The sequence below is a fragment of the Scyliorhinus torazame genome, chromosome 1 (assembly GCF_047496885.1).
Source record: "Scyliorhinus torazame isolate Kashiwa2021f chromosome 1, sScyTor2.1, whole genome shotgun sequence".
Taxonomy (NCBI): Eukaryota; Metazoa; Chordata; class Chondrichthyes; order Carcharhiniformes; family Scyliorhinidae; genus Scyliorhinus; species Scyliorhinus torazame.
Genome location: NC_092707.1, coordinates 152,755,160 through 152,827,248, shown reverse-complemented (window position 1 = coordinate 152,827,248; position 72,089 = coordinate 152,755,160). Strand labels below are relative to the sequence as shown.

The 72,089-nt window shown below is 48.2% G+C and overlaps 1 protein-coding gene across 1 annotated transcript; it reads right to left on the bottom strand.

Moving 5' to 3' along the window:
- Positions 1-19,889: 19,889 nt before the first annotated feature.
- On the bottom strand, positions 19,890-34,748 carry LOC140429786 (transcription factor Sox-7-like). Its single transcript, XM_072517233.1, has 2 exons — positions 34,590-34,748; positions 19,890-20,962 (listed from the first exon to the last, which is right to left on the bottom strand). Exons 1-2 carry the CDS (start codon positions 34,681-34,683, stop codon positions 20,157-20,159), a joined length of 900 nt encoding a protein of 299 aa, XP_072373334.1. The 5' UTR covers positions 34,684-34,748; the 3' UTR covers positions 19,890-20,156.
- Positions 34,749-72,089: the final 37,341 nt, after the last annotated feature.

The window sequence follows — 72,089 nt, the reverse complement described above, 5'->3', positions numbered from 1 at the left end:
CTGCAGGAGTTCCTCAGGATCGTGTACTGGGCCCAACCATTTTCAGCTGCTTCATCAATGACCATTCCTCCATCATAAGGTCAGAAGTGGGAATGTTCGCTGCTGACTGCACAATTTTGAGAACCATTCATGATTCCTCAGATACCGAAGCAGTCCGTCTCCATATGCAGCAAGACTTGGGCAATATTCAGGCTTGGACTAACACGTGGCAAATAACATTCGTGCCACACAAGTGGCAGCCAATAATCGTCTCCAACAAAACAGAATCTAACCATCTCCCCCTGCCATTCAATGGCATTTACCATCACCAAATTCCTCACTATTAACATCCTGGGTTTAGCATTGACCAGAAGCTGAAATGGACCAGCCATATAAATACTATGGATACAAGAGCAGGTCAGAGGCTGGGAATTTCACAGAGAGTATTTCACCTTGTGACTCCCCAAAAGTTGTCCATCATCGACAAGTCTCAAGTCAGGATTGTGATGGAATACCACAGAGTCACAGAACTGTTATGGTGCAGAATGTATACAAGACATGAGCTAGACCTCAGCTTTACAGCGTAGAGGCAGGCCATTTGGCCCGTCGTGTCTGAACTGGCTCTCCGAACAAGCATTATGACTTAGTACCATTCCTCTACCTTTTCCCAGTAACCCTGCACATTGTTTCCATTCAAGTAACTATCTTCTGCCCTCTTGAATGTCTCAAATGAACCTGCCTCCACTACATTCCCAGGCAGTGCATTCCAGGCCCAAAGCACTCGTTGTGTGAAAAATGCTTTCTCTCAGCTAAAATTTGTTTCTTTTGGCGAATCACTTTAAATCTGTGTCCTCTTTTTACAACTGGGAACAGGTTCTCCCTATCTACTCTGTCCAGCCCCCTCATGATTTTGAACATCTCTATCAAATCGCCTCTCAGCCTTTTTCTCTCCAAGGAGAACAGTCCCAACCTCTCCAACCTATCCTCATAACTGAGGTTTCCCAACCCTGGAACCATTCTTGTAAACCTCATCTGCACTCTCTCCAATGCATTCATATCCTTCCTGTTGTGTGGCATCCAGAACTGTACACAGTACTTCAGATGAGATATAACTAACTAATGTCTTATACAAACTTATGCTCTGTGCTGGGCTCCTTCATCATTGAGGTTGGAGATATTTGTGGACCCTCCTCCTCCAGTGAGTTGTTTAATTGTCTATATCCTTTTGAAGCTCTACACTGCCCTTTTCATAGTTAACAATACTTCCAAGTTTTGTATCACCTGCAAACTTTGAAATTATCCCCTGCACAACAAGATCTCGATCATTAACACATACAAAGAATAGCAAGGGTCCTAATATCAACCCCTAGGGAATGCCACGACAAGCCTTCCTCCAGCCTGAAGAATATTCATTGACCATTACTGACCATTGACCATTAACGGCAGCATGGTGGTACAGTGGTTAGCACTGCTGCCTCGCGGCGCCGAGGTTCCAGGTTCGAATCCCGGCCCTGGGTCACTGGGTGTGTGGTGTGTGGAGTTTGCAGTCTCCCCGTGTTTGCGTGGGTTTCACCCCCACAACCCAAAGATGTGCAGGGTAGGTGGATTGGCCCTTAATTGGAAAAATGAATTGGGTACTCTAAATTACAAGGGGCAGGTTTAGCACAGTGGGCTAAACTGCTGCTTGTAATGCAGAACAAGGCAGCAGCGTGGGTTCAATTCCCATACCGGCCTCCCCGAACAGGCACCCGGAATGTGGCGACTAGGGGCTTTTCACAATAACTTCATTGAAGCCTACTCGTGACAATAAGTGATTATTATTATTGGGCAGCATGGTAGCACAAGTGGATAGCACTGTTGCTTCACAGCGCCAGGGTCCCAGGTTCGATTCCCCGCTGGGTCACTGTCTGTGCGGAGTCTGCACGTTCTCCCCGTGTGCGCGTGGGTTTCCTCCGGGTGCTCCGGTTTCCTCCCACAGTCCAAAGATGTGCAGGTTAGGTGGATTGGCCATGATAAATTGCCCTTAGTGACCAAAAAAGGTTAGGAAGGGTTATTGGGTTACGGGGATAGGGTGGAAGTGAGGGCTTAAGTGGGTCGGTGCAGACTCGATGGGCCGAATGGCCTCCTTCTGCACTGTATGTTCTATGTTCTATATGTTCTATTACTCTCTGCTTCCTTTTATTCAGCTAATTTTGTATCCATGTTGCTACTGTGAGTTACATGAGCTATAACTTTTCTCACAAGTCTATTGTGTGGCACTGTATTGAAAGTCCATGTACATCACATCAACAGCATTGCTCTCATTCACCCTTTCTGCTACTTCCTCAAAAAACTACAGCAAATTAGATAAACATGATTTCCCCATTAGAAGTCTATGTTGGCTCTTCCTAATTAATCCACATTTTTCCATGTGACTGATAATTCTATCCCAAATAATTGTTTCTCGGAGCTTTCCCACCACTGAAGTTAAACTTACTGGCATGTAATTGCCTGGGGTTATCCTTTCAACCTTCTTTGAAACGGGTGTAACATTTGCAAAGCTCCACTTGTCTGGATGAGTGCAGCTCCAGCAACACTCAAGAAACTTGACACCATCCAAGACAAAGCAGCCCACTTGATTGGTACCCCATCTTCTATATTTAACATTCACTCCTTCCTTCACCAACACACAGTGGCAGTAGTGTGTACCATCTGTAAGATGCACGACAGCAACTCACCAAATTCCTTCCAAATTCATGACCTGTACCACCGAGAAGGACAAAGACGGCAGGCATATGGAAACAGCACCCCAAGTTTCCATCCAAGTCACACACCATACTGACTTGGAATTATATCCCCATTCTTTCCTTCTGTTGAATTAAAATCCTGGAACTCTCTCTCTAACAGCACTGTGGTTGCACCGACACCATGTCGACTGTCGCATTTCAAGAAGGTGGCTCACCACCAACTTCTCAATGGCAATTAAGGATGGCAGATAAATACTGGCCTTGCCAGCAACGCTCACATCCAGTGGACGAAAAAAAAAGTTAAACAACGAACCGGTGGAGGAGGCTCCCCAAATCTTCCCATCCTCAATGATGGGGAAGCGTGGTACATTATTGTAAAAGCCAAGGAGGGCCAGAGGGAGGAAGGAAGGAAAGGAAGAAGAATAGGAAGAAAGTTTTCAAAAAGGCTGCTTCAAATGTGGGCAATGTCCAGTTAAAAGGCATTTATGAACATCATTCATCTCTTTCTCACAGCTCATTTGAATTAAGTTGGTGATAAAGATTTTGTGCTGCAGGACTTCCGGTGGCGGCCATGGAGGGGTAGGTCGCACATTTGATAGCTGCCGCCTGTAACGGACTTTTGGACCTTTTCCCCCCAGTTTTTTTTTGGATTTTATGGGTTAAAGCAGTGAAGAGTGAGACAGTAAGGAGAAATCTCCCTCCGGTGTATGGAGAATTGGACCAGAAGTGGCCGTGTGAGATGACAAAGTCCTTTAAGGGAGACGCAAGTAGAGCTGGTAACACGGGACTGCATGGTGGAGGGCAAGGGCCGCGGGGAGACGGCACAGTGGTCGACGGAGCAGTTGGTGAAGATTTTTGAGGATTGCTTCGCCAAGCTGAAGAAGGACACGCTGGACCGAATTAAGGCTTTGATTGATCAAGTGGTTCAGAATCAGGAAGCCCACGGGAAAGCAATCCAGGAGGTCGAACAAAAGTTGTCTGAGTACGAGGAGTATATAACCGTGCTGGAAAGCAAGGTGGGGATAATGAACGACCGCCAGAAAAGAATGCAGGAGAAGCTGGAGGACCTAGAGAACAGGTCCAGGAGGCAGAATCTCAGAATTGTTGGCCTCCCTGAAGGCAGTGAGGAATCGGATGCGAGGGCCTATGTGATGGACATGTTGGAGAAGTTGATGGGGGCTGGGGCGTTCCCTCGGCCCCTGGAATTGGACAGAGTGCACAGAGCCCTCGCGAGGAAGCCCAGAGCGAACGAACCGCCGAGGGCCATGGTGGTACGTTTTCACCGTTTCATGGACAAGGAACACGTTTTGTGGTGAGCCAAGAAATAACGGAGCAGCAAGTGGGAGAACTGTGAGTTTCGCATTTATCAGGATCTGGGAGTGGATTTGGCAAGAGGCGAGCTGGGTTCAATCGGGCAAAAACGACCCTCTTTAAGAAGGGGGTGAAGTTCGGGATGCTGTACCCAGCCCGCCTGTGGGTCACACGAGGAACGGGACTTCTACTTTGAAACGCCAGACGAAGTATGGACTTTTATTAAAGAAATCTAGCTGGAGGCGAATTAAAAGACACTTAAGCCTTGGAGAAGTACTGTGGCAGCGATTTGTGGTCCTGTATTGTAAAATTTTAAGTAGCTCTATATGAAATAATGGGCTGTATGGATGGTTAAAGGTTGGTCTGTCTTGCAGGGACCTTGTTAGAGGGGGATGGGATTTGAATTGTAACATTTTAAGTAGCTCTATATGAAATAATGGGCTGTATGGATGGTTAAAGGTTGGTCTGTCTTGCAGGGACCTTGTTAGAGGGGGATGGGATTTGAATTTTGTTCTGCTTTTTGAGTGACTATTTTTTCTAAAGTGATTGTTTCTTCACTGTTTTTTTTTCTCTGTTTGTTTACTGGGGAATGTGATGCTTTTAAAATGTTTATTCATGTGGGGTGGAGAGAAGAGAGTACAATATGGAGACAGACTGCTTGGTGCCAGGGGCGGGAGCTATCGAGTCAGCATGGGTCAGCTGACTCTCGTAAGTGCAGTGGGGGGTGGACGGGTGTTAAGCTGGAGATTGACTTGGGGGGTTGGGGTTTTAGTGTTGTTGCTAGGGGGGAGGGAGTGGGGGGTGGGGGAGCTGCCTTGCCGACAGGGGAGGAACTGTTACTAGGGACAAATGGGAGGTCGGGAACGGCGACAGCCCGAGTGGGGACTCGAGGAAACGGAGGTCACGAGCTCGAGGTTGGCCTAAAATAGGTGATGGCTAGTTGGCAGGGGGTGGGAGTTGGAAGCCCCCGTCCAGGCTGATCACATGGAACGTGAGAGGACTGAATGGGCCGGTCAAGAGGGCTCGCGTGTTCGCGCATTTGAGGGAACTGAAGGCGGACGTGTCAATGCTACAAGGGACACACCTAAAGCTTACAGACCAGACGAGATTGAGGAAGGGGTGGGTTAGCCAAGTGTTCCACTCAGGACTGGCCTCAAAGTCCAGGGGGGTAGCGATCTTGATCAGCAAACGTGTGGCACTCGAGGCAGGGAGAATCGTATCAGACAAGGGGGGGTAGGTACATAATGGTGAGTGGGAAGCTGGCGGGGGTGCGAAGGGTACTTGTGAACATATATGCTCTGAATTGGGACGACGTGGAATTTATGAGGCGAGTGTTAGTTAAGATCCCTGACTTAGAGTCACATAACCTGATCATGGGAGGGGACTTCAACACAGTCATTGATCCGGAATTGGACCGGTCAAAATCCATGACAGGGAGGAGGCCGGCTGCGGCAAAGGAATTGAAGGGTTTTATGGGACAGGTGGGGAGAGTAGACCCATGGAGGTTTGCACGGCCGAGGACGAAGGTATTTTACTTTTTTTCACATGTCCACAAGGTATACATTCGCACAACTTTTTTGTTCTGAGCAGGGCACTATTACCGAAGGTGGTGGATACTGAGTACTCGGCAATTGCAGTGTCGGATCATGCCCCGCACTGGGTGGATCTACGGGTTAGTGTGGAGAGAGGGCAACGCCCGCTGTGGAGACTGGATGTGGGGCTGCTAGCGGACGAGGCGGTCTGTGGGCGGGTTAACAAGTCCATCCAGAACTACCTGGAAACAAATGATACGGGGGAGGTCTCTGCAGCCACAGCCTGGGAAGCTTTGAAGGCAGTAGTCAGAGGGGAATTAAACTCAATACGGGCCCACAGAGAAAAGGTGGAATGGGCTGAGAGGGATAGATTAGTGGAGGAGATACTCCAGGTGGACAGGAGATACTCGGAGGCCCCGGACACGGGGCTACTGAGGGAGTGGCGGAGGTTACAGGCGGAGTTTGGGCTGTTGACCACAGGGAAAGCAGTGGAACAGTTGAGGAAGGCAAGGGGGGCGATCTATGAGTACAGGGAAAAGGCAAGCAGAATGTTGGCGCACCAGCTCAGGGAAAGAGAGGCGGCCAGGGAAATAGGTAAAGTAAAGAGTAGAGACGGTAATACTGCCCTGGACCCAGCTGGGGTGAACGAGGTGTTTAAGGACTTTTATTGTAAATTATATTATGTCGGAACCCCCGGCTGGGGTGGAAGGGATGAGGCAATTTCTGGAGCAGTTGAGGTTCCCAAGAGTGGAGGAGGACCTGGTGGAGGGGCTGGGAGCCCGAATTGAGATTGAGGAAATAATCAAGGGGCTGGAGGGCATGCAGTCGGGCAAGGCCCCGGGGCCTGACGGCTACCCGGTGGAATTCTATAAGAGGTTTTCATAGATATAGAGCCCACTGCTGGCGAGGACATTTAACGAAGCAAGAGAGAAGGTAGTCCTTCCCCCAACAATGTCGCAGGCCTCGATTTCATCGATCTTGAAACGGGAGAAGGATCCGGAGCAATGTGGGTCATATAGGCCGATTTCTCTACTGAATGTGGATTCCAAACTGCTGGCTAAGATACTGGCCACAAGGATAGAGGATTGTGTCCCGGGGGTGATAGGGGAAGACCAGACGGGATTTGTTAAGGGCAGGAAACTCAAGGCCAATGTTCGAAGGCTTCTAAATGTTATTATGATGCCCTCAGAAGGAGAGGAGGTGGAGGTGGTGGTAGCGATGGATGCGGAGAAGACTTTTGATCGGGTGGAGTGGAATTACCTGTGGGAGGCGCTAGGAAGGTTTGGGTTTGGTGAGGCTTTATTGACTGGGTGTGGTTGCTCTATCAGATACCAGTAGCGAGTGTGTGTATGAACTGGCTGAAGTTGGGGTATTTTGAACTACACCGAGGGACGAGGCAAGGGTGCCCCCTCTCCCTGTACTGTTTGCTCTGGCCATAGAGCCATTGGCCATGGTGCTAAGAGCTTCTAGGAACTGGAAAGGGCTGGTTTGGGGGGAGGGGGGGGGGGAATGGAGCACCAGGTCTCACTCTACGCAGATGACCTGCTCTTGTACATTTCGGACCCGTTGGAGGGGATGGGGGACGTAATGCGAATCTTGTAGGAATTTGGCAATTTTTCGGGGTATAAATTGAACATGGGGAAAAGCGAAATGTTTGCGATCCAGGCAAGAGGACAGGAGAAGAGACTGAGAGAGCTGCCGCTTAGAATGGTAGGGAAGAGCTTTTGATATCTGGGAATCCAGGTGGCATGGAAATGTGAGGTACTACACAAGTTAAACCCATCCCGGTTGGTAGAACAAATGGAAGGGGACTTTAAGAGATGGGACATGCTCCCGCTATGACTGGCGGGGAGGGTACAGGCCGTGAAAATGACGGTCCTCCACAGATTTCTGTTTGTCTTTCAGTGCCTCCCGATCTTCATCCCAAAGGCCTGTTTAAAGCGGGTGAATAAGGTTATTTCGGGCTTTGTGTGGGCGAATAAAACCCCGGGAGTGAAGAAAGTGTTGCTGGAGTGCAGTCGGGGGGAGGGTGGGTTGGCGCTGCCGAACTTCTGCAATTACTACTGGGCGGCTAATATAGCCATGATTAGGAAGTGGGTAGTGGGGGAGGGGTCGGTATGGGAGTGGATGGAGGCGGCGTCATGTATAGGCACCAGTCTGGGAGCATTGGTAACGGCACCTCTGCTGTTCTCGCTGGCCCGATACTCCACAAGTCCAGTGGTAGTCGTGACTCTGAGGATCTGGGGGCAATGGAGGAGATATAAGAGAGTGGAGCGAGCATCGATTTGGACCCCGATTTATAACAACCACAGGTTTGTACCAGGTAGGCTAGATGGCGGGTTCCGGAGTTGGCAGAGGGCACGAATTGGAAGAATGGGGGATCTATTTATAGATGGGAGCTATCCCAGCTTGAAAGCTTTGGAGGATAAATTTAAATTGCCAGCAGGGAACGGTTTTAGGTATTTGCAGGTGCGCGACTTCCTGAGAAAACACGTGCTGGCCTTTCCACTGCTGCCGCCATGGGGGATACAGGATAGAGTAGTCTCCAGTACCTGTGTGGGAGAGGGGAAGGTTTCAGATATTTACCAGGAGCTTTCGGAGGCGGAGGAGCTTAAGGGCAAGTGGGAGGATGAGCTCGGAGGAGAGATAGAGGTGGGTCTATGGGCGGATGCCTTAAGCAGGGTTAATACATCCTCATCGTGCGCCAAGCTTAGCCTGATACAATTTAAGGTAGTCCACCGGGCACACATGACAGTGGCTAGGATGAGCAAGTTTTTCGGGGTTGAGGATAGGTGTGCAAGGTGCGCGGGAAGCCCAGCAAATCATGTCCACATGTTTTGGGCATGCCCGAAGCTTAGAGAGTTTTGTCAGGGTTTTGCTAAGGCAATGTCCACAGTGCTAAAAACACGGGTGGTGCCGAGTCCGGAGGTAGCGATTTTTGGAGTGTCGGAAATCCGGGAGTTCAGGGGGCGAAAGAGGCCGATGTCTTGGCCTTTGCCTCCCTGGTAGCCCGGAGACGGATCTTGTTAATGTGGAGGGACTCGAAGCCCCCGAGTGTAGAGACCTGGGTTAGTGACATGGCTGGGTTTCTCAGTCTTGAGAAAATAAAGTTTGCCTTAAGAGGGTCAATGTTCGGGTTCTCCCGGAGGTGGCAGCCGCTCGTCGACTATCTCCGGGAAAATTAAAAATGTCAGCACATGCAGTATTCCAGCGGGAGGGGGGGATTGTTGTTGTATGGTTAAGGTGTGTGAAGATTGGGCTGGGGGGAGGAAATGTTTATTTTACCACGTTGATGTCATTGTTTTTGTTACTGTTATAAAATTTTTCAAATACCTTAATAAAATATTATTACAAAAAAAAAGATTTTGTGCTGCATTGGCAGTTTTGGAAGTGGGGTTTAAACTCTGTATATTTCAGTGGTGCAATTTTAAATGTCTGAATTAACATTGGGCCCTTTTGGATGCGTTATTTTGAGAAAAGAAGAGGTGACAAGAGTGATTATGTACGAAGAAAGACAAGCTTATATATATTTTTAAAAAAAAACATTTTATTAGGGTATTTGTAGTTTTTATAATAGTAATAACGACAACAGCTCATGAACATGGTACATAAAACATTTCCATCCCTATCACGTTCTTCACACCCCCAACAATGAAACAATAGCCGAACCCACCCCCCCCCTAGATTTCTGCCTCTGCTGCCATTTTAATTTTCCCCGAGAAAGTCGACGAACGGCTGCCACCTCCGGACGAACCCGAACATTGACACTCTTAGGGCAAACTTTATTTTCTCAAGACTGAGAAACCCAGCCATGTCACTAACCCAGTTCTCCAATTTTGGCGGCTTTGAGTCCCTCCACATTAACAGTATCCGTCTCCAGGCGACCAGGGAGGCAAAGGCCAAAATGTCAGCCTCTCTCACCCCTTGGACTCCCGGCTCTTCCGACACTCCAAAGATCGCCACCTCTGGACTCTGCACCACCCGTGTTTTAAGTATTGTGGACATAGCCTTAGCAAAACCCTGCCACGCATGTCCAAAACATATGGACATGGTTTGCTGGATCTCCCGTGCACCTCGCACACCTGTCCTCTACCCCAAAGAATTTGCTCATCCGGGCCACCGTCATGTGTGTCCGGTGGACTTCTTTAAATTGTATCAGGCTAAGCCTGGCACATGATGAGGATGTGTTAACCCTGCTTAAGGCATCCGCCCACAGACCCACCTCTATCTCTCCCCCTAGCTCATCTTCCCGTACCTGCAGATATCAAAACCCAGTCCCTGCCGGCAGTTCAAATTTCTCCTCCAAATCCTTCAAGCTAGGGAAGCTCCCATCTCCAAATAGATCTCCCATCCTCTCAGTCCCTACTCTCATAGAACATAGAACATTGCAGCGCAGTACAGGCCCTTCGGCCCTCGATGTTGCGCTGACCTGTGAAACCACGCTAAAGCCCATCTACACTATTCCCTTATCGTCCATATGTCTATCCAATGACCATTTGAATGCCCTTAGTGTTGGCGAGTCCACTACTGTTGCAGGCAGGGCATTCCACGCCCTTACTACTCTCTGAGTAAAGAACCTACCTCTGACATCTGTCTTATATCTATCTCCCCTCAATTTAAAGCTGTGTCCCCTCGCGCTAGACATCACCATCCGAGAAAAAAGGCTCTCACTGTCCACCATATCCAATCCTCTGATCATCTTGTATGCCTCAATTAAGTCACCTCTTAACCTTCTTCTCTCTAACGAAAACAGTCTCAAGTCCCTCAGCCTTTCCTCATAAGATCTTCCCTCCATACCAGGCAACATTCTGGTAAATCTCCTCTGCACCTTTTCCAATGCTTCCACATCCTTCCTATAATGCGGCGACCAGAATTGCACGCAATACTCCAAATGCGGCCACACCAGAGTTTTGTACAGCTGCAACATGACCTCATGGCTCCTAAACTCAATCCCTCTACCAATAAAAGCTAACACACCGTACGCCTTCTTAACAACCCTCTCAACCTGGGTGGCAACTTTCAGGGATCTATGTACATGGACACCGAGATCTCTCTGCTCATCCACACTGCCAAGAATCTGGCCATTAGCCCAGTACTCTGTCTTCCTGTTATTCCTTCCAAAATGAATCACCTCACACTTTTCTGCATTATACTCCATTTGCCACCTCTCAGCCCAGCGCTGCAGCTTATCTATATCCCTCTGTAACTTGTAACATCCTTCCGCACTGTCCACAACTCCACCGAATTTAGTGTCATCTGCAAATTTACTCACCCATTCTTCTGCACCCTCCTCCAGGTCATTTATAAAAATGACAAACAGCAGTGGCCCCAAAACAGGGGCGAAATTCTCCCGAAACGGCGCGATGTCCGCTGACTGGCGCACAAAACGGCGCCAATCAGATGGGCATCGCGCTGCCCCAAAGGTCCGGAATGCTCCGCATCTTTGGGGGCCGAGCCCCAACATTGAGGGGCTAGGCCGAGGCCGGAGGAATTTCCGCCCGGCCAGCTGGCGGAAACGGCCTTTGTTGCCCCGCCAGCTGGCGCGGAAATGACATCTCAGGGCGGCGCATGTGCGGGAGCGTCAGTGGCCGCTGACAGTTTCCCACGCATGTGCAGTGGAGGGAGTCTCTTCCGCCTCCGCCATGGTGGAGACCGTGGCGGAGGCGGAAGGGAAAGAGTGCCCCCACGGCACAGGCCCACCCGCGGATAGGTGGGCCCCGATCGTGGGCCAGGCCACCGTGGGGGCACCCTCCGGGGCCAGATCGCCCCGCGCCCCCACCCAGGACCCCAGAGCCCGCCCACGCCGCCTTGTCTTGCCGTTCAAAAGGTGGTTTAATCCACGCCGGCGGGACAGGCAATTTATCGGCGGGACTTCGGCCCATCCGGGCCGGAGAATTGAGCGGGGGGGGCCCGCCAACCGGCGCGGCACGATTCCCGCCCCCGCCGAATCTCCGGTGCCGGAGACTTCGGCAACCAGCGGGGGAGGGATTCACGCCAGCCCCCGGCGATTCTGCGACCCGGCGGGGGGTCGGAGAATGACACCCCAGATCCTGATGGTACACCACTAGTAACTGGACTCCAGTCTGAACATTTCTCATCAACCACCACCCTTTGTCTTCTTCCAGCTAGCCAATTTCTGATCCAAACTACTAAATCACCCTGAATCTTTCTCTGCCATCTCCGAAACCCCCCATCCCGGTACAAACCGATGGTTGTTGTAAATCGGGGTCCAGACCGCTCTCCTATATTCCCTCCACTGCTCTCAGACTCTCAGAGCCGCCACCACCATCGGGCTTGTGGAGTACCGGGCCGGCGAGAATGGCAGAGGTGCCGTTATCAGTGACCCCCCCACCACCACCACCACCAACTTCCTGATCATGGCTTAATTAGCCGTCCAGTAATAGTTGCAAAAGTTCGGCAGCGCCAATCCACCCCCCCCCCGACTACGCTCCAACAACGCTTTCTTCGCTCGCGGGGTTTTACTCACCCACACAAAGCCCAAAATCACCTTATTCACTCATTCAAAAACGGCCCTTGGGATAAAGATGGCGAGACTCTGAAAGACAAATAGAAATCTGGGGAGGACCGTCATTTTCATGGTCCGTACCCTTCCCGCTAGTGACAGGGGGAGCATGTCCCATTTCCTAAAGTCCTCCTTCAAGTTTAACTTGTGCAATGTCTCCCATTCCCGTGCCACCTGGATTCCCAGATAGTGAAAGCTCCTTTCTACCATTCTAAACGGCCACTCTCCCAGTCTCCTCTCCTGCCCCCTCGCCTGGTTTGCAAACATCTCGCTTTTCCCCATATTCAATTTATATCCCAAAAACCTGCCAAGTTCCTCTATGATCCGCAGAATTTCCCCGTCCCCTCTAACTGTCCGAAATGTACAGGAGCAGGTCATCCGCGTGAAGTGAGACCCGATGCTGCCCCCCCCGATCAGCCCTTTCCAGTTCCTGGAAGCATTTAACGCCATAGCCAACGGCTCTATGGCCAGAGCAAACAACAGCAGGGAGAGGGGACATCCTTGCCTTGTCCCTCGGTGCAGTTTAAAATAGCCCAACATCAGCCAATTCGTACGCACACTTGCTACAGGTGCCTGATACAGCAACCGCACCCAGTCAATGAAACCCTGACCAAACCCGAACCTTCCTTACACCTCCCACTCCACCCGATCAAAGGCCTTCTCCGCATCCATCGCAACCACCACCTCTATCTCACCCCTCTCTGAGGGCACCATGATAACGTTTAAGAGCCTTCTAACATTGGCCGTGAGTTGCCTGCCCTTTACAAACCCCGTCTGGCCTTCCCCTATCACCCCCAGGACACAGTCCTCTACCATTGTGGCCAATATCTTAGCCAGCAGTTCGGCGTCCACATTTAATAGGGAGATTGGCCTGTATGACCTGCATTGCTCAGGGTCCTTCTTCCGCTTCAGAATCAATGAGATCGAGGCCTACGACATTATTGGGGGAAGGACTCCCCTCTCCCTTGCCTCATCAAATGTCCTCACTAGCAGTGGGCCCAATATCTCCGAGAAAGTTTTGTAGAATTCCACCAGGTAGCCGTCCGGCCCCGGGGCCTTGCCCGACTGCATGACCTCCAGCCCCTGTATTATTTCCTCAATTTCAGTTGGGGCTCCCAGCACTTCGACCAGTTCTTCCTCCACCCTCTGGAACCTCAGCTGACCCAAGAACTGCCTCATCCCCTCCACCCCAGCCGGGGGTTCCGAAAATGACCAGTTAACCTGCTTTTGGTGAGATTTGTTTGCTATGCACCTGAGATGGAAGACAGGAACTCAGTTTAACATCGCAGATGAAAGGTAGCACCTCCAAGCGTGTCGCACTCCTTCAGTGTTGCACTTGGAGTGTCAGCCTCTACTATGTATTCAGGTTTCTGGATTGGGACTTGGACACACAACCTTCCTACCAAGATGTAAGTGTGCTGCAAACTGAGAAAAGGCTGACACCTCTGAAGCAGAGTTATTTTCTCCAGCAGTGTCTCTATCTGTATGTCACCTCCAACTGTCACCTGATCTTTCACATTTTAAAATGTCGGAATCAAGATTCCATTTGGGTGAAGAGGAGAGCTGCCAGTAATTACATTATGAACTGTGAGATCTCACTTACAAATCTACAACTGCAAAATTTATACAGCTGAATTAATATTGAATATGGCTGCGCTCATAAATCACGATAATTTCTCATCTTATTGATCTCCCATTGTGGGGGTCTGCTGCTATGTCACTGGGCTTCTGAATTGAAGAAAATAATCCCAAAACATTTTTAAAATCTTTTAAATTTATTCCAATTAAGGGGCAATTTAGCGTGGCCAATCCACCTTTCTTACACTTCTTTTGGGTTGTGGAGGAGAGACATACGCAGACACAGGGAGAATGCAAACTCCACATTGACAGTGACCCAGGTCCTTGGTGCTTGATAATCCCAAAATATTGAAAGAAACTGTGAAATCCAACCTAATAAAAAGTATTTTTCACTGACTAGCCGCCTCGAAGCTGAGGAGGAAATGATAACATGGGGCAACATTATGGGACTAATTCTCTGGAGACCTGGGCTGGATTTAATGAAGCTCACAGGAGTAGGCGATGGCTGTATGTTCCTTTCCTGCCAACAGGAAACCTAAACTTCCATTAATCAGTGGTGGGAATGGGTTGATGTGGGCAAGCTGCCAGCCTGGCGTATTTGGTTCAGGGCAGGACGGTAGCATTGTGGATAGCACAATTGCTTCACAGCTCCAGGGTCCCAGGTTCGATTCCCGGCTTGGGTCACTGTCTGTGCGGAGTCTGCACATCCTCCCCGTGTGTGCGTGGGTTTCTTCCGGGTGCTCCGGTTTTCTCCCACAGTCCAAAGATGTGCAGGTTAGGTGGATTGGCCATGCTAAATTGCCCTTAGTGTCAAAATTGCCCTTAGTGTTGGATGGGGTTACTGGGTTATAGGGCTATGGTGGAGATGTGGGCCTTGGGTAGGGTGCTCTTTCCAAGAGCCGGTGCAGACTCGATGGGCCGAATGGCCTCCTTCTGCACTGCAAATTCTATGATTCTATGATTCTATGATTAATGAACCACTTAAAGGTCATTGTCCCTGAGCCCACTGTGATTTAATGTTGACTCGGGGATTCTTCCCAACTCATACGAGTTTCCCGTGCCTCCTTAAGGCTTCCCAAAAAACTTTATAGGTTTGCTTAGTTGCCTTCCAGGACGACCCAGCTTTCAAAGGCACTTAGTGCCCGATCGGGGGACCAGGTATCAGGAAGGAGAATAGCAAGCTTGCTGACAGTCACGTCCCCACTTTTGCACCAAACCATCCCACCCCATTGCCATTGGACCCCATACCAGCCTCACTCATTTAAACCTGGGTCCCTCGTCAATCCTAGGCCTCTGGTAGGTGCAGCACCTGCAGCAACCATCGTTCCTTCTGGCGCTGATGGGAATGGAGAGCTGCCAGCCTCTAATTAGCCGGCAGCCTCAGCAGAAAGGACTTCCGTTACTGGGGTCCTCAATCCCAGGAAAGGCCCAAAGCTGGCTACTTACATATCTGACAGCCACTTAATTTGGCCGAGCCCCCCCCTGCCAAAGCGGTGTGGGTCTCCCATTGGCTCTTCAACTATCGGACAGGACCCAACTTGGAAATATTAAATCCAGCCCCTTGAGTTCAAACCCCACCTAGCAACTAGGACATTAAAAAAAAATTCAACTTATAAAATCTCATTAATAATGATCATGAAAGTACCGGATTATTGTAAAAAGCTATCTTCTTCACTAATCCCCTTCAAGAGAGGAAATCTGCCATCCTTACCTGGCTTGAACTATGTGTGCTTCCAGAGCCACAGCAATCAGGTTGATCTTTAAACGGCCCAGCAAGCCAATAAGTATATTGAATCTCTACAAGAGAAATATGGCTGGACCTACACCACCTGGACTGCAGCAGCTCAAAAGGGTAGCTCTCTACTACCTTCTCAAGTGCCGATCTTGAGGTCCAAGACCAAACAAAAATGTGGTTTTGATCATAATAATTATAATAATCTTTATTATTGTCACAAATAGGCTTACATTAACACTGCAATAAAGTTACTGTGACAATCCCCTCGTCATCACACTCTGGTGTCTGGGTACACAGAGGGAGAATTCAGATTGTCCAATTCATCTAACAGCACGTCTTTCAGGACTTGTGGGAGGAAACCGGAGCAACCGGAGGAAACCCACGCAGACACGGGGAGAATGTGCAGACTCCGCACAGACAGTGAGCTAAGCGGGAATCAAACCTGGGACCCTAGTGCTGTGAAGCAACAGTGCTACCACTGTGCTACCGTGCCGTCTTTGTCCTTTGTTCACGGTTGGCACTTCAGCTGTACATTTATTTTTGAGTTGTCAGCTTTTCCAGGTTTTGTATCTGTGATAGTGTGGCCCTTTAAGGATGTGAATTCCCGGAATGTCATGTGACCTGAATGGTCAATGGGGCAAGAGCGTGCAAACCCTGGGGGCGGATAATGGGTTTCCCAGTTAGTTAGGAGTTTGGAGTCTTAGAACATAGTAGCTTTTATATATTGTTTCGTATTTTAATAAACCGTTCATTCATTAATCAACCCGGTGATCACCCGTCTGTCAGGATATTACAGTAGCTTGGTGTGTGTGTGACTCAGGGGAACTAGTGTAGCAGTGTGTAGAAACTCCAATGCATTGCACTGTGTGGTGGTAACACACCTGTCACACTGGCAATCTTTCACAACTACTGACGGTGATTGGTAAGTCAAGCTCAACCCCAATGTTCTTCTACACCTATTGGCTTTGGAGGAGCCCTAATCAAAGATTGCCCAAGCACATTTTGGGGCAAGGGTGGTGTGAGAAGACCCCAGAAAAGGAAGCAAAGAAAATATGTGGAAAGATATGTCTTTGTGTAGGTGACTTGTCTCCCAGAAACATCTCAAAATGCTTTGCATACAATGAACTACTTTGAAGTTCCAAGTATGAAACTTACAAACAGACTTAAGATGAATGATGCAATAAACTGCTTTCTGTGATGTTAAGTGAAGGAGGGAGTGGACACCAGGAGAACTCCCTGTTCCTTTTAGAATAACACTTCAGATCTGCAGTGTCCTCCTGGGCAGACAGGTAGGGTCTCAATCTGCTCTGATCGAAAGGAGGAGATGTCAGCCACATAGAGCTCCCACAGTCCTGCCCTGGAGGGACGGTGCAAATAATGTATTCTGGAATAAGGTTTGAATGTACAACTTTCTGGCTTGGACATAACAGGCCACCTTAAAAAGTTGGCAAAGCCATTCTCAAGAAATAATTACTGGGCCTGTATTTTATGCAAACTGTCTCTTTATTAATATAATCAGCAAAAACCTCTGGAAATTTAAAATAGAAAGTGTAACAAAACCGTTTTTTCCCCAAAATACAGATCTTCAAAAGAGTTGTTCTTTCACATTCTTAACATATTCATGATGTGGAGATGCTGGCGTTGGACTGGGGTGAGCACAATACGAAGTTTTACAACACCAGGTTAAAGTCCAACAGGTTTGTTTCGATGTCACTAACTTTCGGAGCGCTGCTCCTTCCTCAGGTGAATGAAGAGGTATGTTCCAGAAACACATTATAGACAAATTCAAAGATGCCAAACAATGCTTGGAATGCGACCATTAGCAGGTGATTAAATCTTTACAGATCCAGAGATGGGGTAACCCCAGGTTAAAGAGGTGTGAATTGTATCAAGCCAGGACAGTTGATAGGTTAACATATTCAGTTCATGGCTTTTCCCCTGACCTAAAGTTGTACCTTATAAAACGCTTGCTTCCCTTCCCCCAATTAAGCCTGCACCTATAGTGAATAGAGTGTGTTGAACCATACCATGCGGCCGTTCAATGACGCTACAAGAAATAGCAGTCTTGCTCATCTAAACTCAAGTGCTATGAGCAACCTTAAAAAAGGAAAATTGCAGAGAGCACAGTTGTGATTTCCCAGTGGGTGTGGTCAATAGTCCTCGTTCCTTGCTGCCACTACCAACTTGGGAAATAACAAGTTGTTCCCCAGTAAGAACAGAGGCCACAATTCACCAGCCAAGCTTTTCCACTGTCTGAGGTCCTGAGCTCCAGTCAATATTCTGACTGGCTCCAGAGAGGTTTCCTTCCTTCCTAATTGCTGTCCTTTGGTTTGGCTGGGTGAGCCCATGTGCCACAATTGCCAAGGTCGTCTTCAATCTTTCGGATATGTTCTATGCTTTTTGGTCCCGGACTCACTCAAAAATTGATGGGGAATCAGGGGCATTGAACTCCTCCAACTCTCTAATCCATGCTCCCACTAAGCACGGTGCAATGTTGGGAACTCAAACAATTAGCCATAGAGTCGATGATTCTATAGAGAGATATGGGCCAAATGCAGGCAAATGGGGTTAATTTAGATGGGCTTTTTGGTTGGCACAGGCCAGTTTAGGCCAAAGGGCCTGTCCCCGTGCCATAGATTCAATGATATATATCTTATTGAATTGAGTTCCATCACTTCAACACTGCTCCAGCAATCACTGGCAAGTGTTTTCTCATCTATCCATGATCTCAACGGCCCTGAAATTATATCACGTGACGTGGGTATATCGGCACTTAAACTTTTGTTTGAAATTTCTTGATTTTTTTTTTGTTAAGAGGCCTTAACCCACTTAGATCAAACATGAAAAGCACTCAAGTCAAGTAATTAAACAAGAAATTGCTTACCACGGGTGGCACAGTGGTTAGCACTACTACCATCACCAGGGACCCAGGTTCAATTCCGACCGTAGGTGATTGTGGAGTTTGCACGTTTCCCCGTGTCTGCGTGGGTTTCCTCCGGATGCTTCGGTTTCCTCCCACAGTCCAAAGATGTGCAGGTTAGGTGGATTGGCCATGCTAAATTGCCCCCTAGTGTCGAAAGGTTAGGTGGGGTTACAGGGATAGGGGGAGTGGGCCTAGGGTGCTCTTTCGGAGGGTCGTTGCACACCCGATTGGCCAAATGGCCTCCTTCCGCCTCCTCTTTTCCATAAAATTTGATTAAAATGTGTTCATAGTTTGAGAGAGAATACACACAGTGCAATTTCACGATTAAAGAAAGTTAGGGTTGGATTTTCATGGTGGAGCTGAGAATTGAGGGGTGACTTCATCTTGGGATTGCTAACCTGCCCCCAGTGGGAAGTGGAATCTTATTGGCATTTTGGTGGAGGTGAACTGCCAGTTGGGTCAGGAACAGGTTTGCTGGCTAATTAGTGGTGAAATAGTTTTGGTCACTTCTTTCCCTTTTGACACATTCCCAGCAGCAAAGTCCTTAGAATCCATAGAGCACTCAGCATTCACTCGTTTTCTAGGCTCAAGCCTCCAGTGAAAGTAGTCACAACTGCTCTGCACAACTCTAATTTATAAATGGACTCCAGATTTTTGCACAGTTCATCAAGAAAAGAACAAAACCTTTCCTTACAATTTAGCAACAATTTAGATGTCATTTGATTCCTCTTTCCCCAGTTCCCATTGGTTAAATAGTTGATCTCTCCAAGACTTCTCAGTTGATTCCAGCATCTTCCTTCAACCTCGTGATCCCCCCAACCCCCAATGCTCAAGACTGAGCTTTAGTCAGAGAATCATCACAGTAACTAGATCAGGAATAAGGTACAACCTATAAAATGTACCAGAGAATCAAACCCTAGGATTAATTCTTCACTTTTTACAAGTAATTTTCCTTCAATATTTTTGTTCTGTTTTTTACTGCTTCTTTTTGGACCTCCCTATGTCCCCGAGAGATGTGGGTAAGCTCCTCCCAGATTAATTCTGTGTACCACCAGGTAATCCATATTGACTTTCAATCTTTGTACCCCGAGCAGGCTAAAATGAACAAATTAATTTTAAAAAATTATTTTTTCCAACTGAGGGGCAATTTAGCATGGCCAATCCACCTACCCTGCACATCTTTGGGTTGTGGGGATGAGACCCGAGCAGACACGGGGAGAATGTGCAAACTCGACACAGACAGTAACCCGGAGCCAGGATCGAACCCGGGTCCTCGGCGCCGTGAGGCAGCAGTGCTAACCACTGCGCCACCGTGCCGCCCACTAAAATTTTAACCTAAATCCAAAACCTCAATGCATTTATTGGTCGATTAACTTAATCTTATTCACAATTCATTATTGCTGTCACATACTTGCACCTTCCTTTCTGCACCAAAGTACGTACAATGCTCTCACTTCCATATGCTGTATTCACTGACTGAGAAAAAAAGACAGACAGAAAGTCATGCATTTATACAGCGACTTCCAGACATCTCAGAGCACTTTTTGGTCAATGAAATACTGCACTTTTAAAGTGCGGTCACTGTTGTAATGTAGGAAACGCAGCAGTCAAATTCCTTGCAGCAAGCTCTCACAGGAGCAATGTGATAATGTTGCTGGTTGCATGATAGGTATTGGACCTGGACATCAGGGAGAGCTCCCAAGCTTATCTTTGAATAGTACCATTGGATCTTTTACATGTACAGAGAAGATAAGGGAGGCCTCGGTTTAATATCTCATCTGAAAGGTGACACCTCCAGAAGTGCAGTGCTCTGTCAGTACTGCACAAGGAGTGTCACTATGCAACAGTGTCAAATGAATCTGGAAATGGTATTGTAGCAGGATGTGTTCATGTCAGCCAACACAGACACAAGATCCGTTTCAGCAGTGTCATTGCTCCCAAAGACCTTTTCATTCAGTAGCTGGCCAAGTGGATCAGACCAGGAGTCGTTGTTGAGGTACTGGTCAAACTCATTCCGATCCACATCAGCCAATAGTTCAGCGTAGCACAAATTGTCCAGGGCTTCCAAGTCATTCATTGGTTGTGGAGCTTGATATAACTGACCACAGCAGTGGGCTAAAGTTCCAAGCAATGGAGAGGGTCCCACTGTCACGTTGTGGGAACACAGTGTTGTATCATGGGGGGCGGACAATGGGTTTGCCTGGTGGGTTTGACAGCACAGACTCCAGTTGGTTTGAGGATGGTAATAAATCGGGTGAGACATAGACCAGTCCATCCCTATGAACCCACTCCCGGTTTCTGTAATACGTGGATGAGTAAGGCGCCCACTGGTAACTGGAGGTTGTTTTCCAAAGGGGAACATTTCCTGCTTGCTGGACAGTGGGTTTATTTCTGGGGGAAGGTTTGGAGGAGTGATATGGTTCATTATCTGTGTGCTGATGGGGGGCCCCTTGTCTTGATGGCCTCCTGATTCCTGTTGATCGGTGCTATCTCTATGAGCAGAAATGCCATTCCTGTAAGGGCCACGGGTTTGGCTTTTACGCCGTGGCCTGTACTTGTAGTTGGGATACTCCAGCATGTGCTCCACCCGTAGCCTCTCTGCTTCCAGGATGTATGGCCGCTTCTGCACCACAGTAAGTGATTTCCAACACCGTCCTGGAAAATGAAAGGAGAAACCTTGAGACTGACTGAAAATGGTGTAAGAAATACACATTCAGAAAGAAAGAACCCATATTTATCGAGAATTTAATCACACACAATCACAGAATGGTACAGCACAGAAGAAGGCTATTCAGCCCATCGAACCTTACTTGTCATTTAATTATTCCCACTCACCTGTTCTTTCTAATTATCTCCACAATTTCTTGATGCCTCCAATTGAATCCTTTTCTACAAACTAACCATCGCCCCAACAGGGGAGACATTCAAAATCCTGATCGCTTGATAACACCTTATCAAATTTAGCGATTGTAGTGAACACAGTGGCTGCAAAGCACTTTGGGACAACATGAGATCATGAAAGGTGCTAGATAAATGCAAGGCATTTTTCTGAATTAATGGGGAGAAATTCAGCACGATGCATGACATTTCACATCAGTTTTTACACAATTTCTCTATCCGGAGCTCAATTCTAACCAGAGTGTCTTCACCCGGAGACATTTTCTGACCAAATTTCAATCTGGATATTCTTGCTTTCTTATTTATATTTTCTCAATGTCCTGCCCATCTTTTGGTGAAACCCTCATCCATGCCTCTATTGACTTCAGGCTCGTCTATTCCACTTACATGGCCAGCCTCCCACTTAGTAAACTTGAGCTCAACGGAAACTCATTTACCTGTGCTGTGACGGAATGGTAGCACAGCTGTTGGCATTGTTGTTTCATAGCGCCTGGGACCTGGGTTTGATTTCGGCTTGGGTCACTGTCTGTACAGAGTCTGCACACTCTCCCCGTGTCTGCGTGGGTTTCCTCTGGGTGCTCCTGTATCCTCCCACAAGTCCCGAAAAACGTGCTTGTTAGGTGAATTGGACATTCTGAATTCTCCCTCTGTGAACCCGAACAGACACTGGAATGTGGCGACTAGGGGATTTTCACAGTAACTTCATTGCAGTGTTAATGTAAGCCTACTTGTGACATTAATAAAGATTATTATTTCCTGCATCCGAACATTCACCCAGTGTTCACTGACCTACTCTGGCTCCCCTGATATTAAAATTCACATCCTCGTGTTCAAGTACTCCTTGGATTTGCCCCTTCCCTAACTCTGTAACATCCTCCTGTTGCCCTACAGCCCTCTGAGACCTCTGCACTCCTTCAAGCCAACCTCTCTCTAAAACATATTTATTTGACAAAGCTGGTCCACGCTGCGCTACCCTGCTGCCCAAGACTGGGTATACTTGGATTATTTTGTCATTCAGCTCAACAAAATGGAGCCTAATCCTATTCTCATTCAACGTCCATGGAAACGTGCTTTCCAACAGAATTCACTGAATGGCTGAGGCCAATTGGAATGACCCAGTGGAAGCACATGCTGAAATCTGCTGACTCAGCACAAACCAAAGATTGAATGCTGGGTATTTGACTGCACACTGCTAACTGGCTGATGCCTCTACCCAGTAGTCTATTCTTTTTCAGTTTTGCATCGGAATTTGATTGATTATACTGAGGTTGGTGGAGGGTGCAAACAAAATACAACACATTCTGGAAATCTGAAATATGTCATGATCTGAAGATATGAAGGAAAAATGAACATGTATATCTTCATAACATCCTGGCTACATTATAAGAAGTCTTTTTTCAATGGACAAATAACTGGACTATAAAATGGCTGCTGCTGACCACATAACGAGAGTTCTGGAAGTTTCCGAGCAGTTTAAAAATGGACAACAGTTAACACATCGAAACCCTGGTGGGCGGTACGGTAGATGGGTGGCACAGTAGCACATGGTTAGCACTTTGCTTCGCAGCACCAGGGACCCGGATTCGATTCCCAGCTGGAGTCACTGTCTGTGCAGAGTCTGCACATTCTCCCCGTGTTTGCGTGGGTTTCCTCCGGGTGCTCCAGTTTCCTCCCACAAGTGCTTGTTAGGTGAATTCTCCCTCTGTGTAACCGAACAGGCGCCGGAGTGTGTAGCAGCTTTTCATAGTAACTTCAATGCAGTGTTAATGTAAGCCTACTTATGACACTAATAAAGATTATTATTAAATAGCACTCCTCGCATTGTATAATTCTCCTCTCCAAGGCAGCACAAATGATAGTGGACAAGATATCTGCACCAATCAGCTATGGCCAGAGACAGACCTATTTGTGATTCCTTGGGTGTGATTTAACCATCGTGTTGCACCCTGCGCAAACCTGGGTGCGCCGGTTAAAGGCCAAAATTGAGATTCGCGTGAGGCGCCAATGAGTTTGCAATCTAATCGGCCCACTCCCAATGGTGGGTTCCTGATCAGGCCCAAATATGGCGTGCATATCTTTAACCACAATTAGCGGGAATTAACTGACTCCCCAGCGAGAATATCAGGCTGGCGACATTTAGTACTCCTTTTTGAAAACTTGAAGCTGGCGCGATGGCTGCTGAGGGGATCTGAGGAGATGAGTAGCCCGTTCCATTATCGGGCATGCAACTCCAGGGCACTGGAGCAGCTGCCCCTGTGGGGGGATGTGGGGAACCATCAATGGGGTTGGACTTAGTCGTGGGGCAGCAGCGATCTAAGGTAGGGGTCTCCCCTGAGCTTTGTATCGGTACCATTTGAAGGTGACATTTCCTTGTTGTTTTTTTAAAAATCTTTTTATTGGCATTTTCAAAATTCTATACGTTGCCGTTTGTTTTCATTTATTATACAGTGTAAAAAAGGCTTTGTCTTACATTTCTTTATTTACAAATTATTGCCGTCTAGCTTGGCGTGTCCCCACTCCCCAACCCCCATATGACTAACCGCTCCCCCCCCCCCCGATGTCCTCCCTGTTGATCCGGGGGGGGGGGGGGGGTGCTCCCCTTTATCCTTTCTCCCTCCGTCGGCTTCAACCATGTTCTTTTTGTGGATGGGGGGGTTGGGGTTGCAGCCCCTGCCCTGTATTGTCTCTCTTTGTCCCTCTCAGACTCTCTGCCTCCTTCTCCCCCGGGTTGTGCGCCCCTGACATTCCTCCTTGCCTTTCTTTTCCCCCTTTCCTTTTCTAATGCTTTCAGTTTCCTTTGTCTATTGCCTGCTGTTGGCCTGGAACAGGTTTTGGAACAGACCGACAAATTGCTCCCATGCAGTAAGGAAGCCTTCCTCCGACCCTTGTGTTTGATCTTCTCCAGGTGGAGAGATTCCGAGAGGTCAGCGAGCCAGTCTGCAGCTGTGGGTGGTGCTGCCGATCGCCAGCCGAGCAGGATTCTCCGGCGTACGATTAGGGAAGCGAAAGCGAGGGCGTCGGCCCTCTTCCCCATGTGTAACTCTGGCTGCTCCGATACCTCGAAAATTGCCACATTTGGGCACGGCTTCACCCTCACCCCCACAACCTTGGACATTTACTCGGAGAGGGCGTTCCACAACCCAGCAAGTTTGGGACAGGCCCAGAACATGTGGATGTGGTTGACCGGGCCACTCTGGCACCGTTCACATTTGTCCTCCATCTCTGGGAAGAACCTGCTCATTGGGGTTCTGGTCAGGTGCGCTCTGTGCACCACTTTGAGCTGCATTAGGCTGAGCCTTGCGCAGGAGGAGGTGGAGTTGGCCCTGCTCAGTGCTTCGCTCCAGAGTCCCTATCCTACCTCTGTCCCCAATTCATCCTCCCATTTCCACCTGGTCTCGCCCAGTGGTGTTTGGATTCTGTCCAGTAGCTGTCTGTACATTTTCCCACTGTCCCCCCTCCTTATTGTCTGTGTTCATCGAGTCCTCTAATAGTGTGGTCTCCGGGGCCCAGGGGTAATTTCCTTGTAGTTTAGTGGTTAATGTGGTATGTGGAATGTTACATAGTTGATTTTCAAATCTTTGTTAATGTTGACCCATTTTTGCCAATAAAATATTCTCAAGTGCATTCTCGTGGGTACACGTGCCATGTCTCAGACGATGGTTATTGCATCGCATTTCAAACAAAATTTGAAGCCTGGACAGTTTGCCTGACCTCCAGAAGCATCAGCACCATAGAGGCAGCAGCAAACAATCAGACACTCAAGCTGGGCTTCAGCACTGGGGATATCCTCACGACCAACGGGTGAGTGTGTGGATTAGGGGAGAGCACCGGGGCACAGTCTCCCTACTGTAACTGACAGGGTTCTGGGGTCTGGAGTCGAATGCCTCATGCTGTGGCTGGGGTTGAGTGTGCAGAGTGAGGGTTTCCAGCACAACTGGCTTGCTGGATGACACTCTGAGAGAAGGTGGAACATGTAAGAGTGGGGGAAGCTTGGAGGAATTTGGGGGTCCCGAGGTGGAAGCCCAAACTGATTGTTGGTCTCTCTCCTTCTTCAGTTCACTACATAGACTAGGATGGATGGTGGTGCCAGTCCTGCAGAGCAAACCCTCGCGGTGCTGGTGGCAGCCAGATGCTGGAGAAGGCGGCAGCAGCACCGACGCAGGCTGGGGGCAGCACCCCATTTGCAGAGGGCCACTGCAAATTCTAAAGACCCAGCCTACAGGGGACACCTGCTCTCGGTGGCCATGAAAGTCACCACAGTCCTGAACTCCTATGCCACCGGTTCATTCAAGGGCTCGAGCGGGAACCTGTGAGGCATTTCACAAACTACAGCCCAAAGTGCATTTGTGAGGTCACGATTAAATCATGTTACACCTCATATTTTGTGATGCCTGGGCATCAGATTTTACCAACTTTGAACTGGACCAGGCCCATTAAGTTGCCCAGGCAGCAAAATTCTCCATCATCGCCGGGATCCAAGTCCAGGGGGTAATTGATGGCACGCATGTCACCATGCATGTCACCACGCATGCACCAGGGCATCAGGCAGTGCCCTTCATTAACAGGAAGGGTTTCACTCCCTGAACGTGCAATTCATGTGCGACAGCCAGCTCCAGAACATGCACGTGCGTGCACGCTTCCCAGGGAGTGTGCATAACAGCTACATCCTGGGACACTCGGTGATCCCTGGCATTTTTGAGGACCACCCCAGGATAATGGGTTGGCTCTTGGGGGATAAGATGTACCCACTGAGGTCCTGGCTGATGATACCAATGCGGATGCCAGAGACCGAGGTGGAGACCGGATATAACGAGGTCCATGTTGCCGCCCGTTCTGTCATTAAGTTGTGCATCGGTCTGCTGAAAATGTGGTTCCGCTGCATGGACCGCTCCCAGAGGGTCTCCCACTTGTGGTGGTCTGCTGTGTCCTCCACAACCTGGCTCAGTAGCGGGGCGACATGCTGGAGGAGGAAGAGATGGGATATGTGGCCACGTTTGAGGAGGATGAGGAGGAGGAAGGGATGGAGGAAGAGCCCTGGGAGGAGCCTCAGGAGGAGCAAAAGGTTGGAGGATAGGCTGCAGTGAGGGTCCGGCATGCCTGGGCGACCAGGGATGAGGTCATCCTCGCCCGCTTCTCATAGGACGAGGCTTTGTCCATCAGCTCACCTCCTTCCTCTCCTTCCCACTTTTGCCCTCCTACCCCCTTCCCTATCATCCCCTATTTATATAGCACCTTTACTGCAATAGCCAAGGCACTTCACAGAAGTGTTATAAAACTAAGTATGACACTGAGTCATCGTTGACATCCTCCCATTTACAAAAGATGCTGGACATGCAGGACGCAAATTCATTCTTCATAAAGTGCGCCTTTGTTGATGGCTGAAGAGGTCGATTCTTGAAATGCAGGTTCATAGCAACATAAAATCCCTAAAGTGCAGGAGGAGGCTATTAGGCCCATCGAGTCTGAACCGACACTCCAAACGAGCACTGTACCCAAGTCCATTCCCCCACCATATCCCCGTAACCTAACCCTAACATCCCTGGGTACGAAGGGGCAACTTATCATAGCCAATCCACCTAGCCTTCACTTCTTTGGACTGTGGGAGGAAACTGGAGCACTTCTGGGTACACTTGGTCCGCAAGTAGTTGGAATTTTATTTTATTTAAAAAACTATTTTATGCAAGGCATTTTCACATGACCAAACAACATTATAAACAACCTGCACCCATTTCCCTCCTGCTCCCCTAATACCACCCGCTTCTCATATCCCACCTTCCCCATTTTAATCTCCTTAACCCCCTTCAATCCCCCTCAAACCTTCTTAAAGAAATCAATAAACGGCTTCCACCTCCGGGTGGTCCCTTCAAGACAAACTCAATCCTCTCCAGCCTCAGGAATTCTGCCAGCTCGCTCACCCACACCCCCACTTTCGGCGGCTCCAAGTGCCCCCATCCGAAAAAGATCCGTCTCCAGGCTATCAGGGAGGCACTGGTCTCGCTCACCGGGATTCCCGGGTCTTCTGACACCCTGAATATCGCCACCTCTGCTCTCAAACCTACCTTCACCCCCAGCACTTCCGAAATCACGTCCATGAACCTCTGCTCGAACCCTTTCAGCCTTGGACACGCCCAGAACATGTGGACGTGATTCACGGGCCTCCTCACACACCACCCACACTTCCTCCACCTTCTCAAAGAACCTACTCATCCTTGCTACCATTAAATGCGCCATATGTATCACTTTGAACTGGACGAGGCTTAACCTTGCACACGACGAGGACACATTCATCCTCTCCAAGGCCTCTGCCCACGTTTCAGCCCCCATCTCACCTCCCAGCTCCTCCTCCCACATGTCCCCCACCAGGGCCCCCTCCAAATCCATCAACTCCTTCTCGACATCAGACACCTTCCCCTCTCCTATCTCGTCCCTCAACAGCACCTTATCCTGCAACCACAGGGGATAGGACGGCACTCTCTCCTTATGAAGTCCCGGTACCTAAAACCGTTCCTCCTGGGCAGTTTGTAATCTTCCTCCAGGTCCTCCAACTTTGCAAATTTGCCCCCAATGAACAGATTGCCAAATCGCTCATCCCTGCCTGCCGCCACCTCCGAACCCTTGCATTCAACCCCCCTCCCCCTGCTAGAGCTGGGACTCTACGCTGCGTGCCTGCTAGCCCCCCACCAGACGGAGGATCGGTGGAGGTTTGGCAGAATTGTTTGGGGCGTAAAACACCATCGTTCCCTCGTCGGCATCAGCACATAGTTTCCCAGACGGAGAATCCAGCCCAGGATGTAGTTTGAGTTGAAACCCAGGAAGCTGGATTTTAGGTGTTTCCAAGTTTATGGGAGAGTAGAATGTGATATCTGGCCTGGAGTACATTGTAATAGTTAAACCATGAGGTAACAAAAGCATGAATGAGGGTTCCAGTAGCAGATGAGCGGAGATAGAAATTAAGTCTTGTGATGTTGCAGAACCAAAATAGGCAGTTTTAGTGATGGCACAAAATTGAGGGCCGAAGCTCAACTTGGGATCACACGTGGCACCAAGGTTGCAAACAGATTATCTTAATCTCAGAATGTTGGTAGGGAGAGGGATGGAATCCATAGATAGGGAAGGGAGTTTGGAGCGATGATTGACTTCAGTCTTCCCAATATTTAATTGAAGTGAATTTCTGCTTCTCCAGTACTGGATGTCAGATAAACAGTCTGATAATTTAGCGACAGCACACTAATCGAGATAGGCGATGGTGAGGTAAAGCTGAGCGTCAGCAAGTGGCAGACTGTGGATGAGAAACAGAACGTTGGGGGGAGGGGGGACAAGGACAGACTCTTGAAGGAGACGAGAGGGAATGGTGCGGGAGCAGGAAGAGGAGCCATTGCAAGTGATTATTTCACTACGATTAGATAGATAAGAATGGAACTGGGTGAGAATAAACCCAGCTGGACGACAGTGGCGAGGCTTTGGAAAGGGGTGGGGTGGTCAACTATGTGAAAGGCTGCAGACAGGATTAGAAGGATGAGGAGGGAAAGTTTACCAATGACAGAAAATGTGGAAGTATTGCAAACTTTGAGAAGGACAGTGATGAACTTTAAGAGGATGTAGGCTGATGGAATAGTGGGAGATGTGGCAGGTTAAATTTAATGCAGAAAATATTTAAAGTGATACATTTTGGTGAGAATAATGAGGAGAGGCAATATCAAATAAAGGCAATAATTCTAAAGGGAGTTCAGGAACAGAAAATCTGTGGTGAGTATATTTGCATAAATCATTGAAGGTAACAGGCCAGGTTCGGAAAACGATTAGAATGCCATTGAGGATACTGGATTTTATAAACAATGTGTAGAATACAAAAACAAGGAAGTTCATTAAACTTTATAAAACACTGGTTCACCCTCAACTCTAATATTGGGGGTGATCTAGTAGCCCAGCTAGCCGTGGTCGCAAAACCCATAATGACTGCTAAATCTCATGAGCAGCCAAATTTGCGTTGGCGAGATTTCAGTTTAAGATACATAGATACATAGAAGATAGGAGCAGAGGAGGCCTTTTGGCCCTTCGAGCCTGCTCTGCCATTCATCACGATCATGGCTGATCATCCAACTCAATAGCCTAATCCTGCTTTCTCCCCATAGCCTTTGATCCCACTCTCCCCAAGTGCTACATCCAGCCGCCTCTTGAATATATTCAATGTTTTAGCATCAATTACTTCCTGTGGTAATGAATTCCACAGGCTCACCACTCTTTTGGTGAAGAAATGTTTCCTCATCTCTGTCCGAAATGGTTTACCCTGAATCCTCAGACTGTGACCGTTGGTTCTGGACACACCCATCATTGGTAACATCTTCCCTGCATCTACCCTGTCTAGCCCTGTTAGAATTTTGTAAGTCTCTATGAGATCCCTCTCATGCTTCTGAACTCCAGCGAGAACAATCCTAACCTACTCAATCTCTCCTCATATGGCAGTCCCGCCATCCCTGGAATCAGTCTGGTAAACCTTCAGATCATCCCCACCCCCTGTCACTGATGTAATCCGGTTCACACCCTGTGTGTAAACCAGATTTCCATAGATTTAAATACATTTAAAGATAATTAATGGGGCTTGACGCCAAAGCGTCTGCCTAAGACGTATCCTCCCCACCTGGCAGTGTGAAAACCAGTCGTGATGACCAGACCGGGGGTGCGGAGGTGATTGGAGGTCTCGCAAGTTGATGGACAAGGCTAGGAATTGCCCCCTGACAGTGCCACTGATGGGGCAATGCCAAGGGGGCAGTGCCAAGGGGGTAACCATCCTCTACTGGGGGTTTCCTCTTACGTGTGGTGAGGGGAGGGGGGGGAGAGCCACGATGCCCTTGGGGGGGTGGGGAGAGAGTGGAGAGTCCTGATGCCTGTGAGGGGCTGAAGTGGGGGGGGGGGGGAGTGGAAGGGATAGGCCCGATGCCTGCGAGGGACAGTGGGGGAGGCAGTTTTCCCCGATGTTGGCATGGTGGTTGGGGGTGGATCCCGATCTCCATGGTGAGGGGGTGGGGGGAGGGGGCTTAAATGTAACATTGAGATTGGGCGCCCTATAAAGATGGTGCCCCGATCTCTGTGGAGCCAGCGTTGCTTTGTCTATCATGCCCTGCTCCATCATAGTGATGGCACAACCCACATCCCCAAATTCCCTGTGCACTGAGTGCCAGAAAATCTTGAATGAAAACTTGGCTGTGCATCTGGAGAGATAAACGTTGGTTCTCAGTCTGACTAAATTTGGGAAAATTCTTCCCATTGTGCCAATTCTGGGCACTGCACTTTAGGAAGGATATGAAGGTTCTGGAGAGGTCAGAAAAGATTTACAAGTTTGGTTCCCAGGGTGAGGTACATCAATTACGTGGATTGACTTGAGAAGTTGGGGTTGTTGTCCTTCGCGAAGAGAAGGTTGAGAAAAGATTTGATAGACATGTTCAAAATCATGAGTAGATTTTGTAGATAGAGTAGACGGGGAGAAACTATTCCCACTAGGGGAAGGGTTGAGAACCAGAGGACACTGAATGTGAATGACTAAAGAAGCAAAGGTGACAGGGGGAAAATCTTTTCTATGCAGTTTGTGGTTAGGGTCTGGAATGCACTGCCTGAGAGGGTGGTGGTGGCTTTCAAGAGAAAATTGTATATGGACCTGGAGAAAAAAAACTGCAGTGATAGGGCGATAGGGCAGAACAGTGGGACTAGCTGAGCTGCTCTTGTAAAGAGCTGGCACAGACATGAGGGACTAAATTGTCTCCTCATGTGCTTGAATCTTTCTATTCCTCTTTGATTCATGTTATCTCCAGCTCTCTTGTTGAATACCTTCAAACTGTGTCCTCCTGACTCTCCTGCAAGTGGAAGCAGTTTGTCTTTGTTGAATCTAAAAAAATGCTTCATGATGATGATGTCACTGTTGCAATGTTGGAGAGAGGAAATTGGTGGGATCCCAAGGGGTGTTTTGTATGAACACTTCCCTGAGTGTATTTCTCCCAGGAATTGACAAACACACCAGACATTTCCCATGTTGCTCCACAACCAACTGCTACAAAGCACAACAGAGAGGTAGTTGTGTAAACATCACATCATCCGTCACTTTACCACAACAACTTGAATTTAAATAGCACCTTTAATCGATGCCCTACGCTGCTCTTGCTCATGTATTTGCTATGTTTGGCTCTTTACTGCACTGTAACCATTTGTCGATGTACTCTGTTGATTATTCTTTTTGTCTACTATGTATGTACTGTATACGTTCCCTTGGCCACAGTAAAATGCTTTTCACTGTACTTTGGTACATGTGACAATAAATCAATCAATTAATAAAATGTTTCAAGGTGGTTCAAAGGAATGTTATATACAATTGAAAACTTGAGGCTCACAAAGCGATATTAGGATGGATGATCAAGAGCTTGGTAAAAGAAATATGGCTTTAACTTGGCTTTCAGAAATATCTGAAAGGAGGTGAGATAGGTATGAAAGATGGAGAGATGTAGGATGGGAATTCCAGCGTTTGGGACCCAGATAGGCCAAGGTATGACGTCCAGTGGTGGAGGAAAGAAACAAGAGACCAGAAAAAAGGCCTTGTCGGATCAGGATCCACTGTGGAGGAGTGATGGAAGAATGGAACTTGGTGAGAGTGGATACAGTAGTTTTCATCAATGGCACATCTACAGTGGACATTAAACTCAGCAAGGAAAGTGAGCCCCAGTCTCGATCCTGTTCCACCGTCCACACTCTATTATATACATAGGTACCAGAATCCTGGACTATTTGATAATTTACGCAAAATCCACTTTACATGATCGAAGTCTGGCCATCATTTAAAATTTTTTTTTTACAGTACCCAATTCATTTTTTCCAATTGTAGGGGCAATTTAGCGTGGCCAATCCACCTACCCTGCACATCTTTGGGTTGTGGGGGCGAAACCCACGCAAACACGGGGAGAATGTGCAAACTCCACACGGACAGTGACCCAGGGCCAGGATCAAAACTGGGACGTCGGCACCGTGAGGCAGTAATGCTAACCACTGTGCCATCGTGCTGCCGGTCTGGCCATCATAATTGAATTTATTTACTGCCCTTGGGGTTAGGAGGAGAAAACTGCACCTGATTTGTTATCCAGACGTTGTGCATATCTGGATCTGGTATAGCTACAATACCCCTCTGACTAAACTCTCCTGACATGCTGTTCCCATTGGCACAAAATGAATGGGCATTTGTTCAAACAGTCACCTGTGCGCCACAGGGGTCAGGGTGTTCGACATCTTATTTGAGCACAATTTTCAAAACGTAGGCATCTCTTGAGACTGGATAGTCTCCAACTGCCCTGCTAAAAAGGCGTTCGTGAGCCTGCCCTCCATATGGCAACTGCCCCTCAGAAATAGAATACTGGGAGCAGTGTTACTTACTGTACATTTACACTTCTGCCCCTTCCTCGGGAGGAAGTGCCGTCTTAAGGAGCCAATTGGATGGCTGGCAGCTCTATAAGACCATAAGACCATGAGACATAGGAGTGGAAGTAAGGCCATTCGGCCCGTCGAGTCCACTGCACCATTCAATCATGGCTGATTTCAACTCCATTTACCCGCTCTCTCTCCATACCCCATAATTCCTCGAGAAATTAAGAATTTATCAACTTCTGTCTTAAAGACACTCAACGTCCTGGCCTCCACCGCCCTCTGTGGCAATGAATTCCACAGACCCACCACTCTCTGGCTGAAGAAATTTCTCCTCATCTCTGTTCTAAAGTGACTCCCTTTTATTCTAAGGCTGTGCCCCCGGTCCCAACAGTGCCACTGCTGGAACAACAGGCAGTACTAACGAAGAGGGGCCTGGACTAAAGATAAGTCCAGAGTATTGCCTAGGCCAGGCTGGCAGACCTTAGTGAAGGGGTAAGTAAGTATGATTTTAGGGGGTGTGATGTTGCCTCCAATGGGCCTCCACTTGCCCAACAACAGCCCATGCCTCACTTGGTGTAGGCTTCCCCTGCTGCTGTTAAATAGCGACGGGTGCGGGATGAGACCCTTAAGTGGCTATTATTTGGCCACTTCAGTGCCCCAATCAGCTCAAGGGTGAATGGGTTACTCGCGCCGTCACGACGCCTCATTAAATTTCATACAGGTCAGGTGTGGATAGGTAGGTGGTGGGAAGGTGCTGGATTTTACAAATGAACCGACTAACAAGGAAATGTAAAATCCAGCCCTTGGTGCTTCATCCCACCTAATACTACTCACTCCGAGATACTGAATTTTCCCTAGACAGTTAGCTGAATTTTCACTAGACAGTTAGTTTTCATACTGAGTTCACTGGACAAAGATCCGGGGGCTAGAAACTGTGACTATGATATCCTCCAGCTACCCTGGGGTTCTAATGCCATGTGAGCACCCTGATTGCTACACAAGTTCTTATTGCTTAACTAGGCACAGACTGAGAATCTCCTTCTTTTGTATGGTAAGCAACGCACTGCATTAACTGACTAATGAAACGTAATGCACTGAAAGCTGTCGGTAGGCAGCAGGAGTGAAGCTATGTCGGTGAAAGTGTTGGCTTTGTCCTTTCAAAAAATGGGTCAATATTACACATGTATTTTCTAAACACAAAAGCGGCCCTGGGTTTTGAGAGTTGTCAGCTATGGCTCGGTTGGTAGCACCAAGCAAGCTGTTGAAGGTGTCATCTTTCAGGTGAGAAATTAAACTGAAGTCCCATCTGTCCTTTTGGATGGATATAAAAATCCCATGGGAGCAATTCTGAAAGAGAGTTTTCTCTACTGTCCGGGTCAATATTTATTCCTCAACAAAAATCATTAAAACAGATTATCTAGTCATCTTCATTGCTACTTGTGGGGCCTTGCACAGTGTAAATTGGGTTTTGCTTTTCCTACATTTCAACAGTGACTGCATTTCAGAAAGTACTTACTCATTGGCTGAAAAACACTTTGGGGCATCCTTGTGAAAGGTGCTATAGAAATGCAATTTTTTTTTAACATGTCGATGCTTGCATGATCACCAGCATTATATACATGGGTACATGCACATGCATACATATATGTGCAGCTTCATAAGTGTACGTGCATTCACACATGTAAAAACACAGACAGGGCTTTTTGCCATTACTTTGCACACATACACGCAAAGTACATGTTTTGATACACATTTCTATACACAGTCTGGTAATGTGTTGTAGCACAGGAAGAAAGAAAAAATGTAATTTTGTCTTTCAATGTACATATAATATACTATGAAAGAAATAACACAGACAGTATTCTACGACCTATCGATTTCAATGACTAACAATGTCTTAAAGATGTGGTCATTTTCTTTGAGAGAGAGTTAAGTACATAAAACACAGAACGTTGGGGCTATTCCCTGCTGTGCCAAACCTTACCCAATAGCTTGCTGAGCTCTGTGTTCTGAAGGTTGGGGTTCTGTAAAGACAGCCTCTTCCTTTCATCTTTCGCCCACACCATGAAGGCATTCATGGGCCGGGGAATCCGGCTGATGGTGATGTGGGTCCCGCAATCCCTTGGCTGGTGAAGGGTTTCAGTGGCTTTCAGGAAGAAAGCACTAGCGTCGACATAGCCTGTATCGGCAGCCCTCATCTTCATTGGCAATTAGCAGGAGCGACCTTACTCTCACTCCTCGTCTGAAAAGCCAAATCTTCTGTGAGAACAGATAGGCTCAGCGTTTATATCAGGTTCAGTGTTGAATATAGGCTCCTCCTACATGATTACAATATGACTACCAGTCCAAATCCACGCATTGGATTCAAGGCAAACAGAAAATACCATTAAGAATCTGTTTGGATGTTTTTTCCCCTAGATGGTCCATTGTATCATCCTTCACATCAGTATTACACACCGTTTGAACTGAGTCACGGTCAACTGACTGTTCAAACTCTAGTATCCTCCATGTGCTCTTTAAGAGAATTTCTAAGAAGCAATTTATGTGAATACAAAGTGCACTGGAGGTAGAGGAGTGAAATGTAGAGGATCACACAAATTTGCATGTCAAATTAGAACATTTTTCTCATGGCTCTGTGCCCATAACCAGCTAAAAAGGTGAGCCCATTAGGAAAATGTGTGCTTTTCCAGGTCAATCCATTAAATTAGGAACTGCCCATATAAGGGTGAGGCATTTACAAACTCTTCACCACCTGTTCAAAAACAAATAAAACAAACAACGAATGAAACTCCCAAAATCAAAATTTTGAGAAAAGATCGGATTGCCTTGATATCCTGTGATCCAGCTATCTGATGGACTAAGTTTTCAAGCATGTCAATTAGTGAGAAAATGGAATAATTACAGTTTAGTCGGTAAGAAACAAACCTCTCGCTCCGTTGCCAAATATTACACAAGAGCTGAGAAACATCAATTATAGATGCAGGGTATGCAAATTCTTCTTCAGAACGAGCTGTATGCTCATGTTTGTTGACAACAATAGGTTAGTGTTGTGTTTGGTCCCTTGTCCTTTCTGAAGTAACTCACCAAACACTTCGATATGTCCAAACCAGGATCCTTTTATTGTGTCTCGTGTGGTAAGATGGCAATCTGATACAGCGCACATGATCTTGGAGTCTTGATACTCCTCTGGAACTTACACCTGGCACTGACCATTTACATGTATGTCTTATTACCCTCTCACTCTTCTTCTGAAGATGGCCGGATGTGTCTCCCTTAATTTTGGGTCATCGGTCACATGACCTTTGTCTGGAGACCGCATGGTGTGCCTATACCGCCGTCATCTGCTGGTTGGAGCACACCATCCAACTATGATACAGCCCATATTGTTATGGGCCAGGATTTAGAGAACCCCAAAGTGTATCATGGAGTTCATCTGACCCACAACTTTTACTAGATAGTGGTATGGGGAGCACTCAGCCCACTCTAGGTGTGGTACAGCAGAAATGGAAAAGTATCTTTTAAAGCAAAACAATGTTTATTCTATGAACTCAAGTTAACCTTTTTAAAACATACAGTGAACATCTTAACAGCCATTAATTCAAATACAACCCCCAAAGAATATAACACTAAGTAATTCTTAAGCTGTCCTTTTAACATCCAGAAGACTTAAAAAAAAAAACTTTCAGCAGAAGCACATCAGGTTAAAGTAACTACTAAGAGCAGTTATTAGTTTTAAATCACCAAAGGATCGATTTACAGTCTTTAGGTTTCAGAGAGAGACTCTAATACACCTTCTGGCTGTGACTGCAGCTACCCAGCTCTGAAAACGAAACTAAAACACACCCTGCAGCAAACAGTCTAAAATAAAAGTAAAAAGCTGACATCCACTCTCTGACATCACTGCAGTAATAAACACCCATTTCTTAAAGGTATTCTCACTACAGACCAGAGGGAGTTGGAAACTTAGGGACAGGTGTAGGCCATACAGTCCCTGGAGTCTGTTCTGTTGTTCAGATTATGGTTGATTTGTATCTCCATTTACCCATCTTGGTAGCCCTTAATAACCTTTCCTAACAAAAATCTATTGTATGCAGTTTTGAACTTTTCTATTTACCCTGAGCCTGAACAATTCTTTTGGAGAGGGACAGTTCCAGATTTCAAGCACCCATTATTGTAAAAAAGTGCTTGCTGACATCACCCTTCAACAACCTAGCATTAATTTTAAGTTCATGCCCCCTTGTTCTGGAGTGGTAACCAGAGGAATATGTTTCTATCTACCCGATCAAATTCTTTAATCATAAATACCTCAATTAGATCACTTCTTAGTCTTCTACGCCAAGGAAATAATAATAATAATCTTTATTAGTGTCACAAGTAGACTTACATTAACACTGCAATGAAGTTACTGTGAAACTCCCCTAGTTGCCACATTCCGGCGCCTGTTTGTGTACACAGAGGGAGAATTCAGAATGTCCAATTCTCCTAACAAGCACGTCATTTGGGACTTGTGGGTTGAACCTGGAGCACCCGGAGGAAATCCACGCAGACACGGGGAGAACATGCAGACTCCGCACAGACAGTGACCCAAGCCGGGAATCGAACCCAGGTCCCAGGTGCTGTGAAGCAACAGTGCTAACCACTGTGCTACTGTGCCACCCATACAAGCCCAGTTTACATAATTTGTCCTCATAATTTAACCCTCTTTGCTCTGGTATAATTCTGCAACCCCTCCAAGGCCATTATATATATTCTGTACAGTGCCCAGAACTGAAGCAGTATTCCCGATGTGGTATAACCAGGTATATAATTATAGCATCAACTCCACCCAATTTGATTCCAGTACTCTTGAGATAAAAGCCAACACTTCAGTTGCCTCTTTGATAACCATTTTTACTTGCCTATTTGTTTACAGTGATTTCTGTATATGGACCCCTAATTCTTCTGCTCCGCCACAGTTCCTAGCTTCTCACCATTTGGAAAACATCTAATCCATCTTTTTTCGATCCTCATACACATTGAACTCCATCCTCACCAGATTTTCCACTCACTATATTTATCAATCTCCACATTTTATTATACCACTTAACTTAGTGTTGTCCGCAAATTAATATATTTAATATATACAGCTCTTTAGTTCTTCATATAAAGCATTGATAAATGTAATGAATAGCTTGGCATCATTGAGCTCAATCCGGCAATTGTTGCGTGGACTGATATCCTCAAAGCTTTGGAGAAGATGCAAAAAGAACTAGACAGATGATCCCAGAACTGAGAGGCTAGAACTATCGAAAATTTGAATAGGCTAGGACGTTTTGCTCCAGAAAAGAGAAGACTGAATGAAGCTCAATAAAATCATTAAATGATTCAATAGCGTGAAGAGGGGCGGCACAGTAGCATAGTGGTTAGCACTGCTGCTTCACAGCGCCAGGGTGCCAGGTTCGATTCCCGGCTTGAGTCACTGTCTGTGCGGAGTCTGCAAGTTCTCCCCGTGTCTGGATGAGTTTCTTCCAGGTGCTCCGGTTTTCTCCTGAAAGACGTGCTGTTAGGTGAATTGGACATTCTGAATTCTCCCTCAGTGTATCCGAACAGGCGCCGGAATGTGACGACCAGGGGATTTTCCACAGTAACTTCATTGCAGTGTTAATGTAAGCCTACTTGTGACAATAATAAAGATTATTATTAATGTAGAGAAGTTGTTTCCACTTGTCGGTGAAACCAAATCAAGGGTGCATAAATGTACAGTAGTTACTAATCAATCCAATTGGGGAATTCAGGAAAAAACTGCCTTGTCCAGAGAGTCATTTTGTTTTAATTAATTTTATGGGACATGAGTATCACTGGCTAGGCCAGCATTTATTGCCCGTCCATATTTGAGCGGCAACAACATTTCTGTGCAGTCACATTTAGGCCAGACTGGATAAGGATGGCAGATTTCCTTCCCTAAAGGGTTTTTCTGACAATTGGCAATGATTTCATGGAACGGACTTCAAGCAAAAACATTTCTAAGTGTAATTTTGGGCACGTTTGGTGGGGTGTTTCCCACACCAGTATTCAACCAAACTTGGGACACGATTTAATAGAGATGAAACAGAGTCCCATGCCGGGCGCGTTTTCCCGCCGAGGCCACACTTAGTCCCATTTCCTGCACTAACTCAGCTCGCCAGTGCAGGAAGGGAATCGGGGCACAATCTCTGAACCCCCCACTATGGCCTCCTGGATTCCCCCAATACCCCAACTTACTACTGAGGAAAGACATGCTGTTAGCCCACCTCATAAGGGCAGGGTACCCGGGGTCCAACCCTGGCACAGGCCAAATGCCACAGGCACCTTGGCACTGCCACCAGTAGGCTGATTGTGCCACCTGGGCACACTGGCAATGTCAGGGTGACAGTCTGGAAGTGCCACAGTGCCCAGATGGCAACGGGTGCCAGGGTACCACCCGGCCCAGAGCCCAACCATCCAGGGGCCCCCGATTGCCAGGGAGATTGCCCAAGTGCCGGTACACCTAGTCTATGTTGGTGGAGACCTGTGCTAAGCAGCATTCACTTGGACTCGCCAAACCACAGGAGTTAAATCCCTTGGGTAACTTTAGCGACAGCATATTCAAGTGAGCCTTACTGCACACTTGCATGTGCAAATCTGGAACCCGACCTCAATGGGCAAGTGCCAGATTGCAACGTCTCGTTGCACCGAGTCGAATGCGACGAGGGCAGTAGATTACAGCCTCAGTCATTTTTTTGGATCTTGGGGAATTGCTCCATGGCCTCGCCCACACTGAGAAATGTTTTCAGCATGGGCAACTAAACTCACCGGCTTGAGTGGCCCCTCAGAGATTGGGCCGCCATTTTGAAAGGGTGACCCGATCTCTAAGTGAGCTTGAGGGTCTCTCACAGCCCTCATCCATGGACAATGTCACCCCCGCACACAAGGGCATTACCTCCCCCCCCCCCCCCAAGTGAGGATACCCCACTATGGGGTCCCCCCTCTTTCAGACTTACCTAACCCTCACATCAACCCTCCCCCTTTCAGGGCACCCACCCTCACCCCCCACTCCAAGATCTATGAGGCCCCTTCATACATGCTCGGTACCACCACCCCCCCACCCCACAGCCTTCATAGAATCATAGAATTTACAGTGCAGAAGGAGACCATTCTGCCCATCAAGTCTGCCATGGCCCTTGGAAAGAGCACCCTACTTAATCCCACACCTCTACCCTATCCCCGTAACCCCAGTTTTCACACTAAGGGCAATTTAGCATGACTAATCCACCTAACCTGCACATCTTTGGACTGTGGGAGAAAAACCGGAGCACCCGGAGGAAACCAACGCAGACACGGGGAGAAAGTGCAAACTCCACACAGACAGTGACCCGAAGCCTGCATTGAACCTGGGACCCTGGAGCTGTGAGGCAGCAGTGATAATCATTGTGCCACCGTGCCACCATTTTCCCTCCATTCAAGGGTCTGACCCTCCATAGGCCCGTACCCTTGGCAGTGCCACCCTGGCACCCGGGGTCCCTGGCAGTGCCACCTGCGCACCCTGGCAGTGCCAGGCTAGCAGTGCCAAGGTGCCACACTGTCCTGTCCCCGACCACCCAGGTCTCTCCAATGACCTGGGAGACACCCTCCAAGTGCCATTACACCTGGTCCATGTTTGTGTGGACCAGTACTAAACGGCACCTGGTCCAGGCCCTAACCTCGTTGGGCAGGACATTACCTCCTGGGCGTCGGCTCATTTAAATATGCATGTCATTTGAATCTTGCGAGATGTTTCAAAAGTTGCGAATCTTGCGAGAGGCTTCTCGCGTGATTCGTTGGCCTCATCACGACACCAAGTCGGGCGCGGCGAGGCCGGTAAATTGCGCCCATGGTCATTAATGGACTTTTAAAAAATTACAGATTTCTACTGAATTCAAATTTCACCGCCGACCATGGCGGGATTTGAACCCGAATCCCCAGATCTTGATCTGGGTCGTTGGATTAGTAGCCCAGTGACAATACCACTACACCTCTGCCTCCCTTGATAAGTGAATAACCTAGATACATTTAAAGGGAATCTGGATCAGCACGCGAGGGGGGAAAGAAATCAAAGGATATACCGATAGAGTGAGATAAAGAGGGGTGTAATGAAGCTTGGGCAGCACGGTAGCACAAGAGGGCAGCACAGTAGCACAAGTGGATAGCACTGTGGCTTCATAGTGCCAGGTTCCCAGTTTCGATTCCCCGCTGGGTCACTGTCTGTGCGGAGTCTGCACGTTCTCCCCGTGTCTGCATGGGTTTCCTCCGGGTGCTCTGATTTTCTCCCACAGTCCAAAGACGTGCAGGATGGTAGATTGGCCATGCTAAATTGTCCCTGAGTGTCCGAACAGGTTAGGAGGGGTTATTGGGTTACGGGGGTAGGGTGGAAGAGAGGTCTTAAGTGGGCCCGTGCAGACTCGATGGGCCAAATGGCCTCCTTCTGTACTGTATGTTCTACGTTCTTGTCCGAAACATAAACACAGTCATATATCAGTGGCTGAATAGCCTGTTTATGAGTTGTAACTTCGATGTAATTCAATGTAAGATTGCACCCTCACCCCCTCCCCCCTCTCATTTCCGCCCAAGAAAATGGCAACGTTTAACAGCTCATCATTGGTAGCGGTTTTGTAAAAGGTGGAGGCCAGAGGAGGGGGTTTGAAAATAAGGAAGATGGGAGACAACAACTGATGCTGGGAACGAGAGCATTAAAGACACAACTGACTTAGCAGTGATAGAAATGTTACAATAAATAGAGGAGCTGAAAACAAGTTAGCGAGGAAGCTAGCAAGAGATTCTTCATGGATGTATGAAAAGAAATGGTGAGATGAAGGGTGAGTTGAGATTTGAGTATGTACGGCAAAAGAGTTAAGACAGTGCCGAGCCCTGATCTGGTTCAAATTTTAATTCCTTGAGCAAAGAGGGCCATGGAAGGTGATGAGTTTGAAGAACTTGGTGAGGATATAGGTGGAATAGATGATGTGAGGATTATACAAAGGTTGAGATTGGGAAAGGAAACTAGCGGACTCCATTCTGGAAGTTGACAAGTTGTACTCCGAGGCCTCAACCGTAGAGCTGCTGGTGGAGAGGAAAAAGCTGCAAATGGACTTTAACCTGCTATCCACCAGGAAAGCAATGTACCAACTCGGCCGTCACAGGGGACCTTCTACGAACACGGAGACAAGGCTGGCCGCCTACTGGCTCACCAGCTGAGAAAGCAGGCAGCCACGAGGGAAATAGCTCAGGAACAGAATTTCCTCGACGGACTGGAATTACCAGTTGTGAGGGAAAGCAGAAGGTGGGAGCTGGAAGCACCAATAGATCTGGGAGAAATCATGGAGAGCATCAGCTCCATGCAGTCGGGGAAGGCACCAGGCCCCGATGGGTTCCCGGCGGACGTCTTTTAAAAGACTCATGTCTGTCCCGGCCCAACACCTAACGGACATGTTCACGGACCCGCTGGCAAGGAGCACTCTTCCACCTACACCAGTGAAAGCCACAATATCACTGATACCCAAAAAAGATAAAGACCCGACGTAATGTGGATCATATACACCCATTTCACTGCTGAATGTGGATGCGAAAATACTCGCAAAGGTCCTGGGCAAAAGGCTGGAGGGCTGCGTACCAGAGGACCAAACATCCTTTGTCAAGGGTAGACAGCTTACAGTGAACATCAAGCGGCTGCTGAATGTGATAATGACCCCCCCCTGAGGAGAGAACATCAGAGGCGATCGTCTTCTACCACTATGTAGATAGTCCAACTAGGGAAGGGGCTATACTGGACTAGTATTGGGGAATGAGCCCGGCCAGGTGGTAGAAGTTTCAGTAGGGGAGCATTTTGGGAACAGTGACCACAATTCAGTAAGCTTTAAAGTGCTGGTGGACAAGGATAAGAGTGGTCCAAGGGTGAATGTGCTAAATTGGGGGAAGGCTAATTATAACAATATTAGGCAGGAACTGAAGAACCTAGATTGGGGGCGGATGTTTGAGTGTAAATCAACCTCTGACATGTGGGAGGCTTTCAAATGTCAGTTGAAAGGAATTCAGGACCGGCATGTTCCTGTGCGGAAGAAGAATAAATACGACAAATTTCAGGAACCTTGGATAACGAGAGATATTGTAGGCCTCGTCAAAAAGATAAAGGAGGCATTTGTCAGGGCTAGAAGGCTGAGAACAGACAAAACCTGTGTGGAATATAAGGAAAGTAGGAAGGAACTTAAGCAAGGAATCAGGAGGGCTAAAAGGGGTCACGAAAAGTCATTGGCAAATAGGGTTAAGGAAAATCCCAAGGCTTTTTACACATACATAAAAAGCAAGAGGGTAGCCAGGGAAAGGGTTGGCCCACTGAAGGACAGGCGAGGGAATCTATGTGTGGAGCCAGAGGAAATGGGCGAGATACTAAATTAATACTTTGCATCAGTATTCACCAAAGAGAAGGAATTGGTGGATGTTGAGTCTGGAGAAGGTTGTGTAGATAGCCTGGGTCACATTGAGATCCAAAAAGACGAGGTGTTAGGCGTCTTGAAAAATATTAAGGTAGATAAGTCCCTAGGGCCTGATGGGATCTATCCCAGAATACTGAAGGAGGCTAGAGAGGAAATTGCTGAGGCCTTGACAGAAATCTTTGGATCCTCACTGTCTTCAGGTGATGTCCCGGAGGACTGGAGAATAGCCAATGTTGTTCCTTTGTTTAAGAAGGGTAGCAAGGATACTCCAGGAAACTACAGGCCGGTGAGCCTTACGTCAGTGGTAGGGAAATTACTGGAGAGAATTCTTCGAGACAGGATCTACTCCCATTTGGAAGCAAATGGACGTATTAGCGAGAGGCAGTAGGGTTTTGTGAAGGGGAGGTCGTGTCTCACTAACTTGATAGAGTTTTTCGAGGAGGTCACAATGATGATTGACGCAGGTAGGGTACTGGATGTTGTCTATATGGACTTCAGCAAGGCCTTTGACAAGGTCCCTCATGGCAGACTGGTACAAAAAGTGAAGTCACACGGTATCAGGGGTGAGCTGGCAAGATGGATACAGAACTGGCTAGGTCATAGAAGGCAGAGAGTAGCAATGGAAGGGTGCTTTTCTGATTGGGGGGCTGTGACGAGTGGTGTTCCACAGGGATCAGTGCTGGGAGCTTTGCTGTTCGTAGTTATACAAAGTTATACAAAAATCATTAATATATAAATGATTTGGAGGAACATGTAACTGGTCTGATTAGTAAATTTGCAGATGACACAAAGGTTTGTGGAATTGCGGATAGCAATGAGGACTGTCAGAGGATACAGCAGGATTTAGATTGTTTGGAGACTTGGGCGGAGAGATGGCAGATGGAGCTTAATGCGGACAAATGTGAGGTAATGCATTTTGGAAGGTCTAATGCAGGTAGGGAATATACAGTGAATGGTAGAACCCTCAAGAGTATTGACAGTCAGAGAGATCTAGGTGTACAGGTCCACAGGTCACTGAAAGGGGCACCACAGGTCACTGAAAGAGGCAACACAGGTGGAGAAGGTAGTCAAGAAGGCATGCGGCATGCTTGAGGGCCGACCTGATCGAGGTCTACAAAATTATGAGGGGCATAGACAGAGTGGATAGTCAGAGGCTTTTTCCCAGGGCAGAGGGGTCAATTACGGGGGGGGCATAGGTTTAAGGTGCAAGGGGCAAGGTTTCGAGGAGATGTACAAGGCAAGTTTTTTCCACAGAGGGTAGAGGGTGCCTGGAACTCATTGCCGGAGGAGGTGGTGGAAACAGGGACGATAGTGACGTTTAAGGGACAACTTGACAAATACATGAATAGGATGGGAATAGAGGGATACGGACCCCGGAAGTGCAGAAGATTTTAGTTTAAACGGGCACCATGGTTGGCACAGGCTTGGAGGGCCGAAGGGCCTGTTCCTGTGCTGTACTTTTCTTTGTTCTTTGTTGTCTCCCTGGACGCAGAAATGGCCTTCGACAGAGTCGAATGGAAGTACCTCCTCGAGGTACTGCAACGGTTTGGGCTAGGAGCGGGGTTCACCGCCTGGGTGAGATTCCTGTACAACGCTCCCAATGCGAGCGTCTGAACTAACACCACCAGCTCTGAATACTTCCAGCGACAGAGAGGAACAAGACAGGGCTGGTCCCTGTCCCCACTCTTGTTCGCACTAGCGATCAAAGCCCTGGCGATAGCCCTGCGGGACGCGAAAAGCTGGAAGGGAATCTGGAGAGGAGACCGAGAGCACAGAGTCTCACTCTATGCAGATGACCTGCTCCTCTATGTCTCGAAGCCACAGGAGGGTCTGAAGGCAATACTGCAAAGACTGAAAGAGATTGGAACCTTTTCGGGCTACAAACTTTTAAAAAATAAATTTAGAGTATCCAATTAATTTTTTCCAATTAAGGGGCAATTTAGCTTGGCTGATCCACCAATCTGCACATCTTTGGGTTGTGGGGGCGAAACCCACGCAGACACGGGGAGAATGTGCAAACTCCACATGGACAGTGACCCAGAGCCGTGATTGAACCTGGGACCTCAGCGCCGTGAGGCAGCAAGGCTAACCCACTGCCGCCACCGTGCTGCCCCGAGGGCTACAAACTTAACCTGGGCAAAAGTGAGGCATTCCCAGTGAACCCAAATGAGGAGGGGCAGAGCTGTAGGGGCTCCCGTTTAAAACGGCCCAAAACAGATTCCGTTAGCTGGGGATCCAAATAGCCAGAGACTGGACACAGATCCACAAGTGATATCCACATGATAGGTGGGTAACTGTAAGAGGGACTGGGAAAAAGCAGTCAGTGCAGGGATCCCCTGCGGTCGTTCCCCTGAGAAACAAGTATACCGCTTTGGATACTTGTGGGGGGGACGACTTACCAGGGGTAAGCCATGGGGTACGGGCCTCTGGCACGGAGTCTGTCCCTGTTGCTCAGAAGGGAAGGGGGGAGAGGAGCAGAGCATTAGTAATTGGGGACTCTATAGTCAGGGGCACAGATAGGAGATTTTGTGGGAGCGTGAGAGACTCACGTTTGGTATGTTGCCTCCCAGGTGCAAGGGTACGTGATGTCTCGGATCGTGTTTTCCGGGTCCTTAGGGGGGAGGGGGAGCAGCCCCAAGTCGTGGTCCACATTGGCACTAACGACATAGGTAGGAAAGGGGACAAGGATGTCAGGCAGGCTTTCAGGGAGCTAGGATGGAAGCTCAGAACTAGAACAAACAGAGTTGTTATCTCTGGGTTGTTGCCCGTGCCACGTGATAGTGAGATGAGGAATAGGGAGAGAGAGCATTTAAACACGTGGCTACAGGGATGGTGCAGGCGGGAGGGATTCAGATTTCTGGATAACTGGGGCTCTTTCTGGGGAAGGTGGGACCTCTACAGACAGGATGGTCTACATCTGAACCTGAGGGGCACAAATATCCTGGGGGGGAGATTTGTTAGTGCTCTTTGGGGGGGTTTAAACTAATGCAGCAGGGGCATGGGAACCTGGATTGTAGTTTTAGGGTAAGGGAGAATGAGAGTATAGAGATCAGGAGCACAGATTTGACGTCGCAGGAGGGGGCCAGTGTTCAGGTAGGTGGTTTGAAGTGTGTCTACTTCAATGCCAAGAGTATACGAAACAAGGTAGGGGAACTGGCAGCATGGGTTGGTACCTGGGACTTCGATGTTGTGGCCATTTCGGAGACATGGATAGAGCAGGGACAGGAATGGATGTTGCAGGTTCCGGAGTTTAGGTGTTTTAGTAAGCTCAGAGAAGGAGGCAAAAGAGGGGGAGGTGTGGCGCTGCTAGTCAAGAGCAGTATTGCGGTGGCGGAGAGGATGCTACTTGGGGACTCTTCTTCCGAGGTAGTATGGGCTGAAGTTAGAAACAGGAAAGGAGAGGTCACCCTGTTGGGAGTTTTTTATAGGCCTCCTAATAGTTCTAGGGATGTAGAGGAAAGGATGGCGAAGATGATTCTGGATAAGAGCGAAAGTAACAGGGTAGTTATTATGGGAGACTTTAACTTTCCAAATATTGACTGGAAAAGATATAGTTCGAGTACAATAGATGGGTCGTTTTTTGTACAGTGTGTGCAGGAGGGTTTCCTGAAACAATATGCTGACAGGCCAACAAGAGGCGAGGCCACGTTGGATTTGGTTTTGGGTAATGAACCAGGCCAGGTGTTGGATTTGGAGGTAGGAGAGCACTTTGGGGACAGTGACCACAATTCGGTGACGTTTACGTTAATGATGGAAAGGGATAAGTATACACCGCAGGGCAAGAGTTATAGCTGGGGGAAGGGCAATTATGATGCCATTAGACGTGACTTGGGGGGATAAGGTGGAGAAGTAGGCTGCAAGTGTTGGGCACACTAGATAAGTGGGGCTTGTTCAAGGATCAGCTACTGCGTGTTCTTGATAAGTATGTACCGGTCAGACAGGGAGGAAGGCGTCAAGCAGGGAACCGTGGTTTACCAAGGAAGTGGAATCTCTTGTTAAGAGGAAGAAGGAGGCCTATGTGAAGATGAGGTGTGAAGTTTCGGTTGGGGCGATGGATCGTTACAAGGTAGCGAGGAAGGATCTAAAGAGAGAGCTAAGACGAGCAAGGAGGGGACATGAGAAGTATTTGGCAGGAAGGATCAAGGAAAACCCAAAAGCTTTCTATAGGTATGTCAGGAATAAGCGAATGACTAGGGAAAGAGTAGGACCAGTCAAGGACAGGGATGGGAAATTGTGTGTGGAGTCTGAAGAGATAGGCGAGATACTAAATGAATATTTTTCGTCAGTATTCACTCAGGAAAAAGATAATGTTGTGGAGGAGAATGCTGAGCCCCAGGCTAATAGAATAGATGGCATTGAGGTACGTAGGAAGAGGTGTTGGCAATTCTGGACAGGCTGAAAATAGATAAGTCCCCGGGACCTGATGGGATTTATCCTAGGATTCTCTGGGAGGCCAGGGAAGAGATTGCTGGACCTTTGGCTTTGATTTTTATGTCATCATTGGCTACAGGAATAGTGCCAGAGGACTGGAGGACAGCAAATGTGGTCCCTTTGTTCAAAAAGGGGAGCAGAGACAACCCCGGCAACTATAGACCGGTGAGCCTCACGTCTGTAGTGGGTAAAGTCTTGGAGGGGATTATAAGAGACAAGATTTATAATCATCTAGATAGGAATAATATGATCAGGGATAGTCAGCATGGCTTTGTGAAGGGTAGGTCATGCCTCACAAACCTTATTGAGTTCTTTGAGAAGGTGACTGAACAGGTAGACGAGGGTAGAGCAGTTGATGTGGTGTATATGGATTTCAGCAAAGCGTTTGATAAGGTTCCCCACGGTAGGCTATTGCAAAAAATACGGAGGCTGGGGATTGAGGGTGATTTAGAGATGTGGATCAGAAATTGGCTAGCTGAAAGAAGACAGAGGGTGGTGGTTGATGGGAAATGTTCAGAATGGAGTTCAGTCACAAGTGGAGTACCACAAGGATCTGTTCTGGGGCCGTTGCTGTTTGTCATTTTTATCAATGACCTAGAGGAAGGCGCAGAAGGGTGGGTGAGTAAATTTGCAGATGACACTAAAGTCGGTGGTGTTGTCGATAGTGTGGAAGGATGTAGCAGGTTACAGAGGGATATAGATAAGCTGCAGAGCTGGGCTGAGAGGTGGCAAATGGAGTTTAATGTAGAGAAGTGTGAGGTGATTCACTTTGGAAGGAATAACAGGAATGCGGAATATTTGGCTAATGGTAAAGTTCTTGGAAGTGTGGATAAGCAGAGGGATCTAGGTGTCCATGTACATAGATCTCTGAAAGTTGCCACCCAGGTTGATAGGGTTGTGAAGAAGGCCTATGGAGTGTTGGCCTTTATTGGTAGAGGGATTGAGTTCCGGAGTCGGGAGGTCATGTTGCAGCTGTACAGAACTCTGGTACGGCCGCATTTGGAGTATTGCGTACAGTTCTGGTCTCCGCATTATAGGAAGGACGTGGAGGCTTTGGAGCGGGTGCAGAGGAGATTTACCAGGATGTTGCCTGGTATGGAGGGAAAATCTTATGAGGAAAGGCTGATGGACTTGAGGTTGTTTTCGTTGGAGAGAAGAAGGTTAAGAGGAGACTTAATAGAGGCATACAAAATGATCAGGGGGTTGGATAGGGTGGACAGTGAGAGCCTTCTCCCGCGGATGGATATGGCTGGCACGAGAGGACATAACTTTAAACTGAGGTGTAATAGATATAGGACAGAGGTCAGAGGTAGGTTCTTTACGCAAAGAGTAGTGAGGCCGTGGAATGCCCTACCTGCTACAGTAGTGAACTCGCCAACATTGAGGGCATTTAAAAGTTTATTAGATAAACATATGGATGATAATGGCATAGTGTAGGTTTGATGGCTTTTGTTTCGGTGCAACATCGTGGGCCGAAGGGCCTGTACTGCGCTGTATTGTTAAAAAAATAAAAAAATAATAAAAAAAAGTGGAACCTGACCAGCCTGGTGGAGGAAGTAAAAAAGGACCCACAGAGGTGGGGCTCAATCCCACTCTTCCTGGCGGGGAGAGTGCAGACAATCAAGATGAACGTGCTGCCTAGGTTCCTCTTCCTTTTCGATCTTCATCCCCAAGGCCTTTTTCCAAAATGTAGGCGGTCTAATCGTGGCATTTGTGTTGGGGGGTAAGAACCCGAGAATTCCCAAACCCACACTGTAAAGAAGGAAAATCAAAGGGAGCATGGTTTTACCAAACCTACAATACCACCACTGGACAGCAACGGCAGAAAGAGTGAGGGGATGGGTACTCGAACCCGACTCAGAGTGGGTACAGGTGGAGGAGGAATGACCCTCCGGGCCCTGGTTACAGCAGCACTCCCATCCCCCTCAGTAAGATACACAATGAGCCCAGTGGTAGCGGCCACGCTGAGAACATGGGCCTAATTGAGACAACACTTTGGGCTAACTAAGATGTCTCCCATGGCCCCTATTTGCGGCAATCACAAATTCCCCCCAGCCATGTTAGACACCACCTTCAAAAGATGGAGGCAGGATGGGGGCACAATGACAGTGAGGGACTTTTACGTAGGGCACAGACTGGCGACACTGGACGAAATGACAAGGAAGTGGAGGCTAGCAAAAGGACAGGAAATGGGACACCTCCAAATAAAACACTTCCTATGCAAGGAGACAGTAGGGTACCCTGGAGCCCCAGAAACCACACTACTAGAGGACCTGATAGGCACAAGCAGCAAGGAGGGGATCTATGTGGGAAAATATACGGATAGTTACTGGACAGAGCTCGGTCACCACTGGACAAGACCAGACGTAAATGTGATGATGAACTGGGTTCAGAGGTGGGGTGGGAAGTCTGGAGCGAAGCACTGAGCAAGGCTAACTCCACCTCCTCCTGCGCAAGGCTCAATCTAATGCAGCTCAAAGTGGTGCACTGAGTGCACCTAACCAGAATCCGAATGAGCAGGTTCTTTCCGGAGCTGGAGGACAAATGTGAACGGGATGGGATTGCTGCTGTAACCAGGGCCCGGAGGGTCATTCCTCCTCTATCTGTACCCACTCTGAGTCGGGTTCGTGTACCCATGCCCCAAACTTGCTGGGCTCTGGACAGCCCTCTCCGAGGCAATGTCCAAGATTGTGGGGGTGAGGGTGAAGCCGTGCCCAAATGTGACAATCTTCGGGGTATCAGAGCAGCCAGAGTTACACATGGGGAAGAGGGCCAACACCCTTGCTTTTGCTTCCCTAATTGCGCGCCGGAGAATCCTGCTCGGCTGGCGATTGGCAGTACCACCCACAGCTGCAGACTGGCTCGCTGACCTCTCGGAATCTCTCCACCTGGAGAAGATTAAGTACGCCATCCGAGGGTCAGAGGAAGGCTCCCTGGATACTTGGGGGCAGTTTGTCGGCCTGTTCCAAAACCTGCTCGAAGCCAGCAACGAGGAGTAAGCTAAGAAAACGGGAAAGAGAGGGAAAAAAAGTGGGAAGATAGGGAAATAAAAATCAAGATTGATGAGGAACCAAAGGATTGCGCAACCCAGGGGGAGGGAAGTCGGGGAGGAGAAGATAGAAGGAAGGTGGGAAAGCCAGAAAAGGGGAGAAGAGGGGAGCCGGGGTTAACCCCCCCCCCCCACCCCCCCGTCCTTGTATGCAAATGCAAAGCACAGCCACAGCCAACTGGGCTGAGAGGGGGGGGGGGCGGTGGAGAGGAGGGGAGGTACAGGGGAGCACGCAAAGAGGAGGATGGAGGAATGGGGGGTGCGGGAGGGGGGTTGCAAAAGGGAGCATAGGCCGAGCTAGAGGGCGGCAAAATGTATATAGGGTTAATTAAAGGAAGGACAGGATAAACCTTTCTGTACAATAAAGTAATTTAACGCGGTTAAGAAAAATGTGGATGCATATACACAATTGTTTATAAATATGGAAAATGCCAATAAAAATAATTTTTTAACAAAGAGATTGTGAGAGGATAGAGGAGCAGAGAAATTGGTGAGGGTTTAATGAGTTTAGGTGCAGGTTGGAATATTAGAGGGTGAAAAATGCTCAGTACTGATTTAAAGATTTAAATTGTATAAGGTGTTAGTGAGGCCACATCTGGAGTATTTTGTTCAGTTTTGGTCTCCTTACCTGAGAAAGGACGTACTGGCACTGGAGGGTGTGCAGAGGAGATTCACTAGGTTAATCCCAGAGCTGAAGGGGTTGGATTACGAGGAGAAGTTGAGTAGACTGGGACTGTACTCGTTGGAATTTAGAAGGATAAGGGGGGATCTTATAGAAACATATAAAATTATGAAGGGAATAGTTAGGATAGATGCGGGCAGGTTGTTTCCACTGGCGGGTGAAAGCAGAACTAGGGGGCATAGCCTCAAATTAAGGGGAAGTAGATTTAGGACTGAGTTTAGGAGGAACTTCTTCACCCAAAGGGTTGTGTATCTATGGAAGTCCTTGCCCAGTAAAGCAGTTGAGGCTCCTTCATTAAATGTTTTTAAGATAAAGATAGATAGTTTTTGAAGAATAAAAGGATTAAGGGTTATGGTGTTCGGGCCGGAAAGTGGAGCTGAGTCCACAAAAGATCAGCCATGATCTCATTGAATGGTGGAGCAGGCTCGAGGGGCCAGATGGCCTATTCCTGCTCCTAGTTCTTATGTTCTTATGTTCTAAAGAGGTGAGAGAAAGAATTGGATTGGATTGTTTATTGTCACGTGTACCGAGGTACAGTGAAAAGTTTGTTCTGTGATCAGCTCAAATAGATCATTTAGTATATGAAAAGAAAATACGTAATAGGGCAACACAAGGTACACAATGTAAATAATTCAGGATAATTCAGAAAGGGGTCTTCGAATGAGATTGTTGCTGGGCTGGCAAAATGCAACAGTCAATTTCTGTGGCTCTGCGAGATAGTGATGGGTACCGAGGAACACCAGAATCAGATTGCTCCAGATTACTTTGTGGAGACACAAGTGTTTGACAGAAAATCACCACAGAAATAGTCTGCAACAGTCAAAAGGAGCACTTGAAGTGTGGACACACAAAAGCAGAAGGCACTGTCCACAAAACAAGTAATGGCAGGCGACTGTTTCCTCAGTCTTATTGCAGTTAAATGAGTTTTTAGCACTTACAGCCAGACAGGCTGAGCTTTGGAAGATTGTCGGAGCTATGAGAATCTTAGGAATAGTGGGGAGAAGCATTGAGGGATGCAGAGTTCTGGAGAGTGTGGGGGTACAAAAGGAGGGCCCAGAACCCAAAAGATTTACATATACATTTTTTGCATTAATTTTTTAATATGGATTCCTTTGTAAGACTGGGGAGGGCTATATTTCTGTTCTGGGAAGTCTGGATGTCTCCCACTGTACACCCACTTTGCCATCAAGCCAGACTTTCCAGTTCAGGTTATATGATGGGCTTTACTGTCTGGTCCCTTTAGTGGAGTAGACTGTCACTATTTGCACCCAAATGAGGAAACCTTCCACCTGACCTTGCAAACTTTGTTGGGATCAGCGACATGGATTCCTGCTGAGTGCAAATCTGGCTTATATGTTGACACCACTGGTCCATGTATTTCATGGGGTCTTAATTGATGCCAATCTGCTCAGTGTATTCAGACTCCAGAACTGAATGACAGGTAAATAGCCAATTAAACCAGCGAAAGTTAGAAAAACAGATTAGCACTTGATGAGCAAGAATGATAAAGAACTTGCATTTATACACCATGCTTCACAACCCCATGATGTCCCACTACAATTCATAGCCAACTAAATACTTGTTTGAACTGTGGTCAGTATTGTAATGTAGGGAAACAGTGGATTAATGATTTAAGATTTATCCAACAGTAAGGAAACAGAGGCATCATTCCCACCAAACTCAAAGCTGGAGGCATCACTAAATCACAGAATCGTAGAATGAAACAGCATTTAGTCGATTGTGCAGTGCTAGCTCATGAAAGCAATCCAATAAATCCAGCCCTCTGCTCTTTCCCTGTAGCCCTGCAATATCGTCTTCAAGTATTTATCCAAAATGCATTACCTCACATTTGTCCGCATTAAGCTCCATCTGCCATCTCTCCGCCCAAGTCTCTAAATGATCTAAATCCTGATGTATCCTCTGACAGTCCTCATCGCTATCCGCAATTCCACCAACCTTTGTGTCATCTGCAAACTTAGTAATCAGACCAATTACATTTTCCTCCAAATCATTTATATACACTACGAACAACAAAGGACCTGAATGAACAGCAAAGGTCATGATGACTCCTTGTGTAAAAATATGTTAGTTCATGTTGCCCTCATGGGCAAGATTCTCCGTCCCCCCGCCGGGTTGGAGAATCGCCGGGGCTGGCATGAATCCCGCCCCCACCGGTTGCCGAATTCTCCGGCACCGGAGATTCGGCGGGGGCGGGAATCGCGCCGTGCCGGTTGGCGGGGCCCCCCCCCCCCCGGCGATTCTGCGGTCCGGATGGGCCGAAGTCCCGCTGCGAGAATGCCTGTCCCGCTGGCGTGGATTAAACCACCTCTCTTACCGGCGGGACAAGGCGGCGCGGGCGGGCTCCGGGGTCCTGGTGGGGGCGATCTGACCCCGGGGGGGTGCCCCCACGGTGGCCTGGCCCGTGATCGGGGCCCACCGATCTGCGGGCGGGCCTGTGCCGTGGGAGTACTCTTTCCCTTCTGCCTTCGCCACGGTCTCCACCATGGCGGAGGCAGAAGAGACCCCCTCCACTGCGCATGCGTGGGGATGCCGTGAGCAGCCGCTGATGCTCCTGCGCATGCACCGCCCGGCAATGTCATTTCCGCGCCAGCTGGCGGGGCACCAAAGGTCTTTCCCGCCAGCTGGCGGGGTGGAAATCAGTCCAGCGTGGGCCTAGCCCCTCAAGGTTAGTGCTCGACCGCTCAAGATGCGGAGGATTCCGCACCTTTGGGGCGGCGCGATGCCGGACTGATTTGCGCCGTTTTTGGCGCCGGTCGGCGGACATCGCGCCGATTACGGAGAATTTTGCCCATTTTGCCAGTCACCTTCCATCTCTGTCCTCTGGTTAACTGACCCTTCTGTGACTTAAAATGATTCCTCCTTATTTATTCTATCAAAACCATTCATGATTTTGAAAATGCAACCCATAACAGAAACAGATACCGAGAAGCGACTGCAAGAGTGAATTAGTTAGCAGATTCTGCAGGTCACACGAAAAGGATCTTACCGGCTATATTGGGAACGGCTTGTATATCTAGTTCAGTTGTTCAAATATTGCTGTGCCCTGTATGTCAATAATTATTCAGTGTCTGCACCATCCCTTTTTCAAGTTCATCCTTTGCTTTAGCTCCCACTGCTGTCTGCTGATCTTTTAATCTGCCTGCTGTGGGAGGCAGGGTTCAGAAGCTGGAGGAAGAGAGTGAGATTTCCCTCCATTGTCACTCCTCTTCACTCGACTATTGATCAGTCACAAATCAACACATTTATTCACAGAGATTATAACAGCGACATTTTCTGACCATACCCAGTGAAAAAATGCACACTCTTATCCCTACTTTTGCTCCTTTGGCATGCTTCCCTGAACCATCACTTTCCTTAGCTGAAGCCTTGCTAGTCTGGTCCTGGTAGACTGAAGGGAAAGACCAGCCAGTATATTTTTTATAATTTCCCCTTCAATCGGCCATTTCCTGAATGGGTTGAAAAAATGTATTTGCTAACAGACTAAAAACATAACCGTGGATGAAGCCGATAGCAGGAATGTGTTATGTTTCAGAACTTTGGCCTATTTATTCCAGAGACTTCAGCATGTAGAATAGAGGCATAAAATCAACAGTAAATTGCAGCTCAAAGAGAGGCCATCCGGCCTGTTGTGTTTATGCTGGTTCTTTGAAGGACATACAAGTTTGACATTGGGGTGCCAGTACTTTTTTGAAAATTTAGAGTAATTTTTTCCAATTAAGAGACAATTTAGCGTGGCCAATCCAACCCTGAACATCTGTGGGTTGTGGGGGCGAAACCCACGCAAACACGGGGAGAATGTGCAAACTCCACACGGACAGTGACCCAGGGCCAGGATCGAACCTGAGACCACCGCGCCGTGAGGCAGCTGTGGTAATCACGGCACCACTGTGCTGCCCCTGGGGGGATGCCCCTGGGTGGGGGGTTTGGCAGTACTGAGGAATGTTGCACTGAGGGAGTGAGAATTTCAGATCCTGACTCCCCAGAGCTTGTTCACCACCTACAAGACACAAGTCTGGAGTGTGAAGGAATACTATCCACTTGCCTGGGTGACTGCAGCTCCAACAACAATCAAAGATGCTCGACGCCATCCAGGAAAAAGTACCCATTTGATAGGTGCCCTATCAACCACCTTAAACATTTGCTACCACCGCCACGGGCACAACTTGGCTTCAGTGTTTGCTATCTACAGGATGCACTGCAGTGATTGGCCAAGGCTTTTTTCACAGCGTCTCCCAAACCCCTGTTCCTGGCATCTAGAGGAACAAGAGGGATGGGCACCTGGCAATGCCAACACCTCCAAGTCACACACCATCCTCACTTGGAAATATAACACTGCTTCTTCATTAATGGTGAGTTGAAATCCTGGGAACCCCCCCCCCCCACTCCCCCCCACTCGCAGCACTGTGTGAGTACTTTCCACTCATTGACTGCAGCAGATGTAGAAAGTGTCTCAATGTCACCTTCTCAAGGGAAATTCAGGATGGACGATAGATGCCAACTTTGCCAGTGACACCCACATCCCATGAATTAATAAAGTAATAAAAAAATAAGGCCCCATCTGCTCTCTCAGGTGAATGTAAAAGATCCCATGGTACAGAAGAGCAGTTTGAGGAGTTATTCCCTGTGCCTTGCTCAATATTTATCCTTCAAGCAATATTGGCATAAAACAGATGAACTGGTGATTTAACATGCTGCTGTTTGTGGGGTTCTGTGAAAAGTGGCTGCTGTTTTCTTTTCATTGTAATGATGACTTGGCTTCAAGAGTACATCTTTAGGTGTAATATTGTGTTTTGGGACATTCTGAAGCCCTGGGATAAGTTTTAAAAGTGTATTCTTTTGTTCATTCCTTACCAACCTTCCTGCCAGTGGAAACAGTTTCTCGTGATGTACTCTAAAACCTCATATCATTTTCAACATCTCCTCTTAACCTTCTTGTTATATATGTGGGTTATTGTAATTGTGTGTAATGTCTCTTTAAGAGCCAAGTTGCGTGACAGGCCGTGAGGTCATAGGTTACTTTGTGGACTTTTGCCCTTAGTCTAGAGCTAGCCTTTGTATAATAAACATCCATCCAATAAACCTCTGTTGATTATTGCATTCAACCCACATGCATCTGCACTCCTCTTATTTTATGCTGCTCGTACAGAGGTACGACACTTCCCTACTCACCTTCCCTACTCTAAGGGAACAATGTCAGTAACTCTCATCTCTCCACATAATGAAGTCCTGTATCATGCGTATCATTTTTGTACATCTCTGCGCCTCTTCCAAGGCCATAATATGGCCCCTAAAATCTGACGGTTTGTAAAGATTGAACATAATTTATTTGGTTTTTACCTCTGCACTTTAAACAAACTTTTCAACCTGTCATCGGCAAAGGTAAACCTTCAGTTCTCCCTGCTCCTACACTCCCTTTAAAATAGTTTATAAAACCTCTGCTCATTTGTCCTTTCAAAATGACTCACTTCACACTCCTCTTCATAAAATTTCATCAACCATGGGTCCTTTCCCATTTCACTTGCCTGCCTATACATGGAGTCCTTCCAAACCTCATGCCACAGGTCCCTACTAGATCTTATCATCACCAGATGTACTGCCCTCAGCAGTGCCTTCATCATTTGTAACTATCACAGCACTGGCTGTGGCACAGCCCTCTCCCTGGGGTGTTGCAAGGTCAGGCTTCAGCGAAAGAAATTATACCACTCCAGGAGGAAAGATCATCCTTGGATCAACACTTGCCGTACCTCTGACCCAGAAAGGACCGGGAGTTCCTCAGCATCTTCAATCAGGCTCTTTCGGACAAGAAATCCCAAGGTCAGAGCGTTGTGTCAAAATGGGGTCACCTGTGTAACACTCTATAACTCAGCACTAACTGCATACGGAGAAAGCGATCAGAATTATGCGGACTGCTTTGAAGCTTATTGGATTGAACTGGAGCCAGTTACTGCAGCCAAGAGGAGAGCCCTCATAAACTACAAGTGAGTTTGCAAACAAAATCGAAGCCCCCATCGGAGCTGCTAGAATCAAGTCACAGTGCTTGGCACTCTGCCAATCAACATTGAAACTCTGCAAGAGCATAAATCTGTTTGCCGAATCCAGGGATGCTAGAGGGATGTATGGAAGCATCAAGAAGTCAACAGGCTCAGCAGCAATTAAATCAGCCCCTTGAAGACAAAGGATAATCATCACTGAACATAGCAAGCAGGTGGAATGGTGGATGGAGCAATGCCTCAAACTCCACACAATGGAGAACGTTGCCATTGAAGGAGCCCTTGGCACCATTCCAGACATTCCTTTCATGCAGAAGCTGGGCAGTAAGCCCCACCATACTAGAGCTCAACAAAGCCAATGACCATCATGCTAGGCGGGAAGTTCAAGAAAATAATGGCATTCCAACTGAAATCATCAAAAGTGGAAAATGGGCAGGGATGCAGCATTTTCATGAACATTTGTGTCACTGCAAGGCTTGTACCTCAAGACATGCGTGATGCAACTAAAGAGGGGGCGATTCGCCCGATTGGCGAATAAGTTCTCTCGCCAGCGGGAAAACCAGAATGATTCCTGCTGGTGCGAAGAGCAATCCCAACATGCCATCCCATGGCACTTAGAAAAGGTTTTACCCTCAATCGGGTTTTCAGTGCCATTCAGTGGTGTTCTCCCTGGAATTGAGTGGGCCAGGACCTAATCTTGCTGATAGGTATCGCTCCTAAGACACCGGCTGCTACAGTCCCCCATCCCCCAAATTTCTGGTAAGGACCCCCACCACCTTAATCACTGGCAAGGGCCTCCCTATTATCCTCTAATTACCTCATCACGCCACAATCCTCCCTTCAGCCCCCCTCATCTGCCCAGATCTCCCCATCAGCCCCCCATTCACCCTCACTCCCAGTTCACCCCTTCAGTCCCCCTCACTCTCCCATAAACCCCAGTCCCCCATCAGCCGCCCTTTAGGCCCCACCCCTTGGCAGTGCCAATCTGCGACAGGCACTCGGAGGGATGGGAAGGGGGTGAACACACTCCCTAAAAATGCCTCCAAGGTGCCGAGGGGAGGATCCTTCCTGGGAGGTGGGAGTCAGGAGGCTTTGTGCTGGGCTGGAGAGGCTGAGATCAGTATGCCAAGTTTAAAGATCTGTGAGATGAAGGTAAAGGTAATCCCTTTAATGTGGTGGAAACCTTTGAAGTGATTTTCTCACATTCAATTGAAACCTGTAGAAGACTAAAAACTATTGAACTGCATTGTTTACATTCAATTTCATACACACATGACTCCTAAAATCTTTCTGATTGACAGATTGAGCCAGTTTCAAAGGGTGGGATTAAGATTATTTATGTATATAGCTCTGCAGGGATCCATTAACTCAGGGGAGCAGGTGGTTTTCTAACTGCAGTTTTTAATGAGGCCGTCTCTATGCTCTCAAGTGCTTCCTGGAAAGAGGAGGTATGGGTTGCAATGACTACAATAGGTACCGAGGCACCTACTTGTTAAGTATCATGAGAAACGTCTATGCTCACATTGCTCTGACCAGATTGCCATCATGCATCTATGCTGAGTCTCAGTCTGGTTTCAACAAGCTGGCAGGTCGATAATTGACATGAGTTTCTCACTTTGACAGTTACCAGATGTCACGACACCCTGGGCCAATTCTAGACCCACTTGACCTGGAGTTACAACACAGGTGAAACTTGATTTTATGTTAGCACCTGTGGCCTTGGTTGAATTAAATTGACTACAGTCACCAGGTCCTAGCCACAGTAACCTTTTATCATTAACAGTAATTATAATTAAATATGCAAAACATACAACTGGCTATCTATTCCTAACTGCACCCCACGTTCTAACTCCCCCCACTCTCCACACATGAACACACACACACACACACGTGCTCACATGCGCGCGCACACAAACACACGCACACAAAGAGGGAAAAGGGTGGTTGAGAGGTAAAGAAAATAGAATAAAATAAAAGGAAAAGGAACTTTGATTCAGATTTATGTCTTCCAGTTAGTTCCTTTCTGACGTTTAGGCCTTCAGATGGGCACAGCTTTGTAATGATCTTCACTGCGGACTCAGAGAGACAACAGGCAACCGGCAGCAAAGAGAGGGAGAAAACTCAGCTCCTCTTTCTTCAATGACCTGGCAGGAACCAATTGCTGACCATTGTCAGGCAGAACACTGACCCTGGCCAACCCACCAGTTGCCAGTTAGCCAATCAAACCAACTTCCTCCAAAATTGGTTGCTAAGATTCACCTGGCGCTGACGAGTCTGGTTTCTCCTTTCCAAAATATAAAACTTGGAATACACTGTCCTTGCAAGCACGCTTCTGCTTAAAGGCACATTTCGATTATGGGTCCAAAAATAATTTTTAAAAGAAATGCCTTGATGGATTGGACATTCCAGTCGTGGGGGAGGGCAGTAAACGGGGCCTGGAAGCACCACGGGCATTTGGAGAGATCATGGACAGCACTAGCTCCATGCAGGCGGAGAAGGCGCCAGGACTAGATGGGTTCCCGGCGGACATGTACAAAAAATTTGCAGCAGCACTGGCCCCGCACCTGTGGGAGATGTTCACAGACTCGCTAGCTAGGGGTGCACTGCCACCCACGCTAGCACAGGCCTCAATCTCGCTGATACCTAAGACAGATAAAGACCCAACGGAATGTGGGTCATACAGACCCATCTCACTGCTGAACGCAGATGCCAAAATACTGGCCAAAATCCTAGCCAAAAGGCTAGAAGACTGCGTGCCAGAGGTGGTCGCAGATGACCAGGTGGGCTTTGTCAAAGGTAGACAGCTAACCTCGAACATCAGGCGCCTGCTGAACGTGATAATGACCCCCTCCGGGGAGAGAATACCAGATGTGATCGTCTCCCCAGTTGCAGAAAAGGCCTTCGACAGAGTCGAATGGAAATACCTCATAGAGGTACTGGAGCGGTTCGGGCTTGGAACAGGGTTCACCTCCTGGATAACGCTCCTATACAACGCTCCCATGGTGAGCGTACGGACCAACAATAGCAACTCCCGATACTTCCAGCTGCACAGGGGCACCAGACAAGGATGCCCACTGTCCCCGCTGCTGTTCGCTCCAGCGATCGAGCCATTAGCAATTTCTCACAGAGCAGCTAAAAGCTGGAAGGGGATCCGAAGGGCCAGCAGAGAGCACAGAGTCTCACTCTATGCAGATGACCTGCTCCTCTACATCTCGGACCCACAAAGCAGCATGGACGGAATCATCGAGCTCCTGAAAGAGTTTGGCGCCTTCTCGGGCTACAAACCCAACATGAGCAAATGCGAGATCTTCCTGGTACACCCACAAGGAGCGGGGCAGCACTAACGGGACTGCCGTTTAAACAAGCCTGACACAAATTCCGCTATCTGGGGATCCAAACAGCCCATGACTGTAAAGAGATCCACAAATGGAACATCACCAGTCTGACAGAGCATAGATGGAACACACTCCCACTCTCCCTCGCGGGGAGAGTCCAGACGATCAAAATGAATGTACTGCCCAGGTACCTCTTCCTACTTAGATCCATCCTGATCTACATCCCGAAGGCCCTTTTCAAAGCACTAGACAAACTAATCATGACGTTCATATGGGGGGGGGGAAGAATGCTAGGATCCCAAAGAAGGTCCTCCCAAAGACAAAATCCAGGGGGGGGCGGCTAGCCTTCCCAAATCTACAATTCTACCACTGGGCGGCGACGGCCGAGCGAATAAGGGGATGGATCAAGGAGCCAGAAGCCGAGTGGGTGCGCGCGGAAGCGGCCTCCTGCAAGGGGACCTCCCTCCGGGCCCTCGCCATGGCGGCACTCCCATCCCCACCCAAAAAACACTCCAGCAGCCCGGTGGTGATAGCCACCCTCCAGTCCTGGAACCAACTCGGCAGCAATTTGGCCTGACCAAAATGTCGGACAAAGCCCCATCTGCTGGAGCTACAACGTAGCTAAGGATAGCTAGGCGGGTTGTGCGGAAAGTGCATTTTTCCTTATAGGTGAGGCTCAGGAGTTTAGCAGTGTGGAGGAAGTGCCGGAGGTTTTCGTCATGGTCCTGTTGGACATGGCTGCAGATGGTGACATTATTTAAGTACTGGAACGTGGCCCGCAGCCCGTACTGGTCAACCATTTGGTCCATTTCTCGTTGGAAGACCGAGACCCCATTGGTGACGCTGGAGGGAACCCTGAAGAAGTGGTAGAGGCGGCCATCTGCCTCGAAGGCAGTGTATTGGTGGTCCTCTGGGCGGATAGGGAGCTGGTGGTACGCAGATTTCAAGTCAACTGTGGAGAAGACTTGGTACTGCGCAATCTGAATTACCATGTCAGATATGCGGGGGAGGGGGTACGCATCGAGCTGCGTGTACCGGTTGATGGTCTGATGTAGTCGATAACCATGCGGTGCTTCGCCCCAGTCTTGACGACCACCACTTGGGCGCTCCAGGGGCTGGTACTAGCCTCAATGATCCCCTCTCGTAGGAGTTGCTGGACCTCCGACCTGATAAAGGCCCTGTCCCGGGCACTGTATCGCCTGCTCCTAGTAGCGACGGGCTTGCAGTCTGGGGTGAGGTTAACGAAGAGCGAGGGTGGGCCGACCTTAAGGGTCCCGAGGCTACAGACGGTCAGGGGGGGCAGGGGTCCACCGAACTTTAAAGTAAGGCTTTGGAGGTGGCACTGGAAGTCGAGCCCCAGTAATAGGGCAACGCAGAGATGGGGAAGGACGCAGAGCTTAAAGTTAGTGTACTCTACGCCTTGTACCGTAAGGGTCGCGACACAGTACCCCCGGATTTCTGCTGAATGTGATCCGGAAGCCAGGGATATTTTCTGGGTCGCGAGTAAAATTGGGAGGGAGCAGCGCCTTACCGTAACTGGGTGTATGAAGCTGTCTGTCCTCCTGGAGTCGAAAAGGCAGGCCGTCTCGTGCCCGTTGATCCGGACGGTCATCGTAGATTTTGTGAGGTGATGAGGCCGGGACTGGTCGAGAGTGATGGGAGCGAGCTTTGGAAGGTGATGGGTAGGCCGGTCGGAGGTAGCGCCGGCCAGCGTATGGCCGGGTGAGCAGGGCTCCCAGGAAGCTGCAAAGTAGTCCCAAGGTGGCGGCCCCCATGGGTCGCGCGTAGTGGATGGCATCGGAGATGGCGTCAAAGATGGCGGGCAGAGTACAAGATGGTGTTAAAGATGGCGGCCCCCATGGGTGGCGCGTGGCGGGTGAAATCGAAGATGGCGGCGAAGATGGCGGCACCCATGGGTTGCACATGGCGGGTGGCGCGGCAGTTGGGGGAAGCCCCGACAGGCAGCAGGCAGCGCTGCTGGGCCTAGGAGTTTTAGGGAGAGATCGGGCTTGGCAGGCTTTCGCAAAGTGGCCTTCCTCCCACACCCATTGCAAGTCGCATTCCGTGCAGGGCAGCGTTGGCTGGGATGCTTACCCTGGCTGCAAAAGTAGCACTTTGGGCTTTTGGCGTTGGCGGGCTGCTGTGCGGCACAGGCTTGCGCCACACTTGAGTCAGATGATGGCGGCGCCCACGAGGTCCACGAGGGTGCCGCGTGGTCGAGGTGTAGGCCTCCATGTTCTGGAAGGCCACCTGCAGTGAGTTTGAGAGCTGCACTGTCTCTGGGAGGCCGGGTGTACCCCCTTCTAGCAATCGCTGGCGGATGTAGTTCGATTTAATACCTGCGACATAGGCGTCCCTGATCAATAGCTCCGTGTGTTGGGTAGTTGATACCGCCTGGCAAGCACAGTTCCGGCCGAGTACCCGCAAGGCACGCAGGATTTTGGCTTGTGATTCCCCAGGGCGTTGTCGCCTCATGGCAAGAAGGTGCCTAGCATACACCTCGTTTACAGACTTTACATATTGTCCCTTCAGCAGCATTATCGCCTCCGTATATGAGGGGGCGTCCCTGATGAGAAGGAAAACTTGCGGGCTCACCCGTGCGTTGAGTATCTGCTGCTTTTGGAGGTCAATGAAGTCTTCGCTGGAGGATCCGAGGTACGCTTCGAAGCAGCTTAGCCAGTGCTCGAATGTTGCAGTGGCGCCGGCTGCCTGTGGGTCCAGCTCCAGGCGATCAGGCTTGAGCGATGAATTCACCTTAGAAGTTTAGCTTATTAAATTGATGTGCCATCAATGAACACAAGACGAGTAGTGAACGTAACTGCGGCTTTAATAAGCTAAACTGAAAGCTTCCTGGCCTCTGATCCCGAACTGGAGCAGAGGCGGAGACCAGCCACCTTTATACCGAGCCTGAGGGGAGGCAGAGCCATCAGGCAGTGGTTTACCACATTACATGCAATACAGTAGCAGTTTACCACAATACATATATATACTACAGTGGTTTACTACAATGGTGACCGGAGTATCGCTGCCAGTCGCGCGTGCGCGGGCGATGCGGCACTGGATGGGGGTAGCTGAAAGCGGCTCCTGCGGCGATTCTCTGCGCTTGACGGGCCGAGAGCCCGCCGAGTCCCGCCGCTGTGGTTCACATGTGGTCCCACCCTGCAGGGCCTCGGCGTTCTGGATGCAGGCACCGTCCTGGTGGGGGGGGGGGGGGGGGGGGGGATCTGGGGGGATCCGACTCCGGGAGGGGCCTCCACGGTGGCCAGGCCCGCGATCAGTGGCTACCGATCGGCGGGCACGTTCATTCCGGCGAGGGGCCTATGTTCCTCCGCGCTGAGCCCCTGTAGGGCTCCGCCATGTTGCGCGGGGGCCAGCGCGAAGACGGCTGCCGCGCGCATGCATGGCCGCGCGGGCGTAACTGCAGGACCCCGCGGCTGCCAGAGCTGCAGGACGCACGCCGGGGCCCAGCTAGCCCCCTTGAAGACGGAGAGTCACCCTGGATTTTCTAGGAAAAGGTCTGGAGTGATTCCCGCCCGTTTTCTGGCGGGCGTGGGGACTTAGCGCCCAGAAGGGAGAATCCCGCCAGGGAGTCTAATATACGGGTAGTTAGGAGCTAGGGCGGCGGGTAGTTGGTTATGTTATTGTAATATTGTTGCGTGTGTCGGGCCGCTAGGCGGTTTAGAATGTTAATTTGTTAAACTGTGAAAATGACAGATGCTTCAATAAAATGTTTTCTAAAAAAAAAATAACATGTCCCTTGATGCTGAATTTAGCAGTAGGATTGCCAAGGTTGCAGCTGTCAGGTCAAAGTTTAAAAAAAGAAATTAAGAGTACCCAATCCATTTTTTCCAATTAAGGGGCAATTTAGTGTGGCCAACCCACCTACCCTACACATCTTTGGGTTGTGGGGGCGAAACGCACGCAAACACGGGGAGAATGTGCAAACTCCACATGGACAGTAACCCAGAGCCGGGATTGAACCCGGGTCCTCGGCGCCGTGAGGCACAGTGCTAACCCACTGTGCCACCATGCTAACCCACTGTGCCACCGTGCTGCTCCTGTCACTTTAAAGTTGAGTGTGGACCAACAGCAAACAAACTGAAAATAGGAAGCTCTGTGTTTACCAGCTGCCCTCAGTACTCTCCTTTACAGTAGTCAAGCTTCAACAACTCATGCAAGCCAAGAAAAGTGGCGGAACGGCTTCCATCTCGGCTGGTTCAGAGAAATATTGGGCATCTCCTGACAGGACAGAGTGCTGAATGTGGAAATACACTGTTGCGCAGATCCCCAGAATGTTGACCCTCATCAATCAGCGCAGATTCTGATGGCTGGGTCAAAGAAGCCGGGCAGCATAAAAGACACCAGAGAGAAATAACCAACACTAGAAAATACAGTAAGTCCAACATACTAAAACAACAAGAAGAAAGAAGATGTTGGTTGCTGTCCAGCCCTCTCACTCTCAGCCCTGCGTGGCTGACCTCTGGCTCTATTCAAGTCACCCCGCTCCCGCTGGCCACTTCTCCCCAATTCCCCGAGACATGATGTCACCACTTGCCTGGCCTTCGTCGTACCTCCCAATTGCTGCTCGGCTCACCTCTCACTCAGGTAGTCAAGCCTTGACCCTCGATGGCCATGTGTGCTCTTACCTGGCTGCCTCTGCTGGCTATCTTACCTGGTGGCCGCTGTTCTTTTTGGTTGGTTGCCTACCACCCTCCTGAACCCGGGCCTGGAGGTTGAGGGTCACCTGCTGCTCCTCTCGACAGCCATTAGCCAGCACCTCCCCTGCACCTTCCTGAAGGTTTTGCTGGCTCGCACCTCAATGTTAAGCCGGCGACCTCACACTTGCCTCAGGCTGCAAACCCCCCCCCACCCCCACCACCATTGGCTGGGGCCCCATCTCTGCCAAGCGGTCACTTACGTCTGCGCTGCAAGGATGTCTGCAAGTAAAATTTCAAATTAACTAGGATTGGAGTCAATGCATGGGAAGCCCTTGTTGCTAACCAGAATGCTAGGAGGTAAGCAGTAAGGGTATGGAGGAAGCAGAGGACAAAGGGAATGACCAGATGGCGGAAAAGACACCACACCAGAAGGAGAAACCTTCTGTCGACATCGGGCCAATGCTACCCATCAGTGCCAGCAATGGAAGGAACTATCATAATGAATCAGCCTGTGCTGCCGCAATAAATGATGTTCTATCCAGAAATGACAGAAACCCTGGGCACAATCCATTGTCCCCCAAGTGACCTGCCTAAACATGGCATCATTCCAAACTCTCTGTGAAACCACAAGCTCTATCTCTCTTCCACGAACTAATGTTTAAAATAATTGTTTGTTCGTGCTTCACATCTATGAATGCAACTGATAAGATCTTTGGGCAGAACCCGATATCTTCACACAGTTTCTGGGGGATATACATAACTCTCACAAAATGGGAGGACAATCAAAGGGAAATTAAAAGATATCGGGCACGATTCAGCGATCGCATTGCATCTGGAATGGATTTGGGCGCGCCAGGTGAATCCTGGGAGAGCCCCAAATCGGGTTCCGGGCCAGGCACCGGGCCGATCACAAGTCACTCATCTCACCAGGGTACACGGGTGGCACTGCTACTGACTTAGACATTATTGCCCACGTTTTTAATTTGAAACCAAGTAAAAGTGATGGTGAAATATGGAATGAGTCTCCAAATAGAATTTAAATGGTTCTTCTGTGAACATTAATGGAAAGAAGATCAGGCCTTGGGTGACTGTGTGGAGCTTGCACGTTCTCCCCGTGCCTGCGTGGTTTTCCTCTGGTTTTCCTCCCACAATCCAAAGATGTTCAGGTTAGGTGGAGGTACAGGGATAGGGCAAAGGGTGGGCCTATATAGGGTTCTCTTTCAGAGGGATGGTTTAGGCTCATAGAATCATAGAATTTGCAGTGCAGAAGGAGGCCATTCGGCCCATCGGGTCTGTACCGGCTCCTGGAAAGAGCACCCTACCCAAGCCCACATCTCCACCCTATCCCCATAACCCAGTAGTCCCACCCAACACTAAGGGCAATTTTGGACACTAAGGCCAACTTATCATGGCCAATCCACCTAACCTGCACATCTTTGGACTATGGGAGGAAACCGGAGCACCCAGAAGAAACCCACGTAGACACGGGGAGAACGTGCAGACTCCGCACACACAGTGACCCAAGCCGGGAATCGAACCTGGAGCTGTGAAGCAATTGTGCTAACCACTATGCTACCGTGCTCGATGGGCCGAATGGCCTCCTTCTGCACTGTAGGAATTCTATGGTTCTATACAGTAAAAAAATCAGCTACAAATCTGTTTTGTTTTGTTGGCATGAGCCAGCTTCGCATCCAGAACCTGTCAAACGGGTTGTTATAATGATTCATTATCTGAATCAGCCATACCTGTAACGAGAAAACAGTATCAATTGGGAGGGGAGGGTGTTAGCATTAATTGAGAGGATGTCAGTATTAATTGGGAAGGGGAAATGCCACTATTAATTAGATAGAGGACACAGCTACTCCTAAGTGAACTAATAGATTTTGCACATTTGCATCTCAAAATTGCAATTGGAGTTCTATGTGCAGTCAGTGTTAGGACACGGATTTGCAATCTACAGGAGGCCTCCCCCTTAAAACAGGCATGCACCCGGCTGCACATCTCAAGACCCCACCCACAATGCTGATGGGTTGAGTGTTAATATAAATAAGGCGGCCACCATGATGGTGGGTTGAGTGTTAATATAAACAAGGCGGCAATATTTTAAATCTTGGTATCATGTTAACTTACCTATATAACACTTCTAAAGTAACAAAACATCCCATTTACTTCACAGGAGCACTAGAAAGCACAATTTCATATTGAACTGCGCAAGGAGACGGCAGCTAGTGCAGATAACCAAAGTGTGATCAAAGAGGTACATTTTAAGGAGCATCTCAAAGGAGGAGAGCGAGGTTGAGAGGATTGGGCCTTGGAAGCTGAAGATATGACTGCCAATGGTGGAGCAATTAAAATTAGGGATGTTCGAGAGGCCAGAATGATTGTAGATAGATCATGGAGGGTTCGGGGCGAGAGAAGACTTGGAGGGATTTGAAAATGAGGATGTGAGTTTTGAAATCAAGTCATTTTTTAACTGGGAGACAATTTAAGTCAGCGAATGTAGGGGCAATTGGTGAACTGGACTCGGTGTGCCATGGTAGCACAGTAGTTAGCACTGCTGCTTCACAGCGCCAGGATTCCTGACTTGGGTCACTGTCTGTGCAGAGTCTGCATGTTCTCCCCGTGTCTGCGTGGGTTTCCTCCGGGTGCTCCGGTTTCCTCCCACAAGTCTCGGAAGACGTGCTTGTTCGGTGAATTGGACATCCTGAATTCTCCCTCTGTGTACCCGAACAGGCACCGGAATGTAGCGGCTAGGGATTTTTTTACAGTAACTTCATTGCAGTGTTAATGTAAGCCTACTTGTGACAATAATAATGATCATTATTATTAGGATACAGGTAACAAAGTTTGGAAGGTAGAATGTGGGACTCTAAAATTTAGAGTTAAAAAAAGCATACATGAGAGTTCTATGTTATGGAGGTGATCAGTAGACAATCTTACTGATAGCACAGATATGTATTCAGATGTTCTTCTTGGGTGCGGTCAAATATGACATCCAGTTTCTGAGCAATCTTGGTTCAGCCTCATACAATTCCTAGGAAAAGGGATGGAACTGGTGGCTAGGGGATGGAGTTTGCAACAAGTGCATTTCTGCTGATTCAGTATTCAATGATAGACAATCGGTCTGATAATTTAGCGACAGTAGCAGAATCAAAAGAGGATTTAAAATATACATATATTTCATGGGGTGTGAGCACCACTGGCTGGGCCAGCATTTGTTGCCCTTGAGAAGGGGATGGTGAAACGCCGTTTTGTACTGATACAGTCTGTCTGATGTGGGTACACCCACAGTGCTGTTAAGAAGCGAATCCCAGGATTTTGATTCTTCAACACTGAAGGAATAATGATATGGTTCCAAGTCAGGATGGTGTGGCTTGGAGGGGAATTTGAAGGTGGTGACGTTCCCATGTCTCTGTTCTTATTATGCAGCCACAGTATTGATATTGCTGGCCCAGTTAAGATTTTAATTAAAGCCAACCTCCAGGATGTTGATGGTGGTAGATTCAGTGATGGTAATGCCTAGAGAAGATGGTTAGATTCTCGTTTGGCTGAGATGGTCATTGCCTGGCACTTGTATGGTGCAAATATTGCTTTCAATTTATCAGCCCAAGCCTGGATATTGTGCAGGATTTGCTGCATATGGACACGGACTGCTTAAGTAAGTTAAACGGTACTGTAGGACAGTGGTTAGCACTGTTGCTATACAGCACCAGGGTCCGAGGTTCAATTCCTGGCTTGGGCCACTGTCTGTGTGGAGTCTGCATGTTCTCCCGTTGTCTGCGTGGGTTTCCTCCGGGTGCTCCGGTTTGCCCCCACAAGTCCCGAAAGATAAAGATGTGCTGTTAGGTAATTTGGACATTCTGAATTCTTCCTCTGTGTCCCCAAACAGGCACTGGAGTGTGGCGACCAGGGTTTTTTCACAGCAACTTCGTTGTCGTGTTCATGTAAGCATACTTCTGACAATGAAGATTATTTAAAAAATCATAATTACTATCTGAGGAACCATGAACGGTACAGAACATTGTGCAATCATTTCCATTCTTGACTTTATGATGTGGGAAGGTGATTGATGAAGCAGCTGAAGTAGAGCTGAGTGCAGACAGCCTACATGTGAAATCTGACGTGTTTTGGGATGATGTTTCCAAGGGGCAGTATATAGTTGGGAAATGGGATAGGGCCAAGGGTAGATTCTTGGAGGCATCAGAGATAGCGAACAGAACATAAGAACATCAGAAGCAGGAGCAGGAGTAGGCCATCTGGCCTCTCGAGCCTGCTCCACCATGCAATGAGATCATGGTTGATCTTTTGTGGACTCAGCTCCACTTTCCAGTCCGAACACCATAACCCTTAATCCCTTTATTCTTCATTCCTTCAGCTCTGGGATTGGAAGCAGGAAGGGAAGCCATTGTATTTGATTGGAAGGACTGTGGTGGCTCATGTATGCATTGCAAGTGCCGCAAACACCATGCAGAGCAACCCAGAATGGATTGCAGGAGGTCTCCACACTGCCCAATCTAACCTGTACTTTATATGTCCAATGCAGAGCCAATTTCACCAACAGAACTCTTTACCCTATCTAAAAGGAAGAACTTGTATTCATGTAACAACTTGCAAATGCTCAGGATATCTCAAAGTCCTTTACAGGTATTCAAGTACTTTCAAAGAATAGACACGGTTGTAATATTCACTGTAAGCTCCCACAAGCAGCATTGTAATAAATAACCAGATCATTAATTTTAGTCAGTCATGCTTGTTAATGGTTAATTATCAGTGAGGACATGCCCTGCTCTTCTTCAAATTAGTGTTGCGGGATCTTTCCTATTCATCAGGGGGGGCAGGCAGGGCATGAGTTTAATAGCTTGTCTAAAAAGTGAGACCTCCAACAGTGCAGCACTCCCTCAATAGTGGTACAGCCTAGATTATTGGTCCAAGCCTTTGCAGGAGGACTTGAAGCACTGCCTTCAGAGGGAAGAGTGCTGCTTATTGAACCAAAAAATAAGCCTCCTTACTTGTCCATCAAATCAGAAAGAATTTTAATTTGATTGTCCTTTGGAGACAGAACTATGCAAATCAGAGTGTGGGAACTTGAGTGAGAAATCTAACTATATGCAAATCACAAACTGATGGGCCTGTGTGGGAGGTTAAATGTGACCTGCCAAACATTCCCGTCACCTGCAAAGCAGCTTTTTAAAGCTTTTACATAACAGAAGGAGAGGCAGTTGTACTCCAAAGTGGTTGCCAGTGGTTATTGCCCCCGATCTTGAAGGAATGTCCATCCCCATAACTCCATTCTGCTGTGACCTTCAGATCCCCTCTAATTTTTAAATTTTTATTTCTCAGTGTACTTTATTTTCCTGTTTTCGACAGCTAAAAGCTCACAAGACAGCAACATGTATATAGAACATAGACCATACAGTGCAGAAGGAGACCATTTGGCCCATCGATCTGCACCAACCCATTTACGCCCTCACTTCCACCCTATCCCCGTAACCCAATAACCCCTCCTAACCTTTTTGGACACTAAGGGCAATTTAGATGTCCAATCCACCTAACCTGCACGTCTTTGGACTGTGGGAGGAAACCGGAGCGCCCGGAGGAAACCCACGAGCACTGAGGAATGATCAGAATTCCCCATCAGTACGATCTCCAAAGTACGAAATAAAGGCGTGAAAAGACCCCGACCTTTCCCAGTATGCAATTATTAACTGGATGAAACACCCTATTGCCAGTGTAAATACGCTGCCTCTACTCTCAGCCTGCAGTGAAGTCGTATGAACTACACCAAACTGTATTCACACATATCCAATACCCTGCATACAGTTGTTACATTATTGTGTGGAAGTATAGTTATTTCAGCAATCACATAAAAGTACAAGTTGTGCTGGGGAATGTTTTGACACTTCTTAAATTCAGACTTTGTTGGAAAAATATGCCACTTTTGTTTTACAAGTGTTTATGGTTTAGTTTACGTTTGATACCAAGAGTTGTGAGACATCAATACCCCAATTTTCTTTATTTTCCTAATCAAATAAAAGCAAAGAACCAAGCAGTTTGAATGGCATCCTACACGCCCACTTTCAATATGAAAATTGATTTATTTTTTCCTCCAAACTCTTTAGAAATCCAAAATATGACCTGAATACAATTAATAAATCTTTGGCACACTATGTTGTTTCAGCTGCTACAGTACAAATTACATAGAACATAGAACAGTACAGCACAGTACAGGCCTTCGGCCCACGATGTTGTGCCAACCACTTATCCTAATTTAAGATCGACCTAACCTACACCCCTTTAATTTACTGCTGTCCGTGTGCCTGTCCAAGAGTCGCTTAAATGTCCCTAATGACGCTGACTCGACCACCTCTGCTGGCAATGCATTCCACGCACCCACCACTCTCTGTGTAAAGAACCTGCCCCTGACATCTCCCCTGTACCTTCCTCCGATGTTCCCTCATGACGGCCATTTCCGCCCTGGGGAAAAGTCTCTGGCTAGCCGCTCTATCCATGCCTCTCATCACCTTGTACACCTCTATCAATTTACCTCTCTTCCTTCTTCGCTCCAGTGAGAAAAGCCCTCACTCCCTCAACCTTTACTCATGAGACATGCCCTCCAGTCCAGGCAGCATCCTGGTAAATCTCCTTCGAACCCTCTCCAAAGCATCCACATCCTTCATACAGTGAGGCTCCCTGTGTCTGCGTGGGTTTTCTCCGGGTGCTCCGGTTTCCTCCCACAAGTCCTGAAAGACGTGCTTGTTAGGTGAATTGGACATTCTGAATTCTCCCTCTGTGTACCCGAACAGACGCCGGAATGTGCTGACCAGGGGCTTTTCACAGTAACTTCATTGCAGTGTT

Bases quoted from the DNA above. Each gene is read 5' to 3' on its own strand.
- LOC140429786 (XM_072517233.1), bottom strand. From the start codon at position 34,683: ATGAATGCCTTCATGGTGTGGGCGAAAGATGAAAGGAAGAGGCTGTCT. The intron at 20,963-34,589 runs GTAAGGTTTGGC...TTCATTTTCCAG, and splicing joins AGAGCTCAGCAAGCTATTGG to GACGGTGTTGGAAATCACTT.